Source organism: Siphateles boraxobius, unplaced genomic scaffold (assembly GCF_051911475.1).
Source record: "Siphateles boraxobius isolate OS27281-9 unplaced genomic scaffold, OSU_SipBor_1 180, whole genome shotgun sequence".
In the NCBI taxonomy this organism is placed as follows: domain Eukaryota; kingdom Metazoa; phylum Chordata; class Actinopteri; order Cypriniformes; family Leuciscidae; genus Siphateles; species Siphateles boraxobius.
In genome coordinates this window covers 2,178-73,689 of record NW_027508789.1, presented here as the reverse complement: position 1 = coordinate 73,689, position 71,512 = coordinate 2,178, and the positions used below count along the sequence as shown (strand labels likewise).

Here is a 71,512-nt window from a genome sequence, read left to right as displayed (position 1 = left end):
GGGACCAGGGTGGAGACGGCCCATCAGGCGGCTATGGCGGAGACACAAAACATATAAACGGTCTAAGTTTAATCTTTTTACATTAAATAGAAAATATTAAAGTGGCATCAAATGATGCTAGAGGTTTTAGATGCTAGATAACTAACTTCTCTTTTCTGAGCCATTTTTACAATGAACAATTCACCCCAAAATTAATATTCTGTAACATTCACCTTTATGTTGTTTCAAACCGGTAAGGCAACACAAAAGAAGAGACTTTTTTTTTTTTTAAATGTTGTTCTATGTATTCAAGTATGATGACAATTTTAAATTTTGGTTGAATTAACCCTTTAATGCTGCTCATTTCTGTCAGGACTATTATCGTCAAATACGATTGACAATTAGCATACAATTTGGATTGACGGAATGGTTCTGTTCTGGGTGAAACGACTGAGACAAATCAGACAATAATCTTTAAAACTCACTCTGGGATCTATGGTCCTCTCCCCCCAACAACGACAAGAAGGGTCTTGGTTACCATGCCTACGATCAGATAAGTTGGTTTTATTGCTATTAAAAATGTGGTCACGTGGAAAAAGCAGAGGCCATAGAAAAGACTCACAGCCCTTAAAACAGATTTTGCATCAATTTATGGACAAACTGACCTATAAGTGAACATGCACCCCAGGACACTGTGTGAATGATACACTGTCTTGTGTACTATTATGTCTTTGATACTACAGTATGTATTTTATTATACAGCCAACGGTCAATGTAACCCCACCAGTTTCGTGTCTCCTATCAAATTAATCCTCATTTAATGACACACACTTTAGTGTACATCACCTTCTCTTAGAATGCACTTTGTGTTTGTTATATCTATCTGAGTAAAAAACAAAAGCCACACCCATATGATACAAAGCCTAACCCATATGTCTACCACACTTGAGATAGCGTCATAAATCCTCCCAACAGAGGAATCTTCCGCTTAGAAATTCCCCATTTCTTATTGGTTGAGCCAACCCTGAAAGGTGGGACCTTTATCAGGCTTTAAATGGCCTCTACACAAGCCCTTCCCTCTCTTTGGCCTCTCTTGTATATTTGGGTTGCTGTCTTGCGGGGCTGCACCAGGCCCCAGACCCCAGGGCAGCAGGCCTTGACTCACAACCAGCCATGTGCTCATTCAAGAGAGAGAGGACTCTCTCAACCACAACAGAATCAAGGACAACCTCAGGAGTTTGGCACAACGCCTTCATTCAATGCAGAAGAAGTCCATCGCAACTCCCTCCATCAAATCTTCCGACTTCCTCCCCTCTTCTGTTTGCTCTGCGTGTCCTCTCCGGCCCAGAATCTGCACTACAGCCAAGGGGAACAGAGTCAAACCAACCACGCAAGTTCATTACTATTTCTTCAGTCAACACCGAAGAAATCGATTGAGACTCATGGGAACATCAAAAATCTTTCTTCACACGAAATGTTTCACTGCAAAGGCCATGCAAGTATACATTTAATGAGTGGCTCTGAAAATGATAAGCTGATGGTTCTTTTCATAGCTAAAAGGATCTTTGAATGAATAGTTCTATTTCCTGCTTCCAGTTTTATTATGTTACACACCATTTACCTATGTATGTATGTACATGTGTTTAGTTTAGTTATGTGTGTGATTTAGTTAATAAAACTTGTGCACAATACGTATTTGGTTCTGATTTTCTGCTTGCAACAAAGTTTATTTAACAATCTTGATCTTGTTATATGCTCTAAGCGCTGTACATGCTAAGAAAGAATTATTTTTCTGTGGCCATGAAAGATAACGTTTTCTTAGAATAAATGAATAATCAAAAGAGTTTGTTGGACAAACTGATTAATTGATTGTAATTTAATTTAGCTACATCAAAGTAATCCAATTAACTGACCCAAATATTTATAATTAATCATCACATCCAGCCAGCCACCTCCGTTTCTCATAACAAGTGCGGGTGAAGCTCCGGATGTAGCTTCGTCCTCTGACACTGGCCTGCTGCTGGATTTGTAAATCGAGTTGGTCCAGTCCGAGATCCTTTATCCTTCTTTTTTTCTTCTTCCAGCGAACGCCTTGTGAAAGGGTTTTTTTGTACTCACTCGCAGTAGTGGTAAAGATTTGATTGATTGCTGACGAGAACCAATCAGATTGGATAAAATAACATGTATCCAATTCTGATTCGTCAGGGACGCAGCGACCTGCGTCCTGAGGAGAATCTTTAAGAAACCAATTAGAGACTGCTGAGGCTCTTACTACCTGTCAGGGTGTGGGTTCATGTCCTGTTCCTGTCTGTCTTGTGTTCCCCCCATTATTGTGTATTTGGTTTTGTCCCGTCTAGTTTTCCCGCTCCTCGTTTGTGTTCATGTTTACCACCTGTGTTAGTTAATTTACCCAGCTGTGTCTTGTTTCACTCATCCGTTCCCCTGTATTTAAACCCTGTGTTTTAGTTCAGTCCTTGTGAGTTCTTAATGTTGTAATGTTTGCTGTTGTGTGTTCCTAGTTTCCTTGTTCTGTGTACTGAGTACCGTATTCTGAGTTTTCCTTGGATCACCTACTTGTTGGATTATTAAAGTGCTTGCGATTGGATTCACTCTCTGCTTCATTCCTGCCATATCGTAACAGAAGAACTCACCAAAACGATGAATCCAGCAGCACTGATTATGTGTCTTCGTCAGGGAGACCGGCCAATAGAGGAGTATGTAAGAGACTTTGTTGAACTGGCAAATGAAACTTCAATGGACTCTTTGTGCCTTATGATATTCTTTAGAAGTGGACTATCTGAGCCATTCGGGTCAGTAATGCCACTGCACGATCCTCAATGGACTTTAGAGTTTTATATTGATTTGGCCTTGTTACTGTGTGGCTCAACCATTACTGTGGGTTTGGCAGACACGGAGCCCTGCAACCCCACAGTACCCACCAAGCCTGAGCTTCACGTCAGCCACGAAGAGCCAGAGACCGTCCAGCCAGAGACCGTCCAGCCAGAGACCGTCCAGCCAGAGACCGTCCAGCCAGAGACCGTCCAGCCAGAGACCGTCCAGCCAGAGACCGTCCAGCCAGAGACCGTCCAGCCAGAGACCGTCCAGCCAGAGACCGTCCAGCCAGAGACCGTCCAGCCAGAGACCGTCCAGCACAGCGCCCTCACCGCTGGTTCCGTCCAGCCCAGCGTCCAGAGCTTCACGTCAGCCACGTCCGGCCAGAGCCTTCACCGCTGGTCCCGTCCAGCACAGAGCCTTCACCGCTGGTCCCGTCCAGCACAGAGCCTTCACCGCTGGTCCCGTCCAGCACAGAGCCTTCACCGCTGGTCCCGTCCAGCACAGAGCCTTCACCGCTGGTCCCGTCCAGCACAGAGCCTTCACCGCTGGTCCCGTCCAGCACAGCGCCCTCACCGCTGGTCCCGTCCAGCACAGCGCCCTCACCGCTGGTCCCGTCCAGCACAGCGCCCTCACCGCTGGTCCCGTCCAGCACAGCGCCCTCACCGCTGGTCCCGTCCAGCACAGCGCCCTCACCGCTGGTCCCGTCCAGCACAGCGCCCTCACCGCTGGTCCCGTCCAGCACAGCGCCCTCACCGCTGGTCCCGTCCAGCACAGCGCCCTCACCGCTGGTCCCGTCCAGCACAGCGCCCTCACCGCTGGTCCCGTCCAGCACAGCGCCCTCACCGCTGGTCCCGTCCAGCACAGCGCCCTCACCGCTGGTCCCGTCCAGCACAGCGCCCTCACCGCTGGTCCCGTCCAGCACAGCGCCCTCACCGCTGGTCCCGTCCAGCACAGCGCCCTCACCGCTGGTCCCGTCCAGCACAGAGCTCTCACCGCTGGTCCCGTCCAGCACAGCGCCCTCACCGCTGGTCCCGTCCAGCACAGCGCCCTCACCGCTGGTCCCGTCCAGCAGAGCGCCCTCACCGCTGGTCCCGTCCAGCAGAGCGCCCTCACCGCTGGTCCCGTCCAGCAGAGCGCCCTCACCGCTGGTCCCGTCCAGCAGAGCGCCCTCACCGCTGGTCCCGTCCAGCAGAGCGCCCTCACCGCTGGTCCCGTCCAGCAGAGCGCCCTCACCCCTGGTTCCGTCCAGCACAGCGCCCTCTCGCTCTCGGAGACGGAGGAGGAAGAGGACTTCCCGCGTCCCGCAATGCCTGGAAATCCTCCCTGTACTTCCTTACAGCCCAAAGTCCTCGCCGCTGGTCCCGTCCAGTCCAGAGACTGTTCAAGTCACGTCTGCCGATCCAGAGACTGTTCAGGTCACGTCTGCCGATCCAGAGACTGTTCAGGTCACGTCTGCCGATCCAGAGACTGTTCAGGTCACGTCTGCCGATCCAGAGACTGTTCAGGTCACGTCTGCCGATCCAGAGACTGTTCAGGTCACGTCTGCCGATCCAGAGACTGTTCAGGTCACGTCTGCCGATCCAGAGACTGTTCAGGTCACGTCTGCCGATCCAGAGACTGTTCAGGTCACGTCTGCCGATCCAGAGACTGTTCAGGTCACGTCTGCCGATCCAGAGACTGTTCAGGTCACGTCTGCCGATCCAGAGACTGTTCAGGTCACGTCTGCCGATCCAGAGACTGTTCAGGTCACGTCTGCCGATCCAGAGACTGTTCAGGTCACGTCTGCCGATCCAGAGACTGTTCAGGTCACGTCTGCCGATCCAGAGACTGTTCAGGTCACGTCTGCCGATCCAGAGACTGTTCAGGTCACGTCTGCCGATCCAGAGACTGTTCAGGTCACGTCTGCCGATCCAGAGACTGTTCACGTCACGTCTGCCGATCCAGAGACTGTTCACGTCACTTCCTCCGAGTCAGTGTCTACGGACAAGATGGCCGAACCAGAGACTGTTCACATCACTTCTGCTGATCCAGAGACTGTTCACATCACTACCTCCGAGCCAGTGTCTACGGACAAGATGGCCGCTTCCGAACCAGTGTCTACGGACAAGATGGCCGCCTCCGAGCCAGAGTCTGTTCCTGTTCCCGAGCCAGTGTGTGTTGTCTGTTCCTGTTCCTGAGCCAGTGTGTGTGTTGTCCGTTCCTGAGCCCGAGCCAGTGTGTGTTGTCCGTTCTGAGCCCGAGCCAGTGTGTGTGTTGTCCGTTTCTGAGCCCGAGCCAGTGTGTGTGTTGTCTGTTCCTGAGCCCGAGCCAGTGTGTGTCTGATGTTCCTGAGCCCGAGCCAGTGTGTGTGTTGTCTGTTTCTGAGCCCGAGCCAGTGTGTGTGTTGTCTGTTTCTGAGCCCGAGCCAGTGTGTGTGTTGTCTGTTTCTGAGCCCGAGCCAGTGTGTGTGTTGTCTGTTTCTGAGCCCGTGCCACTGTGTGTTGTGTGTTCCTGTTCCTGAGCCAGTGTGTGTGTTGTCTGTTCCTGTTCCTGAGCCAGTGTGTGTGTTGTCTGTTCCTGAGCCAGTGTGTGTGTTGTCTGTTTCTGTTCCCGAGCCAGTGTGTGTGTTGTCTGTTTCTGAGCCCGAGCCAGTGTGTGTGTTGTCTGTTTCTGAGCCCGAGCCAGTGTGTGTGTTGTTTGTTTCTGAGCCCGAGCCAGTGTGTGTGTTGTTTGTTTCTGAGCCCGAGCCAGTGTGTGTGTTGTCTGTTCCTGTTCCTGAGCCGGTGTCTGCTGTTCCTGCGCCTGAGTCACCGCCCTGGCCGCCCGAGGGGTCATCGCCGCCCTGGCATCCCGAGGGGTCGCCGCCGCCCTGGCATCCCTAGGGGTCGCCGCCGCCCTGGCCGCCCGAGGGGTCGCCGCCGCCCTGGCCGCCCGAGGGGTCGCCGCCGCCCTGGCCGCCCGAGGGGTCGTCGCCGCCGTGGCCGCCCGCGCGTCCTGCTCCGCCCTGGTCGCCTGCAGTCACATTCCCCTGCACAGACTTGGCCCTCCTTCCCTCCCCCAAGACCACCTCCGCTTCACCACCCTCCTGAACTTTTGTATTTTTGTTTTAAGGGGCGTCGGGAGCCGCCCATTGGGGGAGGGCTATGTCACGGTGTGGGTTCATGCCTTGTTCCTGTCTGTCTTGTGTTCCCCCCATTATTGTGTATTTGGTTTAGTCCCGTCTAGTTTTCCCGCTCCTCGTTTTTGTTCATGTTTACCACCTGTGTTAGTTAATTTACCCAGCTGTGTCTTGTTTCACTCATCCGTTCCCCTGTATTTAAACCCTGTGTTTTAGTTCAGTCCTTGTGAGTTCTTAATGTTGTAATGTTTGCTGTTGTGTGTTCCTAGTTTCCTTGTTCTGTGTACTGAGTACCGTATTCTGAGTTTTCCTTGGATCACCTGCTTGTTGGATTATTAAAGTGCTTGCGATTGGATTTACTCTCTGCTTCATTCCTGCCATATCGTAACACTACCAGCCTGCACATTGTATGAGTAAACTATTTTATTTTTATTACATTTTTATATCATTTTTGTAGGTATATTTCTCGAATTTTGATGGGGGAGGCGCCCCCAGCGCCCTCTATTGACAAGCCACCACTGGTTGTAGTCCAAACAAGTCATTTGTTGTAGTTCTTGGAAAGTGGATACTATTAAAAAAAAAATCTCCCTTTGGAGTGGAGTTTGAGCTTTGTAACCTTGCAGATCTTTTTTATGTTCAAACAGCAATATTTCCATTTGTTGTCAAAACTGCAACGGAGTTTCGCCTCTTGGTACTTATATATTCTTTGGTATGACTCCGCTTGCGGCATCTGTCATGGCGGTCGAGCAAATCCACCATAATTTAAAAAAAATACTACTGTTGTTGTGTCACGAAATGTAGTTTTAAGAGTTTTTTAGGCGATAGGGCCTATTTTACAATCTTTTCTACGCTTTCGCAGATGCGAGCTCCAGGCCGTCAGCGCCCGTTCAGCGCTCATGTACACGCAGAGAACAGCGTCATCTCAGCCAGTCCTTTGGGAATTTGCCGCTGGCTCTTATATAGATAGTGGTTAAACATGAGATATAATCAATTTTGGGTATATCAAACAGTCTTTACGAGTGAGAAGAACAAGGAAGTTGTTTTAGTGCTGTCATGGGAAGGACAAAGATGAACATAACGCTTTCCTCAGCAGAAAATCAAACTGATTGTATGGATATAATATTATGGACATCGACCTTAAGAATGAATGCTATAAAAGATGCAGACCTGTAATGCACTCGTTTAGTCGATCTCTCTCTCATAATACAATAATACTACTCTACATAATACAATTAGCTTCAATGAGGCGACTCAACATTCCTTCATTACTAGTTCTAAAGTGACGTTTTAGAATTAGTAACTGAGGCTTGGGCTCAACTGTCAAACTGTAAATGTGAGATTTAAATCCTTGACAGAAGGAAATAGTTCTGCACAAAAGAGTTGTTTTAAAGACACTGTTGTTGTTTCGTATTTATTCCCTTGATTCATCAAACTGTTGTATAAACGCAAATATCACACTTGTAGCCGTGCGATATTGCTCATATACACACACACACACATACGCACATATATATTTAAATAGTATATCAGTCTGGCGAGTAAACTAACAAAACATTTTAGCCAATGGGGATTCTATTGGCAAGGTGTGTGTAGAGCATGGGTGTCCAAACTCAGTCCTGGAGGGCCACTGTCCTGCAGAGTTTAGCTCTAGCCAGACTCAACACACCTGCCTGGAAGTTTCTAGCCTATAAGACCTTGATTAGCTGGGGGTCCAGGTGTGTTTAATTGGGGTTGGAGGTCAACTCTGCAGGACAGTGGCCCTCCAGGACTGAGTTTGGACATCCCTGGTGTAGAGGGTGGTTAGACAAGCATCACAAGTCGGCTGCAGTATGTGTATTTTGTCATGATCTCGGAATGGATGACAGGAAGCAAATGCAAGTGAACACTCTTTATTGGTCAGACAGACACAGTAGACTCGACAACGGGCAAGGAAATATGGCACAGGGACTTCGATGGTCAGACCCAGAATCCGGGAAAAGTGGTGAGATAAATAATGGTAACGATAATCCAGCACGAAGACGAAAACCACAGGAAACAGGAATGCAGGAAGACAGGACTGGAACACCGACAGGGGAGACATGAAACAACGATCTGACAAAAGGGATGAGACAACGGTGAGTATATGTAGAGTGGTGAGATGGACTACAGCTGGTGAATGAGATGATGATCAGCTGGAGCGGATCAGGTAATGACACTCAATCACGTCCACTACACACGTGCACTCATACAACAACATAAACACTAGACGAGAAGGAACCAATGAATTCGTATACCGTGACATATTTTTTTTGTGACTTCTGATTCACTTACAGCAGATGTGACAAAGTCAGTATTAGTCCAATTTATACTGACACCTATTGGTATGGTTATAGCATTGTGTAAAAACAATTTTAATGTCTCATTTGTCTCTAATGAACAGCAATTTTACTGCCAAAGTTGAGATTATTAAAATAAAATAATTACGTCATTGCGCAGCATCAGAGTGGGCGGTAGAGGGTTAGTCGGTCTGATCCAGACACTGTATAAAGGAAAGGGCAGTAGAGAGAGCAGCAGGAAGAGATTCACTCATGGCCTATGAGACAGAAGATCATGTGACTCAATACTGCTTTCCTGCTATCAACTCCTCATGTATCAAGGGAAAACGGTCCAGACATGAATACAATATCATGTATGTGTTTTTTGCATTGCTGTCAGCATGGACTGTGTTTCTGAACCTGCTGGTGATCATCTCCATCTCTCACTTCAAGCAGCTTCACACTCCAACCAACCTGATTATTCTCTCTCTGGCTGTGACTGACCTGCTTGTCGGACTTATTGTTATGCCTGTGGATGCCATCAAGCTGATTGAGACGTGTTGGTACTTTGGAGACATTTTTTGTGGACTGTTCACTTTAACCCTCGGTCTAATTATCTCAGCATCTCTTAGTAATTTAGTATTAATTGCTGTTGATCGTTATGTGGCTGTGTGTCACCCTTTACAGTACCCACAGAAAATAACCACAATTAAAACTTTATTGAGCATCTGTCTGAGCTGGATTTTCTGCTTGAGTATCAATATGGCCTTTGTAATTAGTAGCAGATATTTTGACACTTCACAAAGAGCAAAATTGTGCTTTGGAGAATGCTATTTTATAATTAATTTGTCGTGGAGGGTCACTGATCTGTTAATTTCTTTCATTTTTCCTTGCACCATGATCATAACTTTATATTTGAGGATATTTTATGTTGTTCATCAGCAAGTGAAAGTTATAAACTCTCTGATGAAGGGTGGTAAATGTGAAGGTTCAGTGAGAAGGAAATCTGAGAGTAAAGCTGCTCTGACATTAGGAATCATTGTGACGGTTTATCTTATTTTTTGGATTCCATACTATGTCTTGTCTTTAACAAAGACTACAATAATCTCCTCTGCCACAATGACATTTCTATTATGGACTTTGTATGCTAACTCAGGATTGAATCCTCTTATCTATGCTTTATTTTACCGCTGGTTTAAAATATCAGTTAAACACATCTTAACTCTTAGAATATTTCAGCCAGCATCTTCTCTTGTAGACATTTTTACAAATAATTCGTAATTGTTGTTAGGTTTTCCATTTATTTTCTTTTTTTTCTTTACTGATAATGCATCGGTTTAATCTGTTATAGCATAAACCAAACCAAATCTAGTCCTGAGTTTGCTTCTTGTCGGGGCTTTATTGTTTAAACATTACAAAATAACTAACACTTTATTTCAAGAAAATAAAATTTCAAATCCAAATCAAATCGACCTTTGATCACGATGGTCCCTCTTAGGTGAATCTTATAGAACTCTCACCCTCATGTCACTCCATATATGACTTTCTTCTAAGGAACATTATCAGGGTATATGGTTTGTTTGCATACTGTTTATTTTGTATTTTGTTAGAGCAATAAAAAATACATCTTGCTCAAAGTCATTTCAAGTTTGAATTGTTCCTGATTCAGTCTCTTCCTCAATAAGCTTTGCTAATGCTGAGTATTTGGGATTCAGAGATCTTACTGTTTTCATAATTAGCTGTATGATCAAAGGCAATAGTATACAGCTGCAGATCTGCACTGCCAACAGTTTCAGACCAGCAGCCACAGGACGGAAGTGAGGAGTGAAGCTTACACTGTTAATAGAGTTGCGCTACCCATAAATGTAATGTTCTTTTATTAAATACAAACTATTTTCAAATGTTAGAACCGCTTCCACATTAACTGAATTCAAATCCAGGCTTAAAACTCATATTTTTTCTTGTGCTTTCAACTCTTTGTAGCTCTATTGTGCTTTTGTCTTAATCTTTATCTAAATTTTTCTATCAAAGTTTTATTTATTTTTTATTCCTGTTTTTCTTTGATGTACAGCTTTGGCCAACTAAGATTGATTTTAAATGTGCTTTATAAATAAAATTTGATTTGATTTGATTTGAAATGGATTTTGATCGGATAGATTTCTACAATATTAAACAATACATTTAACCTTTTATAAATTCTGCAATATTAGCCTAAAACGCCTAAAAAAGGCCTACCCAAATTAAATTGCATGCTGTTCTTGAACCGTTTGGAGTATATGCATGCTTTTTGGTCTCTTTTGAAAGGTGACACTCAGAGGTTTGTTTCTAAACAGTCAGAATCACTGTAAGTCTTACAGGTATTGAGTAATATAACTTTGAACACACTGAAAAAGGACCAAAAAAATCTGCCTACATGTTTTTATTTTGTTGTAAACAGATGCCTGCAGATAACTACAGCTGGGAGCTATTAGCTGGAAAACACAATGGGATCACAGCATGAAGACTTGCTAAACCCAGTTTAAATTTTGATATCAATACCTTAGAAAATTAGTGTTTTACACATGTTTATCTAAGTTTATGTCTAGGCGCTTCCTAAAAAAGGCCACTTGGAGACTCCAAATGACCCTTTGTAACCATAGACACATAAAATGCTGCTGTAACACTTTAGAATACGGTTCCTTCGTTAATGATTAACTACACAAGAACCAATGAGTAACACAATATTAACAATCTAGTAACTATTATTAACTAACAAGAAACTCTGATTAACGAACTAGTAAGTAATAGCGCACAGATGAAAGTGGTAGTTCACTATTAACTAATCAATAACTCCTAATTTGTTAATCAGAGTTTCTTTTTAGTTAATAGTAATTACTAGATTGTTAATAAACTTTTTCAGTAGTTCTCTGGGAAGCATAAAAAAAATAGTAGTTATTGATTAGTTAATAGTGAACTACCACTTTCATCTGTGCGCTATTACTTAGTAGTTCGTTAATCAGAGTTTCTTGTTAGTTAATAATAGTTACTAGATTGTTAATATTGTGTTACTCATTGGTTCTTGTGTAGTTATTCATTAACGAAGGAACCGTATTCTAAAGTGTTACCAATCCTGCTATTCATGAATGCTTTACTCTACAGTCACAATTTTGGGCTCTAATGAAAGGTTACACTTAGAGCTATTATATTCCTCATCCAGATTCACTGTCAGTAATTGCTGACACATAGTAACTGAAGCATAAACACATTATAATGGTTCTTTTTTTTCAATTCTTGAAACCAAACTTTCTACAAATAAAGATACAAAACAAGTGCAATGGTACTAAAACACTTTAATATTAGATCTCACACACACACACACACACACACACACACACACACACACACACATATATATATATATATTACAAAATAAATTAAAAACAAACATATAAACATAGCCTATATATATATATATATATATATATATATATATATATATATGTACACATGTATGTATATGTATTTCAGACTTTTTACAAATTATATTTTTCAGAATCCAAGAAAATAATAAATATAAAAAAATAAAAAGATTAAAAAAAATGTCTTATACCACTACTGGGTCTTGTGGATGACTTTGTAGTAACTTATTAGGGCATGAGATAGGTCCACTCCACCCATGTACCTGTTTGGACATAAAAACTAAATTTTCAGATGATGGTCTGTGATATAAAAAAAACAAAGAAATAAGTATTTTACAAAACATTAACATTGTTTCTGTATTCACAAGCATATAAACAGAAACACAAACATAAACAAACATTCCTGCACGAGCGCACACGACGGAAGTTAGCAGGTAGGCTACACATTCAAAACAAACACATACACTCGACATAAGGTGACAAGTACACCTCAAAACAAACACATACCTCAGTATATAGTCAAATATGTTGTTGTTACGTGCAAGCGTTTTCTTCCCTCCCCTTTTTGTTTATTGGTTGCTGCGTTTCTTCCCTCTGTTGTTGATTTCTTCCTGTTTTCCCCCTCTCTGCTATCCTTGAGTTTTAGGTGCTGCTATTGGTCGGAGACAACCAATCATCAGCTGTGGTTCTGATATAAGGCACTCGGGAGAATTGACCAGGGGCCTGTTTCAATAAGGAGGTTCAACCAACTCTGAGTTAAAACTTGAACTCTGAGTTGACTTACCCTGGGATGGGAAACTCTGAGTTTTCGGTTTCAACTCTAAGTTGACTGACTCTGAGTTAAGCACGTGCACCACAACTATAAAAAGCCATTATCAATGGAGCGCAGATATTATGAGTCACCATGGTAACAGCGCCAGACAAAAAGAGGTCTGCATATTTCTCACCAGCAGAACACAAATTTTTTTTTTTTAAGCAACAGGGGCGATCGAGAGAGTTAGTTTGGGAGAAAATAGTTGCTCGAGTCAATGCGTAAGTTTACATTTTAATTATTTTTATACACTGTTGGGTTTAATTACCAAGTAATCTAAATACTGTAATTTAAAGGGATTACTCTTAATTCTTCTGTAATATAAAGTAAAATATGATGTCACTGCATTAAATACTGCATAGATTATAGAACAATTCTGTATAAAACAATAGTGGATTTAACATTTTTAAAAGGTATATTTTTAATGTAACCTTCTCTCTCTACACACTTTGGTCAATTAATGTAATTGTATATTGTTAATTCGAAGCATTAAAAGTGCAGTTTACTGTCTCTTTTTGTATTGTTCAAGTGGTTGAGGTTGATATGGGATTTATAAAGTAATTAGTAATAAGTAGACCAATACTTTCTAGAGATCGTAATTTTTACATTAATCTAATTACACTGTTGAAGATGTCATTTGTACTTAGTAATTAATAACTATTTTAGAGTAACTTACCCAACTGTTATAATATCAGAGGAGAAACTGGAAGAACAGTATGTTATTCAACCTAATTTTAATTTTCATGTAGGTGCAATCCTGCAGGCATTAAAAGAACATGGCAGCAGCTGAAAATGAAATATAAAAAAAGAGAGAAGATGAAGATGCAGAAGAGATGGAGATGCAAAGGAGATGGAGATGCAGAGGAGATGGAGATGCAGAGGAGATGGAGATGGAGATGCAGAGGAGATGGAGATGGAGATGCAGAGGAGATGGAGATGCAGAGGAGATGGAGATGGAGATGCAGAGGAGAAGGAGATGCAGAGGAGATGGAGATGCAGAGGCGATGGAGATGGAGATAAAGAGGAGATGGAGATGCAGAGGAGAAGGAGATGCAGAGGAGATGGAGATGCAGAGGCGATGGAGATGGAGATAAAGAGGAGATGGAGATGCAGAGGAGATGGAGATGGAGATGCAGAGGAGATGGAGATAGAGATGCAGAGGAGATGGAGATGCAGAGGAGATGAAGATGGAGAGGAGATGGAGATGGAGATGCAGAGGAGATGGAGATGCAGAGGAGATGGAGATGGAGATGCAGAGGAGATGGAGATGCAGAGGAGATGGAGATGCAGAGGAGATGGAGATGGAGATGCAGAGGAGATGGAGATGGAGATGCAGAGGAGATGTAGATGCAGAGGAGATGAAGATGGAGATACAGAGGAGATGGAGATGCAGAGGAGATGAAGATGCAGAGGAGATACGGAGGAGATGGAGATGCAGAGGAGATGGAGATGCAGAGGAGATGGAGATGGATATGCAGAGGAGATGGAGATGCAGAGGAGATGGAGATGGAGATACAGAGGAGATGGAGATGCAGAGGAGATGGAGATGGAGATGCAGAGATGGAGATAGAGATGCAGAGGAGATGGAGATGGAGATGGAGATGCAGAGGAGATGGAGATGCAGAGGAGATGGAGATGCAGAGGAGATGGAGATGCAGAGGAGATGGAGATGCAGAGGAGATGGAGATGCAGAGGAGATGGAGATGGAGATGGAGATACAGAGGAGATGGAGATGCAGAGGAGATGGAGATAGAGATGCAGACGAGATGGAGATGCAGAGGAGATGGAGATGGAGATGCAGAGGCAGAGGAGATGGAGATGCAGAGGAGATGGAGATGGAGATACAGAGGAGATGGAGATGCAGAGGAGATGGAGATACAGAGGAGATGGAGATGGAGATGCAGAGGAGATGGAGATGGAGATGCAGAGGAGATGGAGATGGAGATTCAGAGGAGATGGAGATGCAGATGCAGAGGAGATGGAGATTCAGAGGAGATGGAGATGCAGATGCAGAGGAGATGGAGATGCAGAGGAGATGGAGATGCAGAAGAGATGGAGATGCAGAGGAGATGCAGAGGAGATGGAGATGCAGAGGAGATGGAGATGGAGATGCAGAGGAGATGGAGATGGAGATGCAGAGGAGATGGAAATGGAGATGCAGAGGAGATGGAGATGCAGAGGAGATGGAGATGGAGATGCAGAGGAGATGGAGATGGAGATGCAGAGGAGATGGAGATGCAGAGGAGATGGAGATGGAGATGCAGACGAGATGGAGATGGAGATGCAGAGGAGATGGAGATGCAGACGAGATGGAGATGGAGATGCAGAGGAGATGGAGATGGAGATGCAGACGAGATGGAGATAGAGATGCAGAGGAGATGGAGATGCAGAGGAGATGGAGATGGAGATGTAGAGGAGATGGAGATGCAGAGGCGATGGAGATGGAGATGCAGAGGCGATGGAGATGGAGATGCAGAGGAGATGCAGAGGCGATGGAGATGGAGATGCAGAGGAGATGTAGAGGAGATGGAGATGCAGAGGCGATGGAGATGGAGATGCAGAGGCGATGGAGATGGAGATGCAGAGGAGATGAAGATGGAGGTTCATAGGCTATGGAGATGGAGATGCAGAGGAGATGGAGATGGAGATGCAGGGGAGATGAAGATGGAGATGCAGAGGAGATGAAGATGGAGGTGCAGAGGCTATGGAGATGCAGAGGAGATGAAGATGGAGGTGCAGAGGAGATGGAGATGCAGATGAGATGAAGATGGAGGTGCAGAGGCGATGGAGATGCAGAGGAGATGGAGGTGCAGAGGAGATGAATATGGAGATGCAGAGGAGATGAAGATGGAGGTGCAGAGGCGATGGAGATGCAGAGGAGATGGAGATGGCCCTGAGCCTGAATGCTGGAAGGCCAGTGGCTGAGGGAATTCCTTTAGGGACTTCATGAGAGCCAGTCACTCCCGAAGATTCAAGTGCCTTCATAAAATGTAAGATGTCTACATATGTGTTATTTTTTATATAGGCTGTTTTTGATATTTCCATATATTTTACTTTGGGTTGGTTTTTTTGTTGCTCCCAACAGATTCTGATGGTAATATCTGTCTTTTGGAGCCTCCTGTCCCAACAGAACTCCAGACAGTTGTAAGTAGCCTATTCAATACACCAGAAATTATGACAGATAGTATTATAAAATGTGCTCAACCAAATGCTCATCTTCACTGGACGATGGGGATGAAGAAACAGTTTCTGCTGCCACAGAGAGGCCTACAGAGGAAATGTTAATATTATGTGTATACACATCAAACAATCTACACATTCACATTTCTTCACATTATTTATGTGGAGTAGCCTATAGAATCTAAGTTTATATCTAAGTATAAACGGATATTCGTATCTCTCCCCCGTCCCCAGAGTGTTGAAGAACAGCAGGAGGAAGGTCCATCAACTTCTGGTGCACAGATGAACACAGTTCAGTGATTTTCAGTGAATGCCACAGTTTAATTCTGTAGAATTTGTTTAGAACTACATGATATAACTCTAATCTACTGTATTTTCAGTTGCCAGTTAAGAAGTTATATAGACTTCATCTTATTAAAAAACTTGGGGAAAAAAACAGCAATAAATAAATGTACCAATAGAATGAATGAGGTGTTTAAACACCGCTTCCTCTTTAATAAAGGGGAGGAGACCAAAATAAACTCTGGGTTTACGGAAGTAAACCTGCTCCCGACCAGGTTAGGTTCACAGAGTAAGTTACCATGGTAACTGACTCTGAGTATATGTTACCTCTCTTTCAGAAACGGGCTTGACTTACCCTGCTTTCTCAGGTTTGACTTACCTCCCATTCTTAAACAGAAAACCCAGAGTTTCCCTTATTTCAGGGTTAACATACTCAGAGTTTTCAGTTAACCTCCTTTCTGAAACAGGCCCCAGGAGGAGCTTGGAGTGTTTGTTGGCTTGTGCTATTGTTGTTGCTGAGAAGTACTGACTTTGTGGTGGTTCGCTTGTTTGTTTTCCTAATAGGAGTGTGTTTGCTCACTGAGGTTTGTCTTACCTGCTCTCAAACTGGCACCAGCCCGGAGAGAAGAGAAAAGGGAAGTACGTCACGTGACCTACATTGTACATACATGTAGAAGTACCATTGTTAGACACACTAGGGAAGGAGCGTGTGCAACTATATGGAACTTTTGTTTGGTTAGTTAGTGAAGTTTTAGTTATTGCGTTTTGGCGCTGAAGAATTCTTTATTTTCTGTTTTGTTTTCAGTGAGTTTAGAGTGGGGATAAGTAATTTAGTGTTTTAGTTATTTTATTTGTTTAGCAACGCTCGTTTTCGTTCTCTCTGTGGCTTATTCTTAATATAATTTTTTTTAAAATAATTTTTCTTAAGTTGTATATAGCTGTAAATAAGTTAATTTGTTTGTTTCCATTTATTCATTGTGTGTATTGAAAATAAAGCAAACCACCTGTTTGCAGTAACTTGCGGTCATTGATTCATTTGCCCACAATACTCCCCAGAGATAAAAACTGTAGGAAAGTGTTTAAATTTTATTACGTACGTCTTCCTCATACCTGTAACCATTCGGAGACGTAACAGTTGTATAATAAAATAAAACTTACTTGTCGAGTCTGAGAGTGACGTGTCCACCAAAAACATATCCTCTGCACACGGGCGCATGAATCACTATGCTGCTTTACGCACGAACTTCACGGATGACCAGATGAATCGTCCCACTAAAGCGCATATCAATGTTTACAGAAATTCATTGGCTATCAGAAAATACAGTCATTTCCATACTCTATTACAACTGGTTTGATTTACTGTCACTTAAAGAGAGGGAGGTGCCATCTTTCATCATTGGCGCACGCAGAGCCGCTCTGGGCGCACCTCTGGCTATTGCTACCAGGTGACACCTCTAACATGAATCGATTGGCTAAAATGACCTGTCCGTCAAAAGTTCAGGGGTCAGCGGCCATTTTGACATCCTTTTTTCTTTCTGTTTACTTCCAAGGGGGTAATCCATCAGCCGGAAACTGAAGCCTCGCAGGAGCCACCATTGTAGCAGAACTTCACCTGCTGTTAGCATTCCATTGACTCCCATTTATTTTGGCGTCACTTTTCCAAAGACTTAATTTGTCCATTATTTATTTCTAAAGAAACACGACAATGTATAAAAGTCTCCATTACTTTGTATCTTACGTTATGGCCCCGTAGAAGTCGTTTTTGTTAAAAACAGGCTAACGATTGCGTCATAACCACGCGACTTAGTCGCAAAATAGAGACATTACCGTATAGACAGAAGGAGAAGCTCGCAGGCAATCTTTTACTGTCTATGAGGCAATCGGGGGGGACATAGAAGCATAAAGTCAAGGGAGAAACCCATCGATAGAGAGTCCATAAAAGCAACAGGACAAAATATTTCAACAACGTGTTTGAGGAATTAGGTGATTCAGATTTGTCTTGGCATAGCTACTAGAAGATTTACAACTGTCAGACTGTCGTCAAGCTCAGTTTGAGCCTGCGCAGTCGCTCAGCCATCAGACAGGAAGTGCAAGAATCGGGCTTCAGTGTTCTCCGTTGAAATCAATGGGTTCCCTGTGTCCATTTCTTTTACTGTCTATGTTTACTTCTCAAATGAAGCTAGAACATAGAATGCGTCGAAGATGTGATAGCTCTGGCGGCTAACTTGAAATGCTACTACTACATTCCGTGGATGCTTATTGATATATAAATGTGTTATGGACTAAATACTTAATTGAATTGGATTCTATGGACCCTTTACAGTGTAACCAAACCATTTTTGTTGGAATGTAATGGATCAGCGGACTAAGAGTAGGCTTCATAGGCAGTGTTGGGAAGTAACGGAATTAATGTACCGGCGTTACGTATTCAGACTACAAATTATGAGTAACTGTATTCCGTTACAGTTACAATTTAAATAGTTGGTATTTAGAATACAGTTACATTGTTGAAATCAATGGATTACATGATGATACTTCTCTGTTTCATGAGTTTATTCACTCACTAAATAAATTAAGGCAACTCCATGCATTTCCCAGAAGCCCCAATATGAAAACGAAAAAATGCACGGTTTGCGTGATCAGTCACAAAGAGGAGCAGCGGGAGCTAGAGGGAAGAGATTGAGCCGGAACAACAGAGCCAGGGCAAGAATGCGTTCTATCTTGGAAATTCAAACAGCATTTCACATTAAAGAATGAGAAGGGATGTTATGATAATGGGTTATGGTACCTATAAGGAAGGTTCTAGTATATGTTATGCTGTCACTTTAAGGGAGTCTTTGTGTATGTATTGCGGGAAGTGAGAAGTGACTGTATGCTATCGAGTGTGGTTTTGCCTACGAGAATGACAGAGTAAAGTTATACAGTTCTGTTAAGCCCGTCTGGCCTCCATTTATTACATATTTGGCGACGAAGATAAACAAAGCACTTCTGCTAATGATTCGTAGGGGTTGGCATGAGTGAGGAAGCCTGCTTGAACGGATTATATTGACAAAATGGCGATGTTCGGGACAGTGTTCGGGAATTTGTCGAAGAAAATGGTGACTGGCTCGAGTATACAGAGCGTATGGAGCATTTCTTTGCCGCGAACGAGAACGCTCCAAGAAACGCTCCATCTTGTTAAGTGTGTGCGGAGCAAAGACGTATAAGCTCATGAGAAACTTGGCAACACCGCGAAAGCCAGGAGAGTTGGCTTACAAAGATTTAATTGACCGGGTCCAGAACCACCACAGCCCTAGCCATTTTCAGTTCCACAGCCATTTTCGTAAGACGGGAGAATCTATTTCAAAGTTTGTGGCTGAGCTGCGTCAGCTGTCGGAACATTGTGAGTTTGGTACTGTACTGGAGGACATGCTGCGTGATCGCCTCGTGTGCGGAATTAATGATGACGTGATTCAGCGCAGGCTGCTGGCAGAGGTGGAAAGTAACGAATTACATTTACTCGCGTTACGTAATTGAGTAGTTTTTTTGTGTACTTCTACTTTTTAAAGTAGTTTTTAAATTCTGTACTTTTACTTTTACTTAAGTACGTTTTCTTTGAAGTATTGTACTTCGCTACATTTGAAATCATATCGGTTACTGAGTAAAAAATTATAATACAAGGGGGAAAAAAAAAATCACACACTCCGGAAACTACTGCATTGATTGAAGGGCGGGAGAACAAACGCGCAAAAAAGGTGACGCAGACCCAGCTGAAGCTGAAAGCTAAGCGCCAAGCGAATTATGGCCAGTATGAAAAGTAGAAAAAAAGCGTGGTTGTCCTCGAGGATAGATATCCAATTTGCAAAAAATGTGGATGCAAAGTGGCTGCAAAAAGAGGATATAGGACACCATCCCTCCTGCAGATAAAGGTATGTCCCGATTTACGTGATGCAAAGGGAATCCCGGAATCCAGTCATGAAAATGGAATTCACTTAATGCAGATGTCACGTAAAACATGCAAAATAATGGATGGATGAATACATGGAAAGTAGAACTGTGCAATAAATCCAATCGCGACATGACAAAAATACTGCATGTAAATATATAATCCTATTTGTTCTGCTGAGCTGCGTTTGTCTACTACATATTCAAGTACTCGTGACGTTCATGGTGTTTTCAGCGTCTCACAAACAATTTGAGGATATGAATACATGAAGATTTCCAGAGCTGCTCTGAGAGAACGCCTAATGAGCATTTTCATCATTTTATTTGAGAAAAACCATTGTCAAATACACTTTGAAACAGGTCTTCACTACAACCCGTCAAAATAAAAGTTCGGTTTTACTAGGAGAAATTATGACAGAAATATATTACTATTGTAGGCATACAATAGAACGTAGCCTACTTCTCAAAATAATAATAATAACAACAATACATTTTATTTGAACATTATTTAAAGGAATATTTTTTTTTGTCCATGGTTTAATTTAGTAAATCTGTTTTTGCAGCGCTTCCCAAAAAATAAAAGGACACAAGTTTAAATTTACATTTGATTACCACCGTTTTTGATAATATATTTGGATTAAATCATAAAAAGTAGGGGTGTAACGATACACAAAACTGACGGTTCGGTTTTCCCACGGTTTTGACGTCTCGGTTCGGTTCGGTTTAGAAAGCTAAAGAAAATATGTAAACAGTGGTTTAATGAAAAAATGGTGTCTTTGTCTTTAAATTAATTCAATTACAATTGTACGTTTTGCAAGGATTAAAAATCTGCTAATGCTGTATAGGGAGCCGCACATTACTATAACATTAAAGGTTAACAACAGAGCCTAAATGTAGATGCTATTTATTTTTTAGATATAATAATCAACACCCAACACATTGTATGAAAACATGTAAACTGAACATAAGGCAGTTTTTGCATTAACTTTACTCTAATTTGTTATTGAAATATAATAATTTACACAGTTGCTGTCATTTTCATGAAAGATATTTTAAACGTACTTTAAATAATCAAGATATAATTAACAGGTTAAGTAAAATATAATATATAGGATAATATTGTGCATTTATTTAGTGCAAGAGTTAATTTCTCTAGGAACCAACAAGTTGTGGACACTTAATCACTAGCCTGCTGAGGTAAATATAATGCTAGTGACAAGCTATGCTGTTTTATTGATGTCTTTGCGCTGCTGAAACACTGATTGAGCGATTACACAAGTTATGATGCCTTTCAGTAAGTATACTGTATTTTTCAACATACCTTCAGGTGTCCATTCATGTTTATTCTGTAACTGAGGAAGAGATGGTCGCGTTAACTCGCGTTTACTCCGCGCTGCCGCTACTGTTACAATCCGTGGTGACAGATAGTTTTAAACTGTGGGTACAGATTGTCAATTTACATCCATGTGGACAGATTGGTAAACTGTGCCTAGTTTTGTAAAACTGTGCACACGGTAGTTTATTTTTCTTCTGTAATGAAGCTTGGCTGTCCATCTAGTGAAAAATGTTGGTACTGCGGCCAAATAAAATCTAACTGAAAGCTCATTTTTTGAGATATCAACCTAAAATTTGGAACACAACTTCTTCAGATTTTTGGCTTACATTTTCTGGCAGTTTTAGAGTAAAATATATTTTGTAATATATATATTTTATATAAAATATAAATAATTATATTTTTACATTGTTCATTTTCATAAACTCAAACTTGTATAACTTTCTTCTGTTTCACTTTCATAATTTCATAATACTTCACTTCAACATTAATCTGGCAAATGTCTTCTTTAAAACAAGACCAACCATAGGTCTATATTCCAAAGCATTCTTGAATTACAACCATTTAAGTTTGAATAGGGATTTTCATGTCTATGCGAAAAAAGGGGGAGTGAGAGTTAAAGGGTTAAACAATATTAAACTATAATATCTATATCGATAATATCTAAAATATAATTTATATATAAAAACTCTCCTACAGTCCAGTCACCATCAGTCGCGACGGTCGCGACTCGCACGTATTTTCATTTAAACGTCACTCACTGACGTTTTCCTAACCAGAAAAAAAACGATTGCCCTGCTCTGCCTCTGATTGGCTAGTACTCATTGCCATCTGGGTCAGAGCCAATTAGAAGCAGGATGTGGGTGGGATAAAACTCTGTGTATAGGGAAAGGGGAGAGAAAGAGGGAACAGGCAAGACAAACTCCTACGTTTAAATAACATGTAGAAAATATCTGCTTGACAACGAGCTGAGAACAAGCTCAAATAAGCAACTACACTTTAGAAACAAGCCCAAAAAAAACGCGACCACCGACTACCAATATTTGTAAGCGACTTTACAGAAAAACAAGCCCAAAGTCGCTTATAATAAGCGGACTTGGCAACACTGATTCCAGGTCCAATCAATGAGCCGGGCTGGGCGGGGCCGGGGTAGCTTGCAGGGCGGGGCGTGTTCGGTACGCCATGAGAGTATCGCCATTCGAATCTAGGGTTCTGTATCGCGGTTCTTCGGTTCGGTTCGAATATCGTTACACCCCTAATAAAAAGAAACATTAATTTTCTGAATAAAATACATTACATAGGACAATATTATTCTTAAACATTTTAATAAATTATTAATGTTAAAAATAAGTTGTTAATCTAATTCATTATTAATTATCGAATTTAATTGATTAGACATGTTTTATTGAAATTTTAATAAACAAACAAATTATTTCAAGTTTGTTATAATAAAAGCATTTGTTCAACCAAAAAAAATTCCTGTTTTCATTCATTTAACTGTCATTTTAACTGATGATAATAATAATAATACCCATAATTTAGTAATACAGTTTATTTATTTAACAATTGATTAATACTGTAAACCGTGATATTTTCTGAGACGTTACCATACTGTGAAAATCTTATACCATTACAACCCTACACGGGAGGGTCCCCCACCCCACCCCCGCTGTTAAAAAAGTAACTCAGTAACTGAGTCAATTTTAAATGAGCTACTTTTTACTTTTACTTGAGTAGATTTTTAGACCGGTACTTTTACTTGTACTTAAGTAAAATTTCATTGAAGTAGTAGTACTTTTACTTGAGTAGAATATTTTATTACTCTTTCCACCTCTGGCTGCTGGGGAAAGCGACACTCTCCTTTACAAAAGCAATGGAAATCGCACAAGGTATGGAGTCGGCAGCACTACATGCAAAGGATATTCAGAAAGCAAGTGGCAGTGCTCAGAAAGATGTATTTCATGTGTCTAAGGCTGTTAAAGTGAAATCAGTGGAATGTTACAGATGTGGGGGAGCTCACTTTACAAATGTTTGTAAATTCAAAGACACTGTGTGCCATAATTGTGGCAAGAAGGGACATTTGGCAAAGAAATGCAGAGGCAACAAATCTACAGGCAAAAACTCAAAGGGCGGTTGGAAACCTCACTTAAAGACACATCACATAGTGGAGACTGAACAAAAGGAGACACGTCCCTATTCAATGTTTAACTTGAGTGAAACTCGTTCAGACCCTCTTTATGTAACAATTCAAATTAATGGAGCAAACCTTAAGATGGAGATTGACACAGGAGCTTCTGCATCAATCATCAGTGAGGAGACTTATGGGAAGTTATGGACTGATGAGCAGCTACCAGCATTGTGTGAGTCTTCCATTAAATTGAGAACGTATAAAGGAGAGATCATTCCAGTAATGGGTGCGATGGAAGTGATCATTGCCTATGGCAGCCAGGCAGCTGAAGCTCGCTTGCTCGTTGTCAAGGGAACAGGCCCGAGCCTGCTGGGGCGTGATTGGCTCAGTAAAATTCAGTTAAACTGGGGAGAGATAAGACTCATAAAAGGGCTTTGTGCTGGGGATGTGGTTGCGAGGTATCCAGAGGTGTTTAAGGATGAGCTGGGCACCCTAAGGGGCACCACGGTGAAACTTTGCGTGGAGCCCAATGCTACACCTCACTTCTTTAAACCCCGGTCTGTCCCATATGCAATGAAGCATAAAGTGGAAAAGGAGCTTGAGAGGCTTCAGCAGCTGGGTATCATTGTAGTGTTAATTTCGTCAGACGAGACAAGACTAAATATGTTCGTCAACGACCTTTTTTTCCATGACTAAGACGAGACGATGGAGAGACTGCACCAATGTCCAAAAACGATGACTAAGACTAAATTAACATGCATTATTGTTGACGAAAAAAGACGAGACTAAAATGTTTTGCATAAAATAAAAACTAAGATAAAATCTCTCTTCATTTTTCGTCTACAATCGTCTTTTCATCAAGAGATAGAATATTCAGCGGTTACTAGGGATGAGTCACGATTTTTATTCCATTAGTTGATTTTATTATAGAATATTGAATAGGTTGTGCAATTGTTGTCTATAAAAAATCCCCATGTTTTCGGTTCTGATGCGGTGACACGTTCATGTAACCAGAGGGTGGCGATGCCAATAATGCATCTAAAAGCTGTCAATCAACTCTCAGACAACAGAAGAAGATACACATTGGCCCCGATCACCATAGACATCATATAGATAGACGCCCTATCGACCGCTACTGCCTACTGGCACGGACGAGCCGTGGGGCCGCCATCTTAAACCGGTCACCCGCTCTGCTCAGTGTAATCTGTTTGGCAGGTGCAATGAGCTGTCAGCGCATTTAATTAATCATATCTCACTGAATACCGAACTGATTTTCACGTGTGTTTTTTTCCTACAAAGGTCATACATGTAGCTACGATACTGGACACATTGACTATTTTATTCACAAAATAAAACCAATAGTACGGTAATGTTAAATGTTAAATCTTACTTGTGAAAAGTAATCCCCGAGTGATGGTCCGCCGATTTGAGCAGGAATATACTGCACAGTGCTCTGAAATCTACTGCTGCTATGCAACGCAAATAGGAGTATGACCGGTTTAAGATGACGGCTGCATTTCTTGCGCCACAGCGGCCAATAGGGCGTCTATCTCTATATGATGTCTATGCCGTTCACACCGCAAGTCGTAATGCTCAATCCAGATTTTTTGCTCCGATCCGATTTTTTGTTTGGCTGTTCACATTACCTTTTAAAATGTGGCCAATATCTGATTCCGGTGTGAACTGTTTGCATGTTTCAAACTAACCCGCATGCGCAAAAGAACAATAACAATGACATCATACGCAGCATGCTGTTACACACAGGGGATCGCACACCGGACGAGAAGCGGAGCGCCGCGCCGTGTCGCGTCTAGGGCAACTCGAGGTATCGCACAGCGGACGCGCACTTTTCAGTTTATAGCCAGCAATATTGTTATGTTTAAGGACATTATTACATTACATTTACATTTACATTTATTCATTTAGCAGACGCTTTTATCCAAAGCGACTTACAAATGAGAAACAATAGAAGCAGTTAAACTAACAGTAGGACAACAATACGCAAGTGCTATACCCCCTCTCAGTTTAACTTTAGTGCAATTTTTTTTTTTTTTTTATAGAAGAGAAGAGAAAGTGTTAGTACTACTGAATCAAGTGCTGTCGAAAAAGATACGTCTTCAGCAGTTTCTTGAAAGTGGCTACTGACTCAGAAGCTCTGGTTGAGTTAGGCAGATCATTCCACCAACAGGGAACAGTCATGGTAAAGGTCCGAGAAAGAGATTTTGTGCCTCTTTGAGATGGTACCACAAGACGACATTCGCTAGCAGAGCGCAAGTTTCTGGATGGCACGTAAGTCTGAAGTAATGAGTTTAGGTAAGAGGGAGCAGTGCCAGTGGTTGTTCTGTAGGCAAACGTCAGTGCCTTGAATTTTATGCGAGCGGCAACTGGCAACCAGTGCAATTTAGTGAGGAGAGGAGTGACGTGTGCTCTCTTTGGCTCATTAAAGACTACTCTGGCTGCAGCATTCTGGATCAATTGTAGAGGTTTGACAGAGCAGGCTGGAAGACCAGCCAGGAGAGCATTACAATAGTCCAGTCTGGATGACGAGCCTAGCTGAATGGAGAAGTTGTGATGAAGTGTTGGGTTGGCCGGGACCACATTATGGAATTAAAGCTCCAGTCGGCAAGTCTGGCAGATTGAGTGGACTTAGGCAAAATTTTGAATGTTTACAACTCTCATGCCCCTCCCCAATTATCAACGAATACCCTCCCACCGAGTTCGTGCTCGTCAGTGCATGTGGACCAGATTTTCTGTGAACGCGCCCGTCTCATCAGCATCCATCAACACCATGAAGTATTTTGTTATTGTTGTTTTGTTATTTTGGAGTAGATTGTTACGAAATGGATTACCCCATCGTCTGTCTGAAACTCTATTATTACTGTATGGTATATGCGGCAGACATGGTCATTGTACATTGTTCTATTGCTTATATAACAGAGCTAACGTTAGTCAGATAGCACATACAATAACAGCAGCTTTACTACTGTTCTTACTCTCGTAAGAAAGATAGAATAGCATTTATTCTTCCAAAAAGCCGAACTTTATCCCTTCATCTGGACATGTTTATCCACTTAACCTTACGTTCACATGGATTTCAGTGCACACAAAGCTAACGAACCTGCCCAACAAGTGCTAACGTTAGCTATCCATACCAACACATTTGGGCAAACATACTTAGATTACTAACATAACACTAAGAAATAAAGTAACTGGTTGATAAAGCACAATTACCTGTGGAGAAGAAATGTTGCAAGCTCTGCATCCAGCTTGAACCCAATTAAATCACGTAAATCTCTCCACCTTTCAAATGCCGATCCGATGTTGATCCTGGTTTTATTACGAGCACGGTCGCTTTCTTTCTTTACTTCTTTCTTTTCAGCAGGTGTTCTCTTTTCCTGTGTTGTTTCTAACCTCCTAGCTCTTGAGGTTAACCGAGGAATTGGAATCTTTTCCACCATCACTCTTCCTTACTGCGCGAACTTCAGGCGTGTGCATGTGAGTGATTGTAATGTGCGCGAAGGGTGGCGTGTGCACGACCTGTGATTGACAGTCAGATGTCACACCCCCTGCGCTGATTGGACCCGATGATCCGGGACGGGTGGATTTTTGCAAAACAAATCACATGCTCCAGGTGGAGTTAGAAACTCGGTTTTATTTCTAAAACCACTTTATTTATGTTGTTCTGTCGGATTATAGTGTCGAATTTCACTGAATATGTCCAAAAAATTGTTGCCGACGGCAGCTTTAAGATAATGTCTGTACTATGTAATGATTGTACAGTAAAATTAAATACAATCGTTGCTAAGTCTGCAGTCTGAACACACTTACCTCAGAGCGTCCGTTAACTGAATGAATTGAGAATCTCATCTGAAAATCCGATAACATCAGCAATTTTCATTCAAGCAGCTGATTTCTGTAAATAAATGTAAAACTAAATGTATATTGCAGCACAGGTTGAAGTCAGTATATACATTAACGACGATATGAGAGAAATAAATGTAAATTTAATATAAAACGTAAATAGCGCTCTGTGGCGCGGCAGGGTTTTGAACAAGGTCCTGAGCCGTAGCTGGGCGTCGTGGACAGACGCCGAATGGCGCCGCCGGTGTGTGTACACTCATAGAGAATAATGTGTTCGAATTTTTAAGACATGGCGCTGCGCTTCTCGTCCGGTGTGCGACCCCCTTAATGGTGATGTGGTTGTGGAGGAAGTAAGCATTTTCTCTTTTATTTCTAAATGTCTGTGTAATGGTATCTCCCCATATATTAATTAGGTCTAAAACCTCACTCTCCCTCCTTTGACTCGCTCCATCACTGTTCTCCATATCTAGTCAAGTTTTTAAGTTTGCTGTCTGTGTCTGTTGTGTCTAGTGCTAACTCGCCGACACATAAATGAGACAAATGTTGATGTAGATTGACGTAAAAGTCGCATCAAATCTGCCTTGGTTGTTCACACTGCCGACGCATTGAAAAAAATCAGATCTGGGTCTGATTCAGGACCACATATATATGTGGTCTAAATCTGATTTGAAAAAATCAGATCTGGGCAAGATTTGAGTGTTCACACTATCTCTGAAGAAGTCTGACCTGGTCACTTGACCCCAAAAAAATTGGATTTGGGCCACTTTTGCCTGCAGTGTGAACGGGGCCATTGTCTCAGACCAGAGCATGTGAGCGGAGTGGTAATATTTACTCTAGAGCGGAGAGCACATTTCTGAAGATTACGCGCCGCTCGCTCAGAACGCCCACAGTGGCGCACAAAAAAACGGAAAAAGTAATGATTGTGCATTAAACATTTGATTTGTTTATTAATAAACTAGTGTTTTATGAAAGTGTTGTCTGCAAAGATAAAGTTGAGGATTCTGACTCACCATCTTCGCAGTAGTGAACGCGCCTATAGAGAGAAATGCACACTTCATACGGATTAGCCTACATAAGCAGAGAGCAGCCCATTTCTTTTCGTTTTGAATTGTTAAAAAAAAAGACATTTCAGGCTTTCTATAGATATTCTTCTCAGGTCTGTGAGGCAAGTATCTTATACGCTGAGTTTCAGTTCATTTATGAGACGCGCTCCAGTTCACGCACCCGCACCTTCGTGTCCGGATTATATTGTGTACTATATTTGCTTCTCGTTTATTAATCCAGGCAATTTGTTGATGAAACATTGATCAAAATGAAGATACAATTTATACAAAACGAAATTCACTTTAAGAAAGGCTTTCTACAAAACAAAACGTAATATGTAGTCAAAATCAGGTGTCATTATAACTGACGGGAAGCACTGCGGACAAAAAATATCGGGGAAAAACATCTACAGGTACGCTGTAAATCAACCAGTTACCTAGCAGAAATATTAATTGTTAAGCCTTGCAAAATCTAATTTGTTTGTTATTTCTCAAGACCAACCTAGAATGTAAATAGGTTGTATTTTAGGCCTACAGTAGGCCTATTCTTTTCAGTTTTTCTGGGTATATACTTATTTTATTTCTGGTCTGAACAGAAAAATGAGACACAAGGCAACCAAAAACAGTTTTAAAAACCTTTGTAACTTGTCAATAGGAGACTGTTGGGCCCCAGATTTTGAATTGTGTTAGTTCAAAATAAAATACTTTCAGAACAACTTCAGAAAACCAGACACGTTTAACAAATTTGCCTTCAACAAAAATCATTCAACAAGAGTATTTTGTCAGGTAATTATGACATTTAACCAATATTTGAGAAGCGTGAAACACTATTTGACTGAAATGGTTATCAGAAATAATCTCAGAAATAATTTGTTATTTAAAAAAAAAAGAATAAAAGGTTTTGACTAAAACTTGACTAAGATATATTGAGTTTTGTTTTGACTAAAACTAGACTAAAATGAGGAGTCTTTTAGTCGACTAAAACTTGACTAACAAAAAAAGATATGTGAATGAATAAATATGACTAAAACTAACAAGGACATTTGGCACAAGACTAAGACTAAGACTAAATTAAAAATAGGTGCCAAAATTAACACTATATCATTGAGCCAATTACATTTTCAAACTGGGCAGGCCCAATCTTTCCTGTGCTAAAAGAGGATGGTACAGTCCGCATTTGTGGAGACTATAAGCAGACAATCAATCAAGCAGCGAAGGTGGAGACAAACCCTATCCCAAGAGTGGAAGATTTGTTCTCAATGCTGACGGGAGGCAAAACCTTCACTAAGCTTGATATGAGACATGCCTATCAGCAGTTGTTGCTGGAAGAGGAGTCAAAGCAATACGTCACGATCAACACTCACAAGGGGCTGTTTAAATATAACAGGCTGGTGTTTGGGGTGGCGTCTAGCCCGGCCATTTTTCAGAGAACAATGGAAAACCTGTTGCAGGGAATTCCAAACGTGGCAGTATACCTCGATGACATTCTGGTCACAGGGAAGACAGAAGAGGAGCATGTCAGTAACCTCGACCAGGTGCTCAAGAGGATGTCGAAGGCAGGTCTGCGCTAAAAAAATGCAAGTGTACATTCCAGGCAGAGAGTGTAACCTTCATGGGACATCAAATATCAGCCCATGGCATTTTTCCAGTGGCCGAAAAAGTCAGGGCCGTCAAGGAGGCCCGCAAGCCTGGAAATGTGTCAAAGCTTAAGTCATTCCTGGGGATGGTAACGTTGTACAGGCTGTTACATCATGATTGCCAGTGGAAGTGGGGAGGGGAGCAGGAGGCTGCTTTCACCAAAGTCAAAAATCTGCTGCAGTCAGCCAGTGTGTTAGTCCATTTTGACCCCGAGAAGGAGCTTACAGTGCCGTGTGATGCCTCTCCATATGGCATTGGGGCTGTTCTGTCACACATAATGGAGGAGGGCTCAGAGAAACCTATTGCTTACAAAAGCAGTGAAGGGTTATTCTCAACTAGACAAAGAGGGCTTGGCCGTGGTATTTGCTGTGAAGCGTTTTCACCAATATCTCTACGGCCATTCCTTCACAGTTTTCACAGACCATAAGCTGTTGATGAGCCTGTTCAGTGAGCATAAGAGTGTCCCTTCCATGGCGTCGGCTAGTATCCAGAGGGAGGCACTGACATTCTCTGCCTATCAATATCGTATAGTGTACAGAGCGGGGAAGGAGAATGCCAATGCGCATGCACTGAGCCGATTGCCACTTCCAGACACCCCTGTGTCCACTCCTCTGCCTCCTGAAACTGTTTTCTTGCTGGAAAAGTTGAGTGACTCTCCAGTGAGTGCGAAGCAGATCAAAGCTTGGACAGAAAGGGACAAGGTCTTGACAAAAGTCAAAAGATTCGTGCTACAGGGTTGGCCATCCATTGTTGCGGACGCAGAGTTGAAACCTTTTGAGAAAAGGAAAAATGAGCTCTCAATTCAGGATGGTTGCATCTTATGGGGTTCAAGAGTGGTGGTGCCTCTGCCAGGGCGAGCCAGAGTCTTACAGGAGGTCCACATAGCCCATCCTGGGGTTTCACGCATGAAGAGTTTAGCAAGGGCCTATGTCTGGTGGCCAAATATGGATCAAGATATCGAAAACAAGGTCCAACGCTGCAGGGAGTGACAGGAAAACCAGAAAATGCCCCCACCCGTTTCTCTTCAGACCTGGGATTGGTCTAACAGGCCTTGGTCCAGGTTGCACTTGGATTTTGCGGGTCCTTTCATGGGGCGTATGTTTTTGGTCATGGTGGATGCTCGCACCAAATGGCTGGAGGCACACAATTTGAAAAACATTACATCTGCTGTGACAATTGAAACACTGCGCCAAGAGTTTTCAATACACGGACTGCCGGATGTAGTTGTAACTGATAATGGACTGACCTTTACAGGAGAGCTGTTTCAAGAATTTGTCAAGAAGAATGGAATTAGACACATTCGTACAGCACCTTTCCATCCGGCATCGAACGGGCTGGCCGAGAGACCGGTGCAGACGTTGAAAACCGTTTTAAAGAAGATGTCAGGGGCAAATGTTGAAACTAACCTCTCTCGTTTTCTGTTCCAATATTGGATTACTCCGCAGACTACTACCGGCCTGGCGCCCGCGGATATGTTGCTGGGTCGGAAACCGAAATCTCACCTAGATTTGCTGCATCCTGATGTTGGGGAGAAAGTGAGAATCCAGCAAGAGAAGCAGAAAGCTCGGCATGACAAGCATGCAAGAGAACGGAGCTTCGGGGAAGGTGAGACGGTCTCTGTCAGGAATTCCGCCAGAGGTCAGCGCTGGTTGCCGGGAGCCGTTGTGAAAAAAAGGGGTCCCCGCTCATGTGTAGTGAGGCTGTCAGATGGACGTGATGTCCATCCTCATCAGGATGAGGTGAGGAGCCGTCATGTGGAGGAGCAGCAGGAGTGTGAGGATCAAGTGGAAAGGGCTGAAAAACGAGAGAACTCTGACATAACAGCTCTCTCTGTGCCACAGGGGGCACTTGTGCCTCCAGGAAGTGTACCAATCGTCCCTGAGGAAACTTCAGAGACTTTAAGGAGATCAGGACGCCAAATGAAAGCACCTAATAGGCTTAATCTTTAGGTCATAGTAGGGTTAATTGTTAAATAGCCTGTATGGGGATACTGAAAAAGAGACATTCTGTTTGGGCTGTTAAGGGTTGGTAATGTTGATTATTAGGGGGGAGAGATGTTATGATAATGGGTTATGGTACCTTTAAGGAAGGTTCTAGTATATGTTATGCTGTCACTACTCAAACCCTGTCTGAACCCTGTCTGAACCCTGTCTGAACCCTGTCTGAACCCTGTCTGAACCCTGTCTGAGCCCCGTCTGAACCCCGTCTGAGTCCTGTCTGTGTCCTACCGGATCCCTGTTTGGTGATGCCTTTTCTCATTAATTGCTCTTTATCAATTTGATCTGTATTCTGCCCAGTTAATCTGTTGCTGAAGGCTGGTCCTACCCCGCGTCCAGTCTCCCGCTGCCCGCTACTTTAACGTTGACTGCCCGCTGACTTCTGGTGTCCAGTCCGGGGTCTTCTATCTACCTGAGTTATTATTTCAAGAAGAATATTTCTGTTGAACTGCCTTCTGCCCGTTAAGTGGCCAATTACCTTTGTTACATTAAAGAGACATTATTTACCTGCATTTTGCGCTTGGGTCCTCTGTTTTCCATCTGATTCAATAATCTCGCCAGAACGGCCCCAGCGGAGGATAATCCTTTCCAGATGGCGGTCGAGCTTCAAGGAGCCATGCTGGGCAAGCATGAGCAGGAACTCTCTGCTACTCGGCACGCAGTGGACTCTCTGACTGCCCAGATGTCCGATTTGTCTCAGCAATTTTATTGTCTTCGCACAGAGCCTCCGCACTCCCCAAGGACCCCTGACGTTCCCGAGCCCAGGAATAATAATCCTCCCTGTTACGCAGGTGAGCCCACAGAGTGTTATTCATTCCTAACCCAGTGTGAGGTGTTTTTTTTCCCTCCAATCTCTCACTTATGCTAAGGACCGTTGCTTTTGTGGTTTCCCTTCTGACCAGACGGGCTCGTGAGTGGGGAACGGCTGTCTGGGAGGCTGAGGCGGAATGCTGTACTCGCTATGCTATTTTCAAGGAGGAGATGATCTGGGTTTTCGACCACTGCGCTCACGGGGTTGAGGCATCACGTCTTCTCTCAACACTACGTCAGTGAAGACGCTCGGCTGCTGATTTTTCGATTGAGTTCCGAACCCTGGTAACCACGTGCAGCTGGAACGAGCCTGCGCTGATCGCTCGTTTTGTGGAGGGACTCAACGCTGACCCCAAGGACGAGATTCTCTCCCAGGAGCTACCTACTCGTCTAGATCCCCTCATCGACTTGACCATACGCATCGAAAGACGCTTTGACCTACGCCGCTGGGCTCGGAGCATGGAAGCTGGTCTCTTTTCCGTCCCTGTCTCTGGTTCTTCTTATTCCGTGGTCCCTGAGCCGGAACCTATGCAATTGGGGGAAATCGCATCTCCGCCCCTGAACGTGAACGGCGAATCGTCAACCGCCTATGCCTATATTGCAGGTCTGCAAATCATTTCGTCTCACTCTGTCCGTTAAAAGCAAAGGCTCGCCAGTAGAGAGAGGTGTAGCAATGTTCAGGGAAGAAGGAGGCGGGAACCAGCGAACATTTAAACATACTTTATTTAAAATAAAATAAACAAACTAAAATACCGCCAGCAGCCCCTCGCGGACGACTGCTGGCTTACCCAAAATAAACATAACGGCCAGCAGCCCCTCGCGGACGACTGCTGGCTAAAATAAATCACAAATACAAAAAACAAAACTCAACCAAAATACAGGCCTGTTCCTCTCTCGATCATCAACGTCGTCACTCCTCCTTTATGCTTCCTCTCCTCAGTGAGAGATGGGAAACCGGTGTGCTCACAGGTGTTGCTCATTATCAATCGCACCACCGGCCTCGCGCCGTTCTCTCACGTCCCTCGGCCGTCCTGTTCGCCACATACCCCCATCGCCCCTCACAGGCCGGGGGGTACCCACGAGCCTGTGCCTACTCCCCCCGGCGGCGGCGATCCCTGGGGGGTATGGACCGACAAGCCGAGGCAAACGGAGACGGAAGCATGAGGAGCGACAGATCGAGAGAGGGGAGAGAGGAAAAAAAAAATAGTCCGGTTCCCACAACGCGCTGCCATCTGGTCCCCCACCAGCTGGGCAATCTCCTCCGCGGTGCCTGGCGGTGACGCTGGGTAGCCCTCGGTGGACGTCTCGACGCTCCTCCACCGCCTGGTGGACCGCGACGGCTCCTCGGGTGCCTTGGGCAGACGGTAGGAGTCCCCCGCTCCCTGCTCCTCCCCTTCGCTGGTGGACGGCAGCAGGCTCCGGCCCACGGCGAGCGGCGGCGACTCCTCCTCTCCCTCCCGGATGGCAGCCGCCCCTCCAATACCAGGGCGGCCAGCAGCGAGCTCGACCGTCCCACCGGAAACTCACTCCAGCGCACCGCCTCGAGCGTCCATGGCCTCGAGTCCCCCGCTCCCTGCTCCTCCCCTTCTGGCGGATGGCAGCAGGCTCCGGGCCACGGCGAGCGGCGGCGACTCGTGCACCATGCTCGATGGCACCGCGGATACCCCACAGCGGCGAGGACTCTCTGACAGCGCGTTCCTGCCTCTTCCCGGATTTCGGCACCAGTGTAGCACTGTTCAGGGAAGAAGGAGGCGGGAACCGGCGAACATTTAAACGTACTTTATTTAAAATAAAATAAACAAACTAAAATACCGCCAGCAGCCCCTGGCGGACGACTGCTGGCTTACCCAAAATAAACATAACGGCCAGGAGCCCCTCGCGGACGACTGCTGGCTAAAATAAAACACAAATACAAAAAACAATACTCAACCAAAATACAGGCCAGTTCCTCTCTCGATCATCATCGTCGTCGCTCCTCTTTTATGCTTCGGCTCCTCAGTGAGAGATGCGAGACCGGTGTGCTCACAGGTGTTGCTCATTATCAATCGCACCACCGGCCTCGCGCCGTTCTCTCACGTCCCTCGGCCGTCCTGTTCGCACCAAGAGGGTTACTGGCGATCGCTACTACATTAGGACCTCCGCCCAGAACCCGCACTACTTTTCCCCTTTTTCTATGGTGGCCTGGTTCTTCTGTTTCCTGCGTTGCATTAATTGACTCTGGAGCCGAGGGAAGTTTCGTTGACGAGTCATGGGCTCGCGACCAGGGGATTCCTCTGACTGATTAATTTTTAATTTTTAACTGTTAATTTTTCTCAATAAAGAAAATCTCACCTAATGCTATAAACAAAGACTACAGAGAGCCCTGTCAGCTGGTATTATTAAATGTTAAAGATACAACTCAAATATAATAAATATAAAAATAATGCAGTTTTTATTATTATAACTTTATAATATTTTAACGATATAAGTAAAAATATAATAAATATGTAAGAGTGCACATATTTAGCAAAATAGTAATTTATACTAATACATTATACTAATGTTTTTTTCTGAGGTAAATGTAATTTTATGTGACATTGTTCTCCAGCTGTTTTATTGACCTCTTTCCGCGGTTGAAAAACATCTGATTCATCGATATTATGTATGAGGCATATACATTTCGGTAATATGTACTGTATCTTTCATCATAGGCTACCTATTATTGTTCATTTGTGTTTATTTACTATTAACTATAGTAAAGAGAGATTATTAGTTCACAGTGCCGACCAGGCGCTACAGCGATCTATCAAGTCATATTTAAAAGCGGCAAAACGGTATTTATTGTTTGAATTTCGTAATAAAATTTACAGAATCTGAGAGCTGAGAATTTGTTTTATATCAAAAGAAACCTGCTCTGTCTTGTCTGTCGGTGTGAGTGTCCTCTTTGCTTCTCGATTTTTCTCTGCGTGTGAAAATAGATGTGTGGCGTGAGAGTGTGTGAAAAGTGTCAATTGTGTGAGTCTCACGCTGAATGCGTGAGTTGGCAGCTCTGTTATTCCTGGTCCAGTGGAGCCTATTCCCAACATGGCTGCCACCGTTTCAGAGTCTCATTCCAAGATGGCCGCCGCCATTCCAGTCTCTTCCCAAGATGGCCGCCTCCGTTCCAGAGTCTCATCCAAAGATAGCGTAGGATTACAAATTTTATTTAAATGTTTAATTTAGATTTCCAGTACAATAGTGTTTTATATTGAGAAAGTTTATAAATGATGAGACCAGGAAATCTCTGCAAACGGTAGGGGTTCCCAGCGGGATATTCCTGACTGTCCCGTCTCAGTACGAGAATTCCATGCCTTTCCTGTTCTTGTGTCTCACCGTGTGAAGACTCATGCTGATCAAGTTTGAACACCTGCTATTTTATTAATGAAACCGTTTGTCTTGGAGTTCTTGTCTCAGTACGAGAAGTCCTCCACCGTTCTGTTCTCATGTCTCAGCTCATTTACATGCTTTGTTCATCACAATGTTAAGCCCTGCCCCTAAATGTGTATAAATTGCAAGGGAATGTTTCTCTTAGTTAGACTTGACTTGATGAGGACTGCAGCTACCAACAGATCGTGTTTCTCAATAAAGAATCTTGCTGAAGATACAACCAAGTCTCCTGGTCTTAGCTTCTGAGTTCCTACACTTTAGAAGAAAAAGTTCACAACTAGTCACCACCGTTCCAGAGCCCTCTGCCTAGATGGCTGCCGCCATTCAAGAGCCTCGTCCCAAGATGGTCGCCGCCCTTCCAGAGCCTCGGCCAAGATTGCCGCCACCATTCCAGAGTCTCGTCCAAGATTGCCGCCGCCATTCCAGAGCCTCGCCCAAGATTGCCGCCGCCATTCCAGAGTCTCGTCCAAGATTGCCGCCGCCATTACAGAGTCTCGTCCAAGATTGTCACCGCCATTCCAGAGTCTCGTCCCAAGATGGTGATGACATCATTGTAATGCGCTCTCATAAGAGGCTATAAATAGATGTGAAACAGGTGTGTTTTCAGGACACTTTGTCTGAAGAGATGTCCTGAACACACCCCCAGTGTGGCAATGCAGTGCAGCAAAAGCTACTCTCAGTGCTGCGCTGACAGCCCTATAGGGAAGAATACACAACACTGCCACACTGGAAGTGTCTGGACCCCTCAAGGTTGTGTAGTGTGTGCACACAAACATGAGAAAGGCCTCAGGCATGAGGTTGGGATGGCGACTCAAGGGCATGGGGGCCCAGAGTAACATGAACATCCAAACTATAAAATCTGATAACTGATATACGGTTGAGAATGCAACTTTAGGAAGATGGTCAGGGTGAGGGTGCAAAATAGCTTTGACCAGGACGGGCCTTGCTCAGGACTCTTTGGGAGCAGAGCGATCGTTGGAAATTCATAAAGACACAGTCATGCCCATGCATGGGCCATGCTGTCGAGACCCAGGGGGCTGGGTCATTCAGAGAGAAGTAGAGGAGACATTACGCTCTTTCCTGTGAAGCGAAGAGGTCCACCTTTACTTAATAAAATCTTTCCCAAATCGGTTGGACTAACTCGGAGTGGCATTTCCATTCCCTGTGTGTCCCAGCCTGACAGAAAGTATGCTCCCACATTTAAATTATATGGGGTGTAAATCACCCTGAAGGACAGGGACCTGTCCTGAGTCCAAAGCAGAACCTGCTGCACTAGCCTGTTCAGACGGGCTGAACGCAGCCCACCTTGGCGATTTATGTAGGCAACTAACGTAGTGTTGTCCACTCGCTCTAGGACATCAGAACCCTTTAACTGTTGGAAGAAGTACTTCAGGGTCAGAAATACAGCCATCAATTCGAGGCAATTGATGTGCTAATCGAGATGATGACCACTCCAGATCCCTTGAGCTGGGTGGCCATCTACGACCGCACCCCGCACCCTCAATTTTGATTATTAATTGATTCATAGAAATGTTAATTTCTGGGGTTGGGCAATAACTTTCTGTTTTACAGTACTACAAAGAGCATTTTAGTCAGCATCTAGACTCTGTTTGCAGGGCAGATAATCAGAATCAAATACGTATAGTGCACAAGTTTTATTAACTAAATCACAAACATAACTAATCTAAACACAACATACACACAATTACACATACGTGGGTAAAATGGTAAGTGACAGAATGAAACTGGAAGCAGGAAATGGAACTATGGAAAATATCCATTTAACTATGAAAAGAACCATCAGCTTATAATTTTTAGAGCACCTAATTAAATGTATACTTGCAGTGAAAGCATTTCGTGAAGTTCTTGAAGAAGGATTTTGATGGTTCCATGAGTATTCAATCGATTTCTTCTGCGTTGAATGAAGAAATGGTGAGCAACTGGAATGGTTTGTTTGATCATTCTGGTTGAAAGTTCTCTCTCTCTCTCTCTCTCTCTCTCTCTCTCTCTCTCTCTCTCTCTCTCTCTCTCTCTCTCTCTCTCTCTCTCTCTCTCTCTCTCTCTCTCTCTCTCTCTCTCTCTCTCTCTCTCTCTGTGAGCACATGGCTGGTTGTAAGTCAAGGCCTGCTGCCCTGGGGCCTGGTGCGACCACGCAGGACAGCAACTCGAACGTACCGAGAAGGCCAAGAAGAGTTGATGGTTGCCCATTCAGTGATGGTACAGTTGCAGTTTACTTCTGAGTTGGAATGAAGAAATTACAGTCTGACTCTGTTGGGAGAGTGAAGGCATAGCAGGCCGTGGTAATGGCCTGCCGGTGCCCATGGGCCCCAGTGGGGGTCCCCAAAGACGCATCAACGTTTAAAAAACATTCAGAAATAACGTTAATAACTTAATGGGAATGTTAGTGAAACATTCTAAGAACATATTTTTGTTATCTGGGAATGTTGTTCTAAAAATGTTTTCTCTCAATATTATGAAAATGTATTTAACTATGGAAAGGAAACATTAAGACTGTTCCAGAAACATTATTTTAGGAACGTTTTTTTAGCTAACATTTACATAACTTTTACATAACTTTTTAGTGAAAGTTCTGGGAACGTCCCCTGTTAGCTGGGTAACTGGTTAAAGCAATAACCACCACACCTGTGTTTAGTTCAGTTCCACTTGTGCATTCATGTGAAACTACAAAACAATAACAAAACAGTGAAGAAATTAAAACCGAATGCATTTGCTTTTGAACAGCGTCTGAGAATCCTAAACTGGACTGAATAAATGGCTTGTATTTCAAAGCTAATGTTCAAAAAATAAATTATTCACACACAAAAAAAAAAAAAAAATACATCAGAGTGGGCGTCAGAGGGGTTGGTCCATCTGATCCAGACACTGTATAAATGAAAGGAGAGCAGAACAAACTCCTCACAGGAGGAGACTCAGTCATGGCCTATGAGACAGAAGATCGTGAGACTCAATGCTTTCCTGCCATCAACTCATCATGTATCAAGGGAAAACGCTCTAAATATGAATACAATATCATGTATGTGTTTGTATCATTCCTATCAGCATGGACTGTGTTTCTGAACCTGCTGGTGATCATCTCCATCTCTCACTTCAAGAAGCTTCACACTCCAACCAACCTGATTATTCTCTCTCTGTCTGTGGCCGACCTACTTATGGGACTTATTGTGATACCCATAGAGGGCACTAGGCTGATTGAGACGTGTTGGTACTTTGGAGACACTTACTGTAGACTGTTTATGATAATCCTTGGATTGGTCTTCTCAGCATCTTTCAGTAGTTTAGGTTTAATTGCTGTTGATCGTTATGTGGCTGTGTGTCACCCTTTACAATACCCACAGAAAATAACCACAACTAAAACTTTAGTGAGCATCGGTCTGAGCTGGCTTTCTTTTTCAACTTATAACACTATCCTTGTAATTTATAATGGATATTTTGACACTTCACACAGAACAGACATGTGTTATGGAGAGTGTTCGGTTACGGTGGGTTTTGCCTGGAGAGTTACTGATCTGTTCATGTCTTTTATTTTTCCATGTACCCTGATCATAACGTTATATTTGAGGATATTTTATGTTGCACGTCAGCAAGTGAAAGTTATAAACTCTCTGATGAAGGGTGGTAAATGTGTAATGGAAGGTTCAGTAAGGAGAAAATCTGAGCGCAAAGCTGCTCTGACATTAGGAATTATTGTGACAGTTTATCTGCTGTGTTATATTCCGTACTATATCTGTTCTATGTCAGTAATTTCTTCCACAACCATAAGTTTTTTGACATGGGTTGTGTATACAAATTCAGGTCTGAATCCTCTGGTCTATGCTTTATTTTATTCCTGGTTTAAAAATACTGTTAAAAACATCTTAACTCTTAAAATATTTCAGCCAAAATCCTCTTTGGTCAACATTTTTACAGAATATCAATTGTAAGTAAACTGGTAAAGCTGTCACTCATGAAGGTAGATATAATTATCATTGTCTAATTTATCTTTGTAATTTTCAAAACATGTATAGCTCATTTAATTGAGTATGTTTGCTGTTTACATCTCAAATGCAGGTTTTGTCAGAATTGAACAATTAAGCAAACTTCGTTAGACACACATTGAAATTAAGTGACAAAATCGTTCATGAATTGTGTTGCATTGGATCATTAAGTTAACAGTATAAATCCTCAATCTACTGGAATAATGAAAAAGGTAGATAGTATGTACTTTATACTTTCATTAGTTATGCCTCATCTGTGTTAGCATATAGGAAAAACACAATTACAAAAAAAAAGGACAGTCATATAGAGTAGTGGTTGTCAACTTTAAACCTGGAGTAGTCCAGCTCTGCACAGTTTAGATGTCTCTCTTATCAAACCTGATTCAACTTGTCCGCTCATTAGTAACTCAGCTAAAAAAATTTTTGTGGAAAAAATCACCATTTTTTTTTTGTGTGCGAACATTCCCAATAAGTTATGAAAACGTTATTTCTAAAAGTTTTTTTTAATCGTTCAAAATGTTTTTTTAAGAAATTGTTTTAATTGGTTTATGTGATTATTAGAGAAACATTCCATTCTATCATTAGCCATTTCTTCTTATTCTTATTCTTCTTCCGCTCTGGAAGTCTATGGTAGCCCATAGAACCGCCTGTGGGAAAGTTATGAAATTTGACACACTGATAGAGGACGGTCTAAACCGTCACCATAGCAAATTTGAAGTCAAATATGGGTCATCACGATGCCCTGAAGGACCCTGAGAAGCTCTGGAAAAATGTAAACACCCTGGAAAAATGTGTCAACATCTCGAGTTGCCATCTGGCTCTGCACCGGTTTTGACCGTTGCTGCAGGACAAGCACATACTATATTGGTTCAGACAGACAACACTGCAACGGGTGGTTTACATTTACATCGCAAGTACCATCATAAAAGCCGCTATGGGCCAAATCTTCCACAAGATTTTTTTTTTTTATGTTGTTGTAAATGTAATTGACTTTAATACTATGATAGTTGCGGGTTTTTAAAAAAAAAAAAACTTTTAAAACAAGTATTATGTAACTGACCCCTGAATAGCGAGCAGCCGCATATTGCATCAGTGCATTCACAGTGTGTTTAGATGTGTTGCATGCACACCTCTAATGAATCTCAATCTCATCTCACCCTCAGGTGCACATTTACTCAACAGCAAACCATAATTGACTTGTCATCAGGAGTAAATGAGACACTTGTCATTGCTTGTTTTACTAATCAACAGCTTCAAAAAAACTGGTAGCCAGGCAACAGACAAGTGACCAATCCTGAGTGGAGATTTCACTCCATGCATTCTACCAGCACTGCTTCCTACTGTTTCCTTCCTTTTTCTGCTGTGTAACAAGAAAGGGGATATGTGCCACCCAATGGTCAAAGTTGACACACTGTGCATTAGAGGGCACCAGCAGAAAGAAAAAATATATTGTTACAACCAAAAGGGAGACCACATGCAACAATTCTAAATGAAACATTTATTTTAATGATGCATACGCACAAGCTCAAACGTTGGGTATCTGGTGAAAAGTCAATCTCCCCTATTGAGATTGCGCAAGCAATTTTAATTAGTCCAGGATAAGCACAAGTACAATTTTGATGAACAAAACAACACACGTGTCTTCTCTTTATGTTGTAAACAAACACAGCATCCACTCATGTGTGAGTTTGCTCCTGCGCATACGTCATTGTGTGACAGGTAGCTCGTGCTCCAGACTGGTATGAATACGCTCTGGACTATTTGCTGAGGCTGTGGATTACGTGGAAAAATATTGTATATAGTTTTCAGTTTCTTGCATAGGCCGATTGTTTCGCTACTTAAGACCTCAGTGCATCGTCAAGAGCCATGGGTATTAATTGACCCATGCTCTGTGTGGCCAAAACATTTTTGGACTAAAACCCAAACTCTCCTGTGTCACCTCCAGGCTACGAGCATCAAGACAGACCCTCTTCCCAATCCTGATTCAATTCAACATAGTAAGTGCGTAACAACGACTTCAGAGACTGATGAAAACGCTTTGACGCAGCTTGACTCAAAGCGTTATATGCACAAGACTGGTCCTTCAATCGCTCTGAATAATCTTGAGCATACCGAAAATGGAAATAAATTGGTTTAAAGCTGTGACCACAGCCTTGGTAGTCATCTTACACAGGGGATAAATCGTGGGATAACGCATTGTTTGGAACATTACTGTAAGCAAACACGAGTTTTTTGGAGGCAATGGCCCAGGTCAACACAAATAATTATGTGTACAAAAGGTTTATTTATTACTGGAATCGGGCACAACAGCACAGGTTTTAAAGCCTGATTGGGTTTACCCAACATCTAGCAGGTCACTATAGCAATAGCAGCTACAGCAAGTTAAAATATATGCAGCAACATCTTTTTTTAAAGTTGAAGCCAATAGAAATTGCCGCAAAACCCTGTGATAAGTTTTTTTCCAGTCCCAAAAGGCCGGCAACATCTCTATGGGCAGCACTTAAAGAGATATTCACCCATAAATGAAAATTACCCCATGATTTACTCAACATCATCAAGTCATCCTAGGTGTATATGACATTCTTCTTTAAAGGGTAACTAAACCCTAAACCAACTTTTTTTAGTTAATGATCTGTAAGAATGGGGCTTTATTAGTGCTGTTCATTGATTCGAGTAACTTTTTTGACATTTGGGTGTAAAGTGTTTTAATTTTACAATATATGGTGTAAAAACGTCTGAGTGCTTCCCTCTTCAGGTTGAACGGTGGCTACTGCAGTTGAATTTTCCTATTGGGTGTTTGCGGTGGTACGTGACGTAAGGGGCGGGAGGTGACATAAGCAGGTTCCACTTCACCACGCCCTTGGTACGAGTTTCGTCATATCCACTGTAGAGAGTCAGGAGTTGGAATAGCAAGTATTGAAAACGATCAGGATAGAGTATTTAACTGCCCTCGGTTCATCCCCTCTATCTCCGCTGGGCTCCGCCCACTTTTCCAGCATTTTTCAAAAATTTCCAGTGGGTGGAGTCAGGCTCTGACCATGGGTTTAGTTACCCTTTAACTGTGACCGTAAAGGGTTTGCTATCCTGTGGCTCCCTCTGGTGGACAACATTAGTATTCATCTCTGAACCGAATTGACATACAGTAAATGTCTGATACTTTTTTTTAATGATTACATTTTTTAATGATTATTTTATTACTGATAATATTGCCGCATCAAACTCAAATTCACTGATTCATGGTACCTTATTTCATGCTGTAATAGTTGAATTTTAAACTTCCATTTTGTAGCTAAGCAGTAAATATACATTATTATATCACTAGTTAAATGGTTATTTAATAATTACATTCAGTCCTGCATGAACAGATTCGGTTTGTTTGCAGATTCGATGTGCGCTCACGCTCTCTGCTCACGCACGCGACTTCGGGTGCGCGTGCGTGCATATTAGTGATTCGAATTTGAGTTGCTATGGCGACGCGTGTTATGAATTCTGACTGCAAATATCAACACTTTGATCGCTATCTGTTGGTTGAGAGACGAGGCGAATTCAGAGACTTTTGCTGAATATTTTCTGAGCTGATCTTGATATTTTGAAGCTGTTTGGAGGATTTCATAGAGGAGACTTTTATTCTAGAAGGAGATGGGATAATATAGCTAACGTTACATCGTTTTATTTTTTAAAAGTTCATATTATTTCTGAGGACTCTTTAATTGTATTGTTCTTTTCTTATTTTAGAGGGAGTTTGGAGGTTTTTTTTTGGGGGGGGGAGGGGTATTTCTGAGGAGCATTGTATTTTATTGTATTGTATTTTGTATTGTTTTTATTGCAGTTTGAAGGAGGATGCCAGGCCCGTCCCAGGCACAGAGCCAGGAGCTTATTCCCGGATATTTAACACCTCTGTCTTGTGAGTTTGTTTCTGTGTCCACAGGTCCGGCTGACAGGGAGAGAGAGTGGCAGAGAGACAGCCAGCAGAGCCCAGATGATGGACGTCCGTCCACTTCCTCTAAACACTCTCGCAGAGGTCCGGCACTGAAGAGAAAGCGTCGTTCTAGCGCTCAGGTGTCCGACTCCCATCAAAGCGCATCCTCAATATCCAGCACCCATGCGGCTGAACACCATCAACCCGTTAGTGCTGGCGCTGAGGAAGATGAGATGCCAATGGGAAAGAGGAGGAGGATGGAGAGTTTTGTGAAGCTTCATTACTGTGACTGGAGCGGCATCATCTCAGACCAGAAAACTGCACCGATAACTGAGAGAAGAGCTGAGGGTAAATCAAATGACCATTGGAGATTATCAGTGTCATTAATTACCATATATGACCACACTATAATATATCAAAATACAACTGAAGTTTGATCGAGGCAATAATCAGATTTATTTTTTATTCCAAGACATGTCTTGACATATTTAAACTAGGATTGTTTAAAAATTAAAACATTTTACCAGAAGAATAGCCATAATATGAGTATCCAAAGCTTAATAATTATAATTATTAGTTTGAAACATGCTTTTGTTTGATATTCCCTGCTTTAGATCAGAATGGTGTCCAGTCCAGTGCCTGTGCTGCAGAGGATCATGGTCTTCAGGAAGCTGTATCCAGTGGTGTTGAAGATCAGCAGGTTCAAACCCCTCCAGCTCCAGTCCATCACAGTCCAGCACTTCTCCAGGAATGGTTTAAGGTATTGGCCCTATAAGCTACAAATTAATTTGAATATTAACATTTGGAAGATTTTGACACCTTTTTGTGCATTTGTTTTAAATGTTCTTTGTTTATTGTGATATGGGAATAAATCAAGGTCAAATCTCTTGTATGTGCTCTATGTATATCATCAGCCTGTTAGTGAGGAAAGTGCTAGTCAGGAGAGACAGAGGAAGAAGAGTAGTTGTGTAGATCTGCTCTCTCTTCACTGGAGTTCTGGAGAGCATCTCTCTCTTCACAGCAGTGGCTCAGGTCAGGCTCAGAAAGTGGAGGATCAGACCACTGCAACCATTAGTGAGAGACACGCTGAGGGTAAATCCAGTGACCAGTTGAGAATGTGGAAATGCTCTGTTTATTAGTGCTCTGTACATCAGAAAGTCTACATAATTTTTCCAGGACTTGTCTTAAATATTTAAACAGAACTTTTATTTTTTAAATCAGAGGATCATGGTCTTCAGGAAGCTGTATCCAGTGGTGTTGAAGATCAGCAGGTTCAAACCCCTCCAGCTCCAGTCCATCACAGTCCAGTCCGTCCAGCACCAGCTCACAACAACAGAGTGGACGTGACAACTGAGCGTGAGTTTACGGCCATGACCTCAAACATTAAACTCACTGCTGTCCATGACACTAAAATGAATCATCTTTTTGCAGACGACATTTTGAGCCGGTATGAAATGGGCAGAATGCTTGGTGAGGGATCATTCGGCTCTGTTTATGAAGGGAAACGCTTGGAGGACGGCCTTGAGGTATCGCCATTTTCTTACAATATTTAGCCAACAAATTATTTTGTCTCACTATATCCATTTCAAGTCTTTTTGTGGATATTTTTCCACTATTTACTGCATTTGACATATTAGAAATGTAACAATTTATTTATTTTTTGTTGATCAGGTGGCAGTGAAAATTGCCAGAAAGCCGCAGAACATGAAATACATCTACATTGTAAGTAAGCTACACTCACTATGTGTTTTTCAAATTAAAATATGTAAACATAATGACAACACCTTCATATAACAATGATCTTTGTTCCAGCCTGGTCATCCCGCACGCTTCCCATTAGAGGTCGGCCTATTAACCCTTGCTAATAGCGGCCCCAAAGTCTCAGAGATCATTGAGCTGCTGGACTGGCAGGACCAGCCTGACCGATATATCATGGTCTTGGAGCGTCCCTCACCCTGTGAAGATCTGTGGGATTTCTGGAACGGTCACGAAGGCGTCCTAAATGAGGACACAGCACGGTTTATTATGGCGCAGGCAACAATGGCAGCTCAAATGTGCTGTCGCCGTGGAGTGTTTCACCGGGATATTAAGCTGGAGAACCTGCTGATCAATACAGAAACTCTTGAGGTCAAACTGATTGACTTCGGGTGCGGGGATCTCCTGCAGGAATCTGGCTATGAACGATTCTGTGGTATGAATTATGAATCAAACCTGTAGTTTGGGACTTAAAGGGTTAGTTCACCCAAAAATGAAAATTAAGTCATTAATTACTCACCCCCATGCTGTACCAACCCCGTAAGACCTTCGTTCATCTTCGGAACACAAATGAAGATATTTTTGATTAAATCTGAGAGGTGGATCACTGCTACATAGGCTGCCAGAGGGAATGAAACTTGACGGCCCAGAAAGTCATTAAAGAACATGTTTAAATATTCCGTGTGCTTACAGTGGCTCAACTATAAGTTTATCAAGCGACGAGAATACTTTTTTTCCGGAAAAAAACACATAAATAACGACTTTATTCGACTATTCCTTTTCTTCCTTGTGGGCCTGAGACGAGAGTTCAAGAGATTTCCACGACGCATGCGCGAGAACTGAACAAGAAGTATTAGAAGAAGAACGTCCTCTTCTCAGTTCTCGCGCATGCGCGTGGAAATCTCTTGAACTCTCGTCTCAGGCAGTAGCAGTGATCCACCTCTCAGATTTGATAAAAAATATCTTAATTTGTGTTCCGAAGATGAATGAAGGTCTTACGGGGTTGGTACAGCATGGGGGTGAGTAATTAATGACTTAATTTTCATTTTTGGGTGAACTAACCCTTTAAGTTCTAGTGACTAGTTCAATCGGTGTCATATAAACCATATCTCACATGTGAGTCAGCATTTTTAAAAATTCAAAACACCAGATGTTTTTACCACATGCTACGGTAATTCATGCTATGGTACTTACCCATCAGACAACTCTTTTTCCTGCAGGCACTCTAGACTACCGCCCGCCTGAGTCCTGCACAGAGGGCAAGTACCACGGGAAACCAGCGACTGTGTGGTCTCTGGGAGTGCTCTTATTCCTGCTGGTGTGTGGACGCTTTCCAGAAGCAAGAGACAGGCAAATGATGGATGAAGACATCTGGTCTGAGCCGGGCTTGTCCAACGGTAAGATGGCATTCATCACAACAAAGAAGACCAACTGTCATTTAAATCATACAAAACAAAGAAATTACAAAAAAGTAACACCAAAAGATAGATATTGGATAATACAAGCATTTTTTTCTGATTTTCTGACCGTACTTTATAGAATAGTCGAATCTTACAGCTTAACACAAAGACAGCAGGTGTAAAGTTGAAGGTAATAATCTGACTCACTTCTGTCGTTCTGCACAGAATGCTGCCTCCTGATCCGATCCCTCCTGAAGGAAAGCCCAAGACAACGCATTTATTTGAGGAAAATCCTTCGACATGAATGGTTTAAGGTAATGAGCCTAAGATCAGCTACAAATGATTTTGAAGACTATATTCACTTTTCATTTTAAAGATTTTAAAAATGTTTTGTTCTAATTGTAATCTATGACTGTAACCTTTTGTGTTTGCTTGTTTCAGGTCACAGAATAAGACATGAAGAGGAATGCCAGAAGTTCCTGTGAAAGCTGCTTCTGGCACGGCCTTCTCCAAAGATCCTGCACCGGATCCACAGAGTCTCCAGTCTTCGGCTGCTTCCTCCTTCTGCTGTGCATCTAACAGCTGATATGAGGCTCACACAATGCTTTAGATACTTTGTCCGGCTCCTTGTTTTGAGGAAGGAATATTTTCATCTTGCAGTATTTGGTGACCACACATGCAAATGCAATGTAGATAGTGTAAATATTAGAAATCTGTTATTTGTTCCCGATCAAATAGTTTTGACTGAGGACAAAGTTAAGTTTTATAACTTTATATTTTTATTTAACCTTTGTACTTTGACCGAAGATCAAATTATTGTTCATTATTATTGTTCAATAAATAATATTTTATATAAACAATATTGGCGTACCTGATTTTGAGAAATAGTATGTGTGTTAGACCGCTTAACACTGATTACTATCAGGATATGAGGAGACTTTCAACCAGCATAATAAAAAATAATGTAGACAATCCCCTATTGCACCTCAGCATTTTCCAAACACTTCTATCTTTATATGGAAATAAATCTGTATTCTTCAGGAGGGGCAGGTCCTCTATCCACATTATTATTTATTTTTTAATGCCAAGGTATCAAAAACACAAGTACATAGCAAAAATGTAAAAGTTACATACAATTAAATGAGATTATATCCCTAATTTATACATGGGCCTATACATACAGGTTTCATAAAGCCCATTACAGCATTATTAGCAAGTTAGACCTCAAGTTAGTTCACGTAGTGTAATAGCGTAGCGCTTTGTGTTGTACGTCACATGTAGGCTCACTATTCAAAATCTGTTGTGACTTAATGGGCCATTAAAACGAATAAAAGTTTCTTGCGGTGTAGAGATCTTCTTGACCCAGACACTTTGCGCATCGTAGAGGATCACCCTTGAGGAGCGGTTAGGGTTGAGCAATTTAAAGTAATTTTATGCTGTGTTGGAGACATGTTTTCAGCCGTGCAAAACTTGTTTTCCATATTCTCCAACTGTAAACGTTAGAATGTCATGTAAACATTTCACTGCTAAAGTTCACATTTAACAAGCACTGCTGCATGCACAATAATTCTGGCTAAAACATAGATTTTGCATAAATTAATTACAACTTAAGGAAATTCTTTTTTTGGAAAGCAAGAATTCCCAGTTTTAAATGAAATAAAATGAAGCGTTTTAAACTTCACATAAAACTGCTTCACTGAGAGGCTTATTGAAACTCCACTATACATTCTAGTATTGTTTGTTTATTGCTTGTTATAGTAAAACTGGCTACACTGATATTATTCTAACTGAATGCCTACATTTAAAAATTAGCTTCTTGCCATGGTTGTCAAAGTAGTTTTGTAATCTGCAAGCTGTGCTTGATGAATGGATGCTTGCAAGCAAAATACAGAATTAATATGTGAAAGGAAGGTTAAAATTCAGTTAAGTGGCTTTGTAGATTAGTCTTTTTGTGGAAAATTGTCAAGTTCAAGCTCAAAGTTAATAACCACCACTGCCTGAGTGAAGTACATTTCAATCATGTTACAAGGATTTGAAGTCAAAGGATGAATACAAAATCATGAAGACTGCAACTTCCTGCTTCAAATGTCAGATGACAAACAAAACGGCACAAAAAAAAGGCAATAAAAAAAGGACTTATTGTATAAAAGCAGTTTTATTCTAGTCAAGTGTCCTACAGCCAGTACTGAATCAAATCATGGACAGGGACATGTGTAGGTAGTCTCAAACGAATCACCTGAAAGGGAACAGAAAATAAACTGGATCATTTTTAACAGTGAATTCAGCCAGAGCATGATTAGGACGAAAGCATACTTGTTTGATAGTAGTCATAAACGTTGATGACCGCTGGCTTGAGATTTTTCACTGCAAGAACCTGTTTCAGCTGCAGAGTGTAACTCATGGGAACGCCTTTGGGAACCTGCGAGAAAGGAAAGAAAAAAGGATGAACAGCAGCACATACACAGCACTCAAGATGGCAGTTAGAGAATATATACACCCAGTGTACACAGTCTCACCTCTTTCAGATACACTAAGACATGATCATCTTCAGCATCAACTCGCTCCACTAGCGGGGCAAATGATTGGGGTGAAGAACCAAGCTGAGGATAAGACACTAGTTTACAAACAATTACATCTGAAGGAGCTTAAAGCCTCTTGGGACTTTCTAAACCATACGAACCAGTGACGTATCTGCCGTGAAGCCCGACAGGAGCTTAATGTCCACTAGAACCATGTTAGTGCTTGCTTTTACACCATTGTATCTGAATGAGGGTGATGGAAATAAAGAGGTATTGTCAAAAAGGATCAAGACCACTTCCTTTTGGAAGCGTCATTTACATGAGCTGCTTTCAGGACACAAATTCAAAGCTGCTCTTACTTCACCCTGAAGTTCAACATAAGATTGGCTCCAAGCAGTTGACAGTCTCCAGTCACCTGCGCTTCGACGCTCAGCGTTTTGGCAGTTTTAACAGGTGTTGGGATGTTGTAGAAACAAGCAACCTACAGTATGAGCGCAGAGCAAACAAAGCACAGTAACATTTGGATGTGCACAACAGAAAGGGGGGGAGGTGATGAAACTACAGACCTGCACAGACACACAAGAGGATCCTGACGCTTTAACACTATATTTGCCGGGAACGTTCTTCAGCGGCTTCTCCTGATACAGCAACCTGTTGTCCCGATCCACGTTGAAGCTATAAGAGTCTCCTCCTACTACTGAGGACTGTACGGTAACGGTGCTGGAGCTGTCCAAGCTGAACACTTGAGCAGCGTACACCGACAGGGCATGAAGAGCCACCACAGTGTCCTAAAAACAAGCACCAGATTAAAAACTCGTCATAAATGACTGCGCTCATGTTTGGTAGTCAGAGGCACCTGGGTGGAGGAAAAGCCCCCATAGGGATTCTGCTGGGCCACTAGCCAGTTGACAATGCGGTTAGCATACACCAGATTAGCTGACGTGAGAGGCTGGACAGAGAGTACCGCTAGCAGAACGTAAGAGCTGATCTCCACTGCCAGAGTATCACCAGATGTTGTCTGAGACCAATGGACCTTAGAGCCTTAGGATGAGATGGAGGGGAGAAGGTTGATGACAAAGTGTGATGACATCATTTGTTGGACAAATGATGAACCAACATCGAGGCTGTTAAATCTCACCATCAGAAATGGCAAGGTTGTTCAAGCAAGTTAAAAGCTGCGATCGAGTGGTGGTCTCTCCAGCCAGACTGAAGGTGTAGGCCAGCAGAGCCGTGGCATAAGTGTTTCCCAGGTTCCCAACAAAAGGCCTCAAGCATGACAGAGCATTGGTAATGATGGGATCCTGAAAAAAAACAACCAAATATCAGAAAACTCATCTGCAAGGAGCGCACAGAACTACTGGAGATGTTATTTTACCGTGGTGGGGACGCCTAGTTCGAGCAGTGATGCAACAATGTAGCCAGTCATGGTCACGCCGTCACCAACTCCACCCTAAAACACCACCACATGTCATTTAGAAGAACGGTCTCATGCCAAGTCTATAGAGTAGAGCTAAGAAATATGAAATGCACCTTCATGTCGTTGTGGTGCAGAGTTCCCTGCTGCATGAAACAGCCGTCTGAACCCTGCTTGCTGATCAACCAATCCTTTGCACTCTGCAGGACTTGTGGATCAATGAAGGTAAATTGCCTCGCTAGCCCAAAGGACCTCAGGACAAAGGCAGTCAACCTGGCCATGGAGAAGATGTCAAACTGAACTTCACCACTGGTGCCACAACAGATTATACGCAGTAGAACAGTGCGAAACTCACCATGTATTCGATTCATCATTACCAAATGTGCTGTATGAACCATCCTTGTGTCTGTAGTTCAGTTGTCTTTGGTATCCTGAAAAGGCCAAAAGCCAATGCAAAATGCAAATTGGTCAGGGAGTTAGACAGTCTGGCACACTCCAAGGGGAAAAGGACTAAACCTCCTTGGAATTTAGTTTCCTACAGATTTAAAGTGAATTTAGTCATCCATACCTTTTTGAAGGTATCCTGTGGCGGTCTCTCGGATGGCTGCAGTGAGTTGCCCCGTGACTTCCAGGTACAGCAGGATGTAAATATTGGGAGCAAGAACAATCATATTCTGTTCTCCACAGCCATACGGCATCTGTAGTAACCTGTCCAGATTCTTCAGTGCACGACCCATTATATCCCCTACAAGAGGTCAAGCATAAAACACATCAGAAACAAAGTTATTCTGCTAATCACCTGTCAGTTTCTACACAAAGACATGCTTTACCAAGGACTGAAATTGAGCATCTGGCTGATCCTTGAACCACATTTTTTGGAAATGTCAGCGTCACGTCTTCAGAAAGAATGTTTCCTGCAGACCAAAAAAGAAAAAAAAGAAAAGCGCTAGGCAAAAGTTTGGCTATACAGGGAGAATGTATTGGGGAATCATTGAGTGCAACAAACCCTTTGGACACAGCAACCAACTCTGGGTGTTTGTCCTTTCAACTCCTTCAGGCTATAAATACAAAACTACATCAGAAAAGCAGCATGAGCTCCATGATCAAACTCCAGAAGGCTGGTTAACATTTACCAGGACAAGTAGTCTCCGAGTGACTATGTCAATGCGTCCTCTCGTCGGCACGGTCACAACCTCAGTGCCACATCGAGTCCGGGATGCTTCGGCTGAAGCACTGACAGTCACATTGACGGCTCCTGCAGTGACAGACAGGAAGTGAGCCACGCCTAATATACACTAATTTAGAGAGAGGCAGTCCAAAACTGACCGAGAACAGAAGCTGAGAGAACCCATTTGAAGGTCTTTCTCCCATTGGCACAAAGACAGGATGAATATGGATCAGTGTATGGTTTAAGAGTGAAGGCCGTGGACGAAGCTGGTGTTACTTTAACCTGCCAATGAAACAGCACATGGAGCAAAGACACATGACCTTCTATATACACACACATCCATTTTATATGGCAAAATAAACCATGGTATACCATGATGCACTTGGACAGATAGCTGAAGACCGTGGCCTTCAGCTCAAAAGACTCCCCACGGACGATGGAGTACGGCAGAGAGAGCTCCAGGAAGAAGGGCTGGAAGACCGTCAGCAGAGCAGGAGCCAGACCAAAACCTTTTGAGGACAGGCAGAACGCCTCAGTCTCCCATGTGGTGATGGTGTCAGGAACAGTAAGGGGAATTTGTGTGGATCCAGTGTCTCTGAAGGACAACAAAAGAAATAAATAAGGGGAACAGGAGAAGTAAAGATTGTGGGAAACTAGCGTAAGGAATAACACAAGATGCTTCACTAACCCCACTTGAGCAAGCTGCCAGAACCATGTTTCTGGAAAGTCCTAACAGTGACTTCTGCAGAGGAAGTGTCGCCTCCAGCACTTTCTTTTTCAGGAGGAGCACCAGGAGCCATTTCAAGAGGACCATTCAAATTCACTGAAAGAGAAAAAGCAACTTTACACCCATTTACTCAATTTGCCCATCCACAAAGAAAGAGGAATAACCTCCTAAAACTCCAGGCAAGTTCACCATGTCATGCAGAATTGTTTATGGAAAGAACTGCCCATCTGCATAGACCTACTTTCTGAGAAACGTCGATACAGCGGGCACGGAGGGGCTTGTACAGCAAGATTTGTTGCGATCTTCATTCCCAGGCTCTGTCATAGTAACAAATCAAAACAAGACAGATTTAAAGTTAATCACTCTGTATTACTCAGTGACTATATATCATGAATGGTTTTCTACCTTGAAGGTTGTGTAGGCTTGATTTGTAGGACCAGTGTAGGCAGGATCTATAAGAAAAGCTAGACTGGGTCGAAAACCTAGACAATCTGGTTCATCCTGAACGCTGTATGGGTAACCAGATAGTGATCGCACCGGGAGCAAGTCAAACACCTAGGACCATAAATCAGTTTTGGTATGTCACTGGTTTACGGCATGTTATGGTCACATAATGGGTGTTAAATGTACATTGAAATTGCAAGAATTATAACATAGGTTTGTCCAATTGATCCATCAGCATGAATAAAATTCTAAAGCCAGTCAAGACCAACAAGAATTTAGATCAACTGCACATGGATACCATTTTAGCACTCAGACGTCTTCCTGGCTCAATGATCCGGATGCTCTGATCTACAGCACTGATGCCACACAGAGATCCTGCTTGAGCAGAGACGGTCAGAACATTTTCCTCAGCAGGAACGGCCGTAGCAGGAGAGAACTGTAGAGACACCTGGAACAAGGACCAACACGCTTTAGGACAAGTCACAATTACCCTCTTGAAGCCAAAAGATGCTAGTGCACATCATACCTGGTTTTGGAAACCCATTTCCGTGTCAAACGACGCACTACCAACAACAACATTCTCACTGGGCAGAACGCAGTAGACCAGAATCTGCACTGCTGGAGCCATATCCACACTGACAGACAGCTGGAACGACACAGAGCCGCTTGTGACTGTATTAGAAGCCCTCGCTCTGACCGTCTGAAATCCATGGAGGACAATCAATCCTCTGGACAAGACCTGACAAGACAAACAGGTGCATAAAACAGGCAAGAGCAATGTTTCTAAAATAAAAATCCCTCTGATGTTCACTCACTATATAGATTATGTCAGTGCTGTAGTCTCCAGCCTCTCCAACAAAAGAATACTTCACGGTCACTGGATACGCAGCATCAAATTTGAGCGGCTGCTCGAGCTTCACTATAGTCAGTTCACTAGATGGGTTGCTGGAAGAATCTGGTTGGAGAAGCTGAACAACCCTTGTATCTGTAGTGAAGTATGGAGATTTGGAGCTATGAACAGCCGCTGGAGTCGCACTTGCCTGGGGAACAACAAATGGAATGGGTTTCTTGCGAGTGTGAGAATATATGGTCTATACTTCACAAAATAGCAAATCGTACCACCAGATTCAGAGCGGCTTTAGGAAGACTAGCAGTGCAAAGGGAGAACGAGGCCAGTCCGTTCTGGTTTGTGGTCAGATTCTGCAGCAGTTTGTTGGGCCAGCTGTTACCATCCAGGAGATAAACTGCTTTGTTTGCGATTGGAGTCCCATCAAAACGAGACACTGATATCTGTTGGGAATCAAGGTTAGGAAAGGGAACCAATGGGAAGGTTTCTGCGACAGAGGATGAACTTTTACTTGCCTTTCCTTTTATTGTTGATCCAGGTTTGAAATAATCCGGGAGGTCCACAAACGTGACTTTGCCGACTTCAAACGAAATGGACACTGTTGCAGATTTTGACATCAAAACATCTGGAGAAAGAGAAACAAAAACACTGAACAAACAAGTTAACTTCCTCCATACACATACCATTGGTTCAGATCAGCCAACAGCTCACCTGTTCCCTCCTCAGTGACAATCACATTTACAAGAAAAGTGTCTTGCATATTATTTTCAAATTTGGTTTTAAAAAACATGGATGTATCAACAGTAAGGGAGACACAGCCTGTTGCATTCATCTGGTAGAAGAACAAAGAGTCAAATTTAGTAGAGCACAAGCAGAAGAAATAAATCCACTGAAAGGCAGGAGTCACACCTTTGCGGTTTGATTCAGGCACCAACGGGTCAACTCAGGAACCACAACATATGGAAGTGGATCACGGCACACTTCCACCAAGGCTTGGCCAGGTACAGGTTGGCCATATGTGTATCTGGGAAACATCACAAGATCAAGAACTGACCAACCACAAGACAAGAAAATAAGTGTCACTCACTTGGCACAAGCCTCAACTTTCAGTCCCACATCTGCAACGCTGTACTTCTGTGGTTGGTTTACGGTCACGTCAAACCTGGGCAAAACTAAACCAGAAACAAATGCTTTAAATGAAAGACCTCAGATCTGTCGTTGTACTGTTGCACATTATATACACGCAGTGTTCAAAACAACTTACCATATTTTTTCACCTCAAAAACATGGGAGATAATTTGGTTGCCAATAAAAGCCTTTAGTGTGTACATCCCAATCTGAGCCTCTGGGTTTAACTCGTGAGAAAGCTGCAATATCCACCCCGTTGAGGAAATGTTTGTCCACTGACCAATCCGGTTATTATTATTGTCCTATTAAACAATCAACAGCTCAGAGAAATACTGCGAACACAGCAACTGCAAAATAAAGTAGCATTGGCTCCATTCAAAGACTTGCACCGGAGCAAATTCTCACCTCCACCACCACCAGATTGTACTGAAAGACACAAAGACAGGAATGTTAAGCATTTAAAAAGAACAAAACACTGATGCAGCAGTCACTGAAGAAAAGGATATTGTAAAACATTACATGTAAAAATAACCTGCAATTTGTTCATGGTCAGGCCTTACCATCTGATCAAGAGGCAAAAACTTGCCATCCATGGTGACAACTCTGAAATTCACTGCAAAAACAGCAAACGCTCACATTAATTGCAAAATGCACTTAGACTTGTAGCTTAATGGTCTTCTACACCTCGAATACTTAACCAAGGTTAATTCACAGCTCACCCGTTTGTCCTGGATTGTAGATTGGTTTGTCTGTTTGGATGAAGGTCAAAGGCAGGTAACGTCTGAACATGACTTTCCTCTCTTCAGTCGCTCTGAAGACCTTCCCTTGAACTTCTACCTTCAGCGTCTGCACAGATTCTCCATCTACTCGAGGAGCCTGTAGAGGAACCCAGTTAAGAAAACCAGACGACAAAAACCAAAACAACTTGCATCTAATGACAGACCTGGAAACAAAAGCAGCGGTGAAATGGCTTTGAAGAAACCTGCTGCACAAGTTGAGTCATCCCATTTTCACCATCAAGCAGAGAAACAGTCATTGTCACACTCTCTTGGGGTTTCAGAAGACTTGCACACAATTTGGCATTAGATCCAGTTTCAATAACTGAAGGGAACGTCACCATGAATAACCTGGGTAAACATCATGAAGTTTAGGTTCAGGGTCACAATGGAATCAGGTCAGAACATTTACATGTTGGTTGAACATCCACAGAAATTAGCTAAATTAAACCACAGGTTTGCCAGGTCTGTGCATCAAAAATAGCCCAAAGAGATCATCTGTCTGGGAACTGAGCTGCACGACTTTGGATAAACTTTCAGGAAGAGGTCACGATACTGAACAAATAACTAAACACAATGGCCCTCATTTATCATTCTTGCGTAGAAACGGGCGTATATGTTGGCATAAGATTATGCTTGCACTCCTCTCACCGCCTGATTTATGAAGCGGTGCGTACCTTTGAAATCCAGGTGTACGCAATACCTGCGCTTGATAAATGCCGCGGCTGAAAACGATCGTCATTAGAATAACACGCCCCTATATATTCAAGTATCCGCTTCCCCCACGCCCTCATTTTTACGCCATGGACACACGGAAGACGGCAAAGAGGAGACACTTCTCCGATGTGGAGATCGAGACCATCACGAAAAATTATTAAGTCAAACAATATTGTTGATGATAAATTCAAAGTTAATTGCATTTCTCAAAACGCTATAAATCCATCCATTTTTTGTAAAAAAACAACAACTAAAAAACAACAAGAGAACATGCAACATAATCAGGGACTCATACTATAAATTAAATAAGTGCAACTGCATTAAATAAAAAAAGCCAAACAAAATAAATAGTAAAATAAATTAATGGTAAAAATAAAATAAATATTTACAATGTCACGTTCCAATAGTGTTCACCACATAAAACAAATAATTTAAAAATCACACAAAAATACAGTCCTTAAATACAACAATGTTAAAAATACATTCAAATCATTTAGTAACACATTTAGGCTAATAGTCATTCGTGCCGAACTTGAAAAAAGTAATAACAATATTCAGGCCTACTATTAGGCTACGTGTTGTAGCCATTAACTAAGTGCATTTAGTTTCATATTTGTCAAATTATAATGTTATTTTTTCCCCATCTATGTTGATTATGAAAAGTGAACATAGGCTAAGATAGGATGCGCAATATATCAGGAGACATGCTCAGACATGATTTTGGCCACTTAAGTTTTGTAGAAAGCCTTTCTTTAAAGTGAATTTCGTTTTGTATAAATTGTATCTTAATTTTAATATTTTTTTACATCAACCAATTGCCTGGATTTAATAAATAAGCAAATAGCAGACAATATAATCATGAGTCATGACATAGAGGTGCGGTCCCTTGCATTGCACGTGAACTGGAGCGCATCTCATCACAAATTAACCGAAACTCAGTATATGCCTCACAGACATGAGAAATATATCTATAAAGAAAGCTTGAAATGTCTTTAACGAAACCATTATAAACGAAAATAAATAGGCTACTCTATAGGCGCGTTCACTACGGAGATGGTGATCAATTTCATCTTTGCAGACAACACTAGTTTATTAATAGAAATAAAATACAAATTTATTTTTAAAAATGGCATTTAGGAAAAGAGCTCCTCATATCTTTTAGTTTGTCAGTGCGTTTTGTGGTGTTAAGAATTTTTTTTCTGCGCATTTCCGCACTAACTCAGAACGTGCGTACATGTACGCCACCTCCTGACCTGGCGTAGAATTTGAGCGTGCCGTACGCCAACGTCCATAACGATAAATAAAGTCACCGTGGTTTTGGGTGTACGCTGGAAATTTGGTGTACGCACTTTTGATAAATGAGGGCCATTGTAACCTAATAGAAGGTTCTAACAAGGTTAATTGATAGTGCATTTCAAAAAATAATGAAAAAAAAAATTCAGATTGAATGATTCATGAATACTTGTTTACATTCATTGGTCACCACTAGAGGCGTACAATCAAAACAATCATTATTTGAAGCGACGATTTCACACATGAACACTCCTCTCTGGCTCAGCAGCGCCAACACAGATTTGAATATGCTGTTTGATTGTCAAAGGTTTAACAAACAAATCTTTGTCATTTAGGAATAAGGGCCATGTGGGTATTTGAATCAAGATCACAATCTCTGAACGATTAATCGTGCAGCTCTAGATTGTAGATTGGAGCTTCGAATTTAAAGGCGCATCATGAAAATCTGACTATTTCTGTATTTAAGTGCTATAATCGGCTCCCTGGTGCCTCTACCAACACAGAAAATGTGAAAGTGACTGAGCCTGGTTGGTACCTGGATGGGAGACCCCCTGAGAAAACCAGGTTGCTGTTGGAAGAGGTGTTAGTGAGGCCAGCAGGGGGCGCTCACCCTGTGGCCTGTGTGGGTCCTAACGCCCCAGTATAGTGACGGGGACTCTATACTGTCAAAGAGCACCATCCTTGGAGACGTTAAACAGAGGTCCTGACTGTCTGTGGTCAATAAAAATTTCAGGATGTCCTTCGAAAAAGAGTAGGGGTGTAACCCCGCATTCTGGCCAAATTTGCCCCTTGGCCTCATCATGGCCTCCTAATCATCCCCATAAATCTATACACACGCACTACTAACATGCTGCACATTGGTGGTGGTTGAGGAGATTCCCTCTTCCATATGTGAAAGCGCTTGAGTACGCAGTCAAAAAGCGCTATATAAATGTAATTAATTTCGCTCCCCTTCTGACGTAGAAAGGGGATCTTATAATACCGGCCCTTAATCTGCACGTTTCCACCATTTGGTTTTCGCAAGCGACAACAGTGTAACCAGGCAATAATTCGAGCAAAGCACGTTTGTCGTTGGCTGCACAGACGAGAACTGAACAAAAAATTAAAAAGCCATCTTATAAAGACCTCAGGGAACTGTCACCTTGTGTAAAAGTTAAACATGACAATACATTCAAGTCGAATAGAGGAGTCAATGCAACTCCACAAAACTACATAAAATGTACGTTTCTGAATGGTTAGTACATGCGAGTCTAAAAGTTGCAACCTCTTCCTGAGCTTCTCCGTAAGGCTACAGTCAGCTACTGGTAATTTCTGAGACTGGCATGTTTTTTTATTGCCATGGATCGGCTATCTTCTGAAAGGAGCAGCAGCTCATTTGCATTTAAAGGGGTCATATAATGCCATTTTCATACAAGTTAATTTGATTGTTTAGGGTCTAAATGAAAAGTTTGTAATATACTTTAATTAAAAATTCTCATTAGTATTGTAAGAAAACACTAATTTTACCTGGTCAAAAACAGCTGTTTTCAGCACGCCATTTCAGTGCATATGCCTTTAAATGATAATGAGCTTCGCTCACTCCGCCCCTCTGTTCTGCGTGCGTTCATAACAGCGTTATGACCACACCGCACGTGGAGTGTTTCCTTGACAACAGTTGAGGGTATAGGAAGAAAAAAAAAAAGGCCGCGGGAGTCTCTGAGGAGGACACATCTGTGCAACCGTATAAGTTTGAACCGGAGTCGGAACAAGATGACGGCCCGAAGAAGTTCGACAATTAAGGCTCGAACATGACGTTTCTGAATGGTTGGTTATTATATTGTCACTTTGATCTATCTTTGTGTACTGGCAGGGTAGAGTAACTTAGTGAGATTTACGAACGCTATGCGTTTACTGATGTAAGTTATACGTACTCAGTTTGTAATAACACAACCATAACACGTTGTTCATTATAAACGTGGGATTATGAATTATATTGAGAACGTCGTACATAGAAAACATGCCGTATGTACCCTGAGTGTAAACCTTAGCCGCATTCATCGTGAAGCGATTTGCAAAGATTAATATAAAGGTTAATACAATTTTACACTCACTTTTTCTGGAGGTTCAGCAGGGAGACATGAATAGTTGGTAATGATTCTTTTTTCAGGAGCAGCTTCTTATCAAAATCAGCTTTATAAGTTACTTCCTTCGTTAATAAAGCAGTCTGGTGAGAAAAGATTTGCGAATCGCGCAAACATGAAAGCATTGACGTTGCTCGTGGGGAATATTCCCTTCGAAAACAAAACTCAGCCACTGTGTCTTCAGCGGTTCGGATTTAGGAACATCAAACTTACTGCTGTGTTCGTCATTACACCCAAGAACAGTACACCACAATCGCTTAGACGACATTCTGCTCCAGCGTATCAACAATGACGGACTATGATGACTGACAGCTCGCTCAGGGCAGGGATCTGTTGAAATGCTGCTGTCAATCAACAATCGTGGGAGGGGCGTCCAATTTAGTGACGTCACAAAATCGAACGGCTCAATTTGAGGCAGGGGAAAACATAAGGAGATTAAAAAAAAAACACTGGATAGATTTTTATCATTATATGATGGTTGTGTACAGGCACTGCCAACACACATTTCAGTACAATCAACTTGAAAAAGTGCATGTACCATTATATGACCCCTTTAAAGGGACACAAAAACGGCACATTTTTGATCACCCCCAAAACGGGGCAAAATTGACAAGCTATAATAAGGATCTGGGTGGTATTTTGAGATGAAATTTCAGACACATTCTGGGGACACCATAGATATATTACATCTTGTGAAAAGGGACATAATATCACCTTTAAATACGTGGGGTTGGTCGTCTGAGAAACCTTTTACCTGTGGGGGGGATAAAACCCACAGAATTGGCAACACTGAATTGCCATGGTTAAAAATAAATATTAAAAAGAGAGCACAAGCCCATTTTTGTTTTGTTGATGAGGAACAAGAAACTCGTTTCAACAATGACTTACAAGACATAAAACAAGTGTTAATGAACAATTCATCATTTTGCCACTAGATGGTCACAAAATACAACATGATCAATTAACTTTTAACATATGGTTAAAACTTTGGGGATTAATTTCGGCATCTTTAAAATTGCATCAGCATAAACATTAGACTGCTTCTGTTCACTTCAAAGCCACTGGTACTTACGGTCTTTTGTGTCCATCAACAGCAAAGAGAAAAAGGGCTAAAATGAGCCCTTTCCAAACACAAAACTCCCTCACAGCCATGAAGAGCAATCATCCAAGACTAGACAGAAATCAAGATCTCTTTCAAAAACCCTGCAGCACTTCTGTTAAGATTCACGCTGTTCAGCTGCTCTACAGCTTAACTCCAGATCAACTGCACTGATGCCAGCGTTATTTAAACGCTCTTAATAATTCAGAACAGGTTGATTTAGCTCTCACCGGCAATCTGGACGTCTTTAGGGCGGAGCCCCGGTAATTAATCACAGGGTTGCCAACTCTGAAACACAGGCTCTACAGGAAGGTGTAGTTTTTTGAAACTCTGCAGGACAGTAGCCCTCCAGGACAGACATTGCCCATCCCTGCTGGACGCGTGTTGTCTTATGAACCGCTTTCTTCTCACTCAGATACTCGCGAAGGTCTCTGTGCTCTCGCGCTAGAATTGAATTCGCTTCGCTGTTGGATTACATTTTTCAAAAGTTATCCCATCAGGGCCCAGTTTTTCAAAAGTAATCCACTAGGATTTTGGATAACGGATTGGATCAAATGTTGAAAATGGGTTTTTCAAAAGAAAAAACGGATTACATAATCGGATTAGATCATGTTGGATCAAACCTTTAGTTTGGGTTTTTCAGAACTTTTTTATAGGATTTGGATCACTTTGATCCAAAAAATCTGGATTAAACTGATCCCATCAGAAGGGTGGATTCAGCGTGGATTTCATGCCCAAAATGTAATGAAAACTTTAAAAATGTATCAATAATACTATATTTGGATCATGCAGAATCTTACAAGATATCCTATATTTATTCATAAGGTTTTAATTTTATTTGTTCATCCGTCAGGCTACAGTGATTAGGTAGGCTTTAACGTATTCACCCTTTCAGTATAGGCCTACAGCAGAGTGGAAAGAGTTTGGCCTCATAAAATAATCCCCCAAACAGCTGTCAAAATTGACCAAAAACAATACATTTTATTCTGTCACTAGTTGATATATATATTCATCACAATCGAAAATATTTTTGTTTTTAGAATATTTATTAGCGATGCATGCAATGATTACAGAATAACCAAAAAAAAAATGCAAAGAATGGCAATCACTGATTTTTGAAATCCAAAACAAATCCAAATCAGAAATAGTGTCTAACTATTGCGTCCCTTGTTGCACGTCCTGTTTGCTGGTTCTGGCAGAATGCAGGAGGTTGGTTAGGGTCTCCAAGGGGCTCAGGTGCATCATTGTCAGCACAGAGAGGGACATTGCGCTTAGTAGCGATGTTGTGCAGGACAATACAGGCAAGGGAATTATTATGAAATTATTGTAGAGTATTTGACATTAAGTATTTTTTTTTTAATTCAATACATCTATATTTGAAACTTGTTAAATATCCTCAATGTACAGTGTTTGTTACTTGGGTTGTCTACTTGTTGCTCTTTACATATCTATAGTTCTACATTGTGATTTCCTATCCGGTTTGAGCACTGGTTATCCAGATTTGGTGATCCTGGAAAGTTCCTATCCGGATCAGATTGATCCAATACGATGTTGCTTTGAAAAACTGGCTCAAAAGTAAGCTGGATTACGTGATCACGGATCGCAAAAAAAAGGATTACTAAATCCAGATCAATTTGATCCAGATTCAATTTTTTGAAAAACTGGGCCCAGAATAGATTTCCACGAAGTTAAGATTGAACTACCTGGAATTCAACCAGATGTGGCTCTTTCATTCCTGTACAATTTAAAATTTAATCATTTAAATCAAATATCCTATCTTGGATAAATGGGGCGTTTTGATGTTTTATTGGGTGATGTCTAAAGCATTGATGCAAGGAGGAGATCCAGTCACATGATCAAGTCAAATTTTATTTTTTAACAGCAGACAATCAAATAATAAATGAAGAGTAAAATTAATTAATCTGTCATCAGGATTAAAAATGTAATAAAGAAACATTTTAACAGTTAAAATTAGCCTACTTTTAATATTTCTAAGTAAAATGTAATTAGCTAACACACAAGGTATAATATTATTTGCCTAAAGATAATTCAAGTTGGTTGAGAGATCTCTCTTCGAAAAGAACAGGTTGAAAGAAGCAAGGAATGAGTCCAAACACTGACCAGCACAGCAAATATTATTTCTCTTATGCAGATGCTTATCAGCACATGGCTAAAAAACGTTCACACATTGTCTCGAACCCCAAATGTGTCAGAAAGTTGTTTATCTTAATACAATACACAATAGAGAACTACTGCACAACATGTCTCTTCTGCAAGATGTTCAGCAAAGATAACATCCGTTTGTCACTTTATTCTGAGACATTCAAGTATTTGTGACATGCAAACATCTAACAGAAACTTACAGACTTTTGCCCTCATCTAAACACCAAGTACAAAAGTTCAGCTTAAGTCAATCAGCTACATTTTGAGGCATAAAGATTAATAAAATAAAGCATTAAAACACAGGCCTACATTTCAAATGATAATAATTGGTAAACACATCAAAATTATAATAATGAGATTAAGTTTGTTTAAATTATATTTAAGATCTAAATGATTAAATGATAAAACATAAGCAAATGATAAAACAAGCAAGAAATAAATATTTTTTTCTTTTTCTGCTTCATCAAGCATCACAAACACCTCTGAACGATAGTCATACCAGATGGGTGAAATCTGAGATCTGATAAAATCTGTGATCCATGTTTGAGGTAAAATTATTCCTGGTTTGTATATTTGGTCATGAAGACACATCTTACAGCGTGTTTTGTTTGACTGACTTTGTGTTTCTGTAAAGTGGATGTGAAGAATGAGATTAATGACTGTAAATACAGCTCATGTTTGGCTGCTATAGTTAATACAAGTGTGAAATCTAATTGAAAATCTACATTAAACCTGGAATTAAACCTAGAATAAAAATGTGTATGGAGTTAATATTGTTCCATAATTAAACAAACAAATCCAGCATTTTGCAAACAAACTTGATCTGCTTTGCAAAGGAAAACTCGACTCGCAAACAAACAGAAAGCAATGTGCAAGTACAAAGGTCAATTTGAGCGGAAATGCAGTGGAGTAACACATATGCATTGTGTTTTGCCAATATAAATAAATGAGCCTAGATAATATTTCACAAATAAATACAAACCATCCTACAAATTGCATGTAACCTTTGAACAAATACCAAATCTAATGCATGTCTGCCTGTTATGATTGTGAGACACTTGAGAATACCACCCATTTCTGAGCGTAGAGGCGTCTTGTCAACGGCACTTTTGCCTCAGTGATCGTTTTCAGCACCCTATCCGGGAGACACCCGGGTACCTGTTGAGGGGCCATACATGAAGGGCCAACAAGTCGGGACGGGGATGCCAGATTTTCCCGTTTGCCTGCGTGAGGAGATCTTTCCTCAGCGGTATCGGCCATGGGGCTGTTTCCAGCAGCTGTGCCAGCTCGGAGAACCATAACTGGGTCTTCCAGAGAGGTGCTATCAGTAGCAAAATAGTAGTAAAAATATTTGGCAATGAGCGTTGTATTCTGAGGCGAAGAGGTCGACCTCTGCCTCACCGAAGATGCTCCATATTAGCTGAACCGTCTGTGGGTGAAGAGACCATTCCCCTGGGGAAACATTGTCTCTGGATAACATATCCACACCCTGGTTCATAATGCCTGGCACATGCACCGCCCTTAGGGAGCGCAGGTTGTGCTGAGCCCATAAAAAGATGTTCTTGGCTATGGCATGCAGGTTGGTTGACCTGAGACCGCCCTGGCGATTTATGTAGGACACCACTGCCATGTTGTCCGTCCGGACCAGGACGTAGTGGCCTTTTAAGTATGGGAGAAAAGCTTGCAGCGCTAGAGCGTCTGCTCTCATCTCTAGACAGTTTATGTGTAGGCGCCTCTCCGGGCTTGCCATAGGCCAGAGATGGGCCTGCCCTCGTAAAAGCCCGACTCATTTTGTGAAAATGTCTGTAATGCATACCGATAACCGAAACGAAAGCCTCGTACCGAACAGTTCACAGTTTCAGCGATTTCAGCGTGGCTAGTTCTAGGCCGAAAACCCACTCATAGTGTCCGTCTGGGTCATGCAGAGAGCTCGAGAGGAGAACAAGAGAGAACTCTTCTGTTCGAAAAGTTCATCAAAATGAACAAATATTTTTTCGAGTCATTTCGTTCGTTGAATGAACGAAATGACTCGAAAAAAGACTCGTTAAAAATTAACAAATCTTTTTTCGAGCCATTTCTTTTGTTGACTGAATGAAATGACTCGAAAAAAAGATTCGTTCATTTTGATGAACGAGTTCGAACAGGAGAGAGTCACGAACGTGCTTCACAGAACAGAGCAAGGCGAGCATTTGTGCTTATAAAACTTAAACTTTTTTATTTATTTTTGAAATGACCGATCGTTTTCGCAAGATAAGACCCTTATGCATCGTCTGGTGTCGTTTAAAGTCATTTGAAGCTGCACTGAAACTGTCATTATTTGGACCTTGGACCGTTTGGTACCCTATGAAGTCCATTATATGGAGAAAAATCCTAGAATGTTTTCATCAAAAACCTTAATTTCTTTTCGACTGAAGAAAGAAAGACATGGACATCTTGGATGACATGGGGGTGAGTAAATTATCAGTAAAAGTTTTTTAAAAAGTGAACTAATCCTTTAAAGGGTAACTAAACCCCTGCTCAAAGCCTGACTCCACCCACTAGCAATATTTGAAAAATGCTGGAAAAGTGGGCAGATCCCAGCGGAGATAGAGGCGACGAACCGAGGGCGGAGCTGAGCGGGGGGGGGCGTGCACCTGAGACCCGCAGTGACAGCTGCTGTCAAACTAGCTAAAATGGAGTGACGCAAGTAGCTTTGCAACAGAGCGGTCATTTGAAGTCGAGAACTTTTCTCCCCCACCTTCACCTGAAGTGGAGGAGGGTGAATTGTCTGTGGACACCAGCTCAAACTGCGGTCTTGACTCCCGCATCGCGATCGGCATCCGATTATTCTTATATTCAGTCATTTTGAGGTAATTTTTTCCAGGATTATTATTACTATTACGTTAAATATATTTTGCTGCTATGTGAAAAAAATAATCAGCAAATCGCGCCGGCGCGTTTGTCGACACCAGAGGATTAACTTTAGCCTAATAAGAAGGAACATAAATTGTGATTAAAGGGTAACTAAACACTAAAACAACTTTTTTTAGTTAATTATCTGTAAGAATGGAGATTCATAAATGCTGTTCATTGATTCGAGTACATTTTTTGACATTTGGGTATAAAGTGTTTTAATTTTCAAATATCTGGTGTAAAAACGTCAGAGTGCTGCCCTCTTCAGGTTAAACGGAAAGCTCCTGCAGTAGGGGTACTTTCTGACGTAGAATACTCTCTGACGTCACTCTGTCACGCCCTTGGTGCGAGCTGACCACGCCCTTGGCAGCCCCTGGAATAAAAGCATCTGGTTCCGTCAAAACTACTGTAGCGAGTCAGGAGTTGGAATTACGAGTATAGAGTATATAACGGGGATATATATATATATATATATATATATATATATATTAGCATATAGTTAGCATAGCATTTATATAGTTATTTAGATTATTTCGTGTAGCCTAGGTAGTTAATCTCGCCTATCGCTCCAGTGTGCAACCTGCATTTTACGTGGGATTGCTTCTCCAACGCAATGGATGTGGAAATGGGCTTCTCCACACAGCTTGCGCTGCCAAACGCTGCTCTTCATACCTGCATGAACTCCACCACCGCAGCGGCGTCATGATGTGAGTGAGCATATATTTTTAATCACAATTTATGTTCCGTCTTATTAGGCTAAAGTTAATCCTCTGGGGCCAGTTGTTCAAAGGTAAACTGATCGGATTTTGGTTATCGGATTGGATCAAATCTTGAAAATGGGTTGTTCAAAAGGGAAAGAATGAGTCTGAAATCAGATTAGATCATGGAATCCAATCCTAATTTGAATCTGGATCAAACCTTCAGTTTGTGTTGTTCAAAACTTGTCAGTATGATTTGGATAACTTTGATACAAAAAAACAGTATTATCCTGATCCCAACAGGGGGTAGGATTTCAAGGTGGATTCCAAGAAGAAAATGTAGTAAAACTTTTAAATTGGTCAAATAATACTTTTGTATCATTTAGTGTATATATATACTTTTATTTATATTTTGCACTTGACTTGTGTAACCCGTTGTAACAGTGATAAAGTAGACATAGGCTACCAATAAACTATTCAGTAAAGTAAAGTAAAAATAAAAATGATCTTGTCCCCATGAAATAATTTCAATAACAAACAAAAATAATATAATTCCATTTTTCTGTCATTCATCACCGTATGTTAATTTCAAAGAAACAATCATCAGAGATGAGCCTGTCAAAAATAATTTCTAACAATTGCATACTATACATCCAGTCAGTCCCTCATTCAAAAAAATGTTTTAAGACGTTTTCAAAATATCCACAATGTATATATACATATATTTTTTTTGTGGCTCAGATGAGGGGTCATAAAATAAATTTATGAATGGAAGTGGATGTTTTTGTTATTTTTGTGTTTTTGTCTCAAAATAAGAAGCATTTACAGTGACTCCATGTTGGCTCTTCTACCTGTTCTTTACATAGCTAAAGGATATGTTGTCCCATTAAGAACACTGGTAATCCGGATTTGGTAATCTTTAAAACTGTGTATCTGGATCAGGGTGATCCAGTCCAATGTTGGTTTGAAAAAACGGCATAAAAGTAAGACGGATTACCTGATCCTGAATAGGAAAAAATGGGATTTCAAAATCCGGATCATTTTGATCCAGATTAAATGTTTTGAACAACTGGCCCCTGGTGTCGACAAACGCGCCGGCGCGATTTGCTGATAATTTTTTTCACATAGCAGCAAAATATATTGAACGTAATAGTAATAATAATCCTGGAAAAAATTACCTCAAAATGACTGAATATAAGAATAATCGGATGCCAATCGCAATGCGGGAGTCAAGACCGCAGTTTGAGCTGGTGTCCACAGACAATTCACCCTCCTCCACTTCAGGTGAAGGTGGGGGAGAAAAGTTCTCGACTTCAAATGACCGCTCTGTTGCAAAGCTACTTGCGTCACTCCATTTTAGCTAGTTTGACAGCAGCTGTCACTGCGGGTCTCAGGTGCACGCCCCCCCCCGCTCAGCTCCGCCCTCGGTTCGTCGCCTCTATCTCCGCTGGGATCTGCCCACTTTTCCAGCATTTTTCAAATATTGCCAGTGGGTGGAGTCAGGCTTTGAGCAGGGGTTTAGTTGCCCTTTAAAAATATATGCTCACTCACATCATGACGCCGCTGCGGTGGTGGAGTTCATGCAGGTATGAAGAGCAGCGTTTGGCAGCGCAAGCTGTGTGGAGAAGCCCATTTCCACATCCATTGCGTTGGAGAAGCAATCCCACGTAAATTGCAGGTTGCACACTGGAGCGATTTGCGAGATTAACTACCTAGGCTACACGAAATAATATAAATAACTATATAAATGCTATGCTAACTAGATGCTAATATATACAGTATCTATCCTGATCGTTATCAATACTTGTAATTCCAACTCCTGACTCGCTACAGTAGTTTTGACGGAACCAGATGCTTTTATTCCAGGGGCTGCCAAGGGCGTGGTCAGCTCGCACCAAGGGCGTGACAGAGTGACGTCAGAGAGTATTCTACGTCAGAAAGTACCCCTACTGCAGGAGCTTTCCGTTTAACCTGAAGAGGGCAGCACTCTGACGTTTTTACACCATATATTTGAAAATTAAAACACTTTATACCCAAATGTCAAAAAATGTACTCGAATCAATGAACAGCATTTATGAAGCTCCATTCTTACAGATAATTAACTAAAAAAAGTTGTTTTAGTGTTTAGTTACCCTTTAATAATAATTAAGTTATAATGCTAACTTTGTTTTAAATGGTTGATATAAAAACTTTTAGATTGTTAGATTTATTCAGATATACAGAAAAATAAATGTACATATAATGAATATGTAATATAGTGCCAAAAGTAATTTTCTAGTGTTATTTTTCTAATTTTCTAATGAGTTTATTGATTGACTTTTATGAGGTAAATGTGACATTGTTCTCAAGCTTTCTTAGTTTGAAACATTTCATGAGACATGATTAGTTTATTCCTGATAGTTTACTTAGAAAGGAAGAAATGGTATTCAGAACCGCTTGAACTGAGGAGCTACATCATTTGAAATCTGAAACTTTATAACAAAGCACACAAGCAAATTGCGATTTATTGGATAGAAGGGGCACTACAATGTTCTGTTCGTTCAACAACTAAAAATGACTGACTAAAAGATTGATTCTTCAAATTTAAGAATTGATATTCCTTCATGAAAATAAGAAATGAATAAAAATGAGAATTAGTTATTTTTACCCAGCCCTATTTTGAATCAATATTCATATGGATCACGCAAAATAAAAACGTGCAATGTGCTTCCGGGTTTCTCTTTGTGTTTTATGTATAAATTATGGATTTTATTATCATTTAAATTTTAAATTTTTGCTATGTACTGGTATTTTTGATACCTTGGCATTAAAAAAATTGAATAAAATAAAAAATAAGGTGGATATAGGACCTGCCCCTCCTGAAGAATACAGATTTTTTTCCATTTAAAGATAAAAGTGTTTGGAAAATGCTGAGGTTCTGTAGGTGATTGTCTACAAATGTTCCCTTTCGAGAGGTCTCTCTTATTGCGTAAGGCTAGCTCACGCTATGGGAAAACTACTTTTCTCCAGAATATTGAAGCCAAATTTTAAAACGTAGTGCAGCTGCACAGCAGACATAGATGAGCGACTAGCGTGGTCATTGGCTGTGCTGCGGCAACTGCACGAACCTATGGCGAGGCAGCTCAGATGCGAGAACCAATCAGGCTGCTTCACGCCAGAATGGGCGTGGCCTAAGCCTTCATAATGGCCCATTCAGCCAAGGTAGTCAGATTTTGTCTCCTTCAGCGAAATCACCACTTTGCTGATCTCTGGAAAAGAAGCCTTCGCCGCCGTCAAAAAGCCTTCAGCGGGATAAGCCTGGTCTTCACCGGACGCCGCCTTCAGCTCACTGTTCTGCTGTGCCATCCGGCACGCTATCTCCTTTTAAAACAATAGTGTGTTCGCCGTCGCGTCACACTTTTTCTAAAAGATCAATTTAACTGGATCTCCCCACCCTGCGGGCTCGACTGCCTGTTTTCGCTGACGACGACCCCGCTCTTCCCTCTCTCTCTCTCTCTCTCTCTCTCTCCCTTTGATCGAGCCACGCAAAAAGAAGTGACACTCACAAAGGATGCCAGAGCGGACGGACAGGAATCCTCGCTCTGTTTCGCGCGTCATGCAGAGCCCTCTCGAGCTCTCTGCATGACCCAGACGGACACTATGAGTGGGTTTTCGGCCTGGAACCAGCCACGCTGAAATCGCTGAAACTGTGAACTGTTTGGTACGAGGCTTTCGGTTCGGTAATCAGTACGCATTACAGACATTTTCACAAAGCGAGTCGGGCTTTTACAGTCGTTACTTCCTCGTTCCAAAAAAGCATGGCGGCCTCAGCCCATCCTAGACCTCTGGCATCTGAACAAAGCACTTATGATGCGACCGTTCAGGATGCTGAAAACCAAACAAATTCGTCCCTTTACAAGACATTTCTCAGATTCGCCAGGCTTACCAGTACACAGTACTACCGTTCGGCCTATCACTAGCGCCTCGTACTTTAACGAAGTGCATGTACACAGCACTTACCCCCCTGGGACAGCGGGGAGTGCGAGTGTTAAACTAGCTCGACGATTGGCTGGTTATAGCCCAATCAGAGGAATAATTGATAACTCACAGATCCTGGCTCCTCAGCCATATAGAAAGCCTAGGGCTCAGGATCAACATTTCCAAGAGCACACTGTCTCCCAGCCAGAGTATTTCTTTCCTGGGTACAGTGATAGACTCTGTTCAAATGAAATCGCGCCTCACATCAGAACGTGCGCTCACTATTCAGTGCCTGCGCGCCTCTCAAGAGATTTCAGAGGATGTTGGGTCTTATGGCCTCAGCATCATCAGTACTCCAGCTCGGACTAATGCACATACGCTGCTCTCCAGCGCTGGCTAAAACCCTGTGTACCAACTCACGCATGGCGATCTGACCACTTACAAATCAGAGCGAACCACAGGTGTA

General features: G+C 42.0%; 4 protein-coding genes and 1 long non-coding RNA gene across 6 annotated transcripts; 3 read left to right on the top strand and 2 right to left on the bottom strand.

The window, feature by feature from the left end:
- The first annotated feature begins 8,469 nt into the window (after window positions 1-8,469).
- On the top strand, window positions 8,470-9,486 carry LOC143741234 (trace amine-associated receptor 13c-like). The gene has a single exon (XM_077233657.1). The coding sequence runs from the start codon at window positions 8,479-8,481 to the stop codon at window positions 9,484-9,486; it is 1,008 nt and encodes a 335-aa protein (XP_077089772.1). The 5' UTR covers window positions 8,470-8,478.
- Window positions 9,487-38,906: 29,420 nt separating this feature from the next.
- Window positions 38,907-39,956, top strand: LOC143741233 (trace amine-associated receptor 13c-like). The gene has a single exon (XM_077233656.1). It carries the CDS (start codon window positions 38,907-38,909, stop codon window positions 39,954-39,956), a length of 1,050 nt encoding a protein of 349 aa, XP_077089771.1.
- Window positions 39,957-44,152: 4,196 nt separating this feature from the next.
- On the top strand, window positions 44,153-47,799 carry LOC143741239 (serine/threonine-protein kinase pim-3-like). Of its 2 annotated transcripts, XM_077233662.1 has the most exons (10): window positions 44,153-44,277; window positions 44,544-44,689; window positions 44,844-45,021; window positions 45,151-45,285; window positions 45,361-45,455; window positions 45,601-45,651; window positions 45,742-46,120; window positions 46,905-47,081; window positions 47,310-47,398; window positions 47,526-47,799. In XM_077233662.1, the coding sequence occupies exons 1-10, from the start codon at window positions 44,163-44,165 to the stop codon at window positions 47,535-47,537; spliced, it is 1,377 nt and encodes a 458-aa protein (XP_077089777.1). In that variant the 5' UTR covers window positions 44,153-44,162; the 3' UTR covers window positions 47,538-47,799. The 2 variants fall into 2 exon arrangements, with proteins under 2 accessions (XP_077089777.1, XP_077089778.1); XM_077233663.1 differs by lacking the exons at window positions 44,153-44,277; window positions 44,844-45,021 and having other exon boundaries at window positions 44,555-44,689.
- Window positions 44,569-47,298, bottom strand: LOC143741243 (uncharacterized). The gene is made up of 3 exons (XR_013204975.1): window positions 47,217-47,298; window positions 46,879-47,115; window positions 44,569-44,705 (listed from the first exon to the last, which is right to left on the bottom strand). It is a non-coding gene; the product is annotated as an uncharacterized LOC143741243 (long non-coding RNA).
- Window positions 47,800-49,220: 1,421 nt separating the features above from the next.
- Window positions 49,221-61,507, bottom strand: LOC143741235 (alpha-2-macroglobulin-like). The gene is made up of 35 exons (XM_077233658.1): window positions 61,310-61,507; window positions 56,275-56,458; window positions 56,051-56,207; window positions 55,892-55,944; window positions 55,737-55,757; window positions 55,468-55,633; window positions 55,291-55,375; window positions 55,113-55,227; window positions 54,915-55,035; window positions 54,719-54,828; window positions 54,476-54,646; window positions 54,172-54,396; window positions 53,883-54,095; window positions 53,655-53,804; window positions 53,318-53,467; window positions 53,154-53,229; window positions 52,983-53,008; window positions 52,874-52,914; window positions 52,558-52,780; window positions 52,344-52,467; window positions 52,151-52,272; window positions 52,024-52,075; window positions 51,848-51,931; window positions 51,586-51,762; window positions 51,373-51,448; window positions 51,134-51,290; window positions 50,979-51,053; window positions 50,742-50,904; window positions 50,460-50,644; window positions 50,170-50,391; window positions 49,963-50,084; window positions 49,765-49,846; window positions 49,601-49,684; window positions 49,398-49,503; window positions 49,221-49,320 (listed from the first exon to the last, which is right to left on the bottom strand). The coding sequence occupies exons 1-35, from the start codon at window positions 61,387-61,389 to the stop codon at window positions 49,280-49,282; spliced, it is 4,239 nt and encodes a 1,412-aa protein (XP_077089773.1). The 5' UTR covers window positions 61,390-61,507; the 3' UTR covers window positions 49,221-49,279.
- Window positions 61,508-71,512: the final 10,005 nt, after the last annotated feature.

Bases quoted from the DNA above. Each gene is read 5' to 3' on its own strand.
- LOC143741234 (XM_077233657.1), top strand. From the start codon at position 8,479: ATGGCCTATGAGACAGAAGATCATGTGACTCAATACTGCTTTCCTGCT.
- LOC143741239 (XM_077233662.1), top strand. From the start codon at position 44,163: ATGCCAATGGGAAAGAGGAGGAGGATGGAGAGTTTTGTGAAGCTTCAT. The intron at 45,456-45,600 runs GTATCGCCATTT...TTTGTTGATCAG, and splicing joins GCTTGGAGGACGGCCTTGAG to GTGGCAGTGAAAATTGCCAG. The intron at 47,082-47,309 runs GTAAGATGGCAT...CGTTCTGCACAG, and splicing joins TGAGCCGGGCTTGTCCAACG to AATGCTGCCTCCTGATCCGA.
- LOC143741233 (XM_077233656.1), top strand. From the start codon at position 38,907: ATGAAAGGAGAGCAGAACAAACTCCTCACAGGAGGAGACTCAGTCATG.
- LOC143741235 (XM_077233658.1), bottom strand. From the start codon at position 61,389: ATGGCTGTGAGGGAGTTTTGTGTTTGGAAAGGGCTCATTTTAGCCCTT. The intron at 53,009-53,153 runs GTAGGTCTATGC...TTTCTCTTTCAG, and splicing joins GTATCGACGTTTCTCAGAAA to TGAATTTGAATGGTCCTCTT. The intron at 50,085-50,169 runs GTCTGTAGTTTC...CTCATACTGTAG, and splicing joins CCTCTTGTGTGTCTGTGCAG to GTTGCTTGTTTCTACAACAT.